Genomic DNA, 60660 nt, shown 5'->3' with positions numbered 1-60660 from the left:
TGAGCGACGGCGGACGGCAGGCGGCGCCCTCCGACCTCTGCGTCTGCGACCCCGTGGCCGGCCGCCGCTTCTTCCTCCCGCGCCCCGGGATCCACGACGAGTCCCACGTGCTTCTCTTCTCCGGCGACGGCGGTGTCGGCGGCGGCCATCCTCCCCGTCGCGAGATGATCATCCACGTCGTCAACCTCGAGCTCCTGAGGCACAAGGTGCTGCAGGTGCAGACGTTCTCGCCGGAGACGAACGCGTGGGGCCCCGTCGTCGCCACCCACGCGTACCTCCCCACGAGCAGCTTCATCCGCCCGGCCCCGCTCGTCGTCGGCGGCGCCGCCTACTGGCTGTGCGTGTCGAACGCCGCGGACCTCGGCTGCTACGTCCTCGCGCTCCGCCTCGACGCGTCGTCGTCGCCGGCGGCGGCGCAGATCGAGCTCCCCCCGCGCTCGCACCTCGGGCGCGTCGCCAAGCCGAGCCTGGAGATGCTCCTCGTGTCGCCGCCGTCCGACGGGACGCTCGGCCTCGCCGTGGCGAGGCGGCACGAGATATCGATCTGGACGCTGTCGTCGGCGGCGGCGGCGGCGAGGTGGACGCAGCGCGCCGTGGTGGACCTGGCGAGGATGGCGGCGCCGGAGGAGATGCTGCCGCCATTGACGGCGGGCGAGGAGGTCCGGCTCGAGTGCTTCGCGGAGAGCAGCGGCGCGGTGCTTTTCCGGCTCTACCATGGCTGCCTCTTCGAGCTCAGCTTGGCGACAATGGAGGTCAGGTTCATCGGCTACTATTCCAAGAGAGACACGTCGTCGATGTGTGCCTACGACATGGATCATCCTGCTTAATTTTCTTAATTAATCAGTGATCGCCATTCGCCAACACACACTTGTGATGTTAAGGACTGTTTGGTTTACAAACTTTGTCAAGCCAAATGTATTTGATTTAGATATATGTAACATAGTACTTTGTTAGGTAAAGGCAAATGTACCGTATGATATGATTGCAGTGAGCTACACTTTATCAGCGCTCTGGAATCTGGATTATACACATATTTGCACTTTGATGCCCTGTCAAACTTTGATAAATTCGCACTGAAGTTTGCCAATTTAATTTGGTGCTATTGGAATTTAATTAGGTAGGTGTTCGTACTACGATATATTGAGAGGGTAGAGATAGGCTCAACTTTTTTTCTTTAAAAAAAAAACCTGTCCATTTGAGTTTATTTATAAAGTTGGCACATGTTCGTTTTTACGGCTAATTATTCTTTCAATATTGTTGGTCTAGTCTTTGAGATTCATATGAGAGGGTATAATATCTGTTCGTAGGGGGGATGAATATGCACGCGTTTCGTATGGGGGTAGAGTATCTGTTTATAGGGATGAATATGCATACGTTGTGTTGTAAAAAAAATGCTCAGTATAATTTTAAAATTATGCTACTAGTATACTAGTTATTTTGCACATGTAACACATGTAGAAGAATTACGATTAAAATTAATATATTTTCTAAATTTCCTATAAAACATTTTATTTTCGAGCCTCATGTACTTTTCAAATGATAATTATGTTTTTCTCACCGTCTCAACTAGGACTAGAAATCCGGGGACGATTCTAATCCCTAAGTGGATGCTCGCTCGTTTAACTTTTGCTTTCAAATTTAATCTACCCTATAATTCACCAACTGATGTTTACATCCTCATTCCTCGTTGATCGGTCAGGATTGTCTCGCTCGAATCCAACGTCCCAAATCGCTCCCACCATCTCCTCACACCGCTTCGTCCCCTCTCCCAGTCTCCCGTCATCCACGCCCCCAAATCGCGCCCCTCGATCGAAATCGCTGCTTCCCATCCGTTTCCTCACGCACAATCTGCGCTCCCTCTCTCCCGAGTGCAGCCGTTGCCGCCGCCGATCGATCATCTCCGTGCGCCCCATCCATCCCTCCACGCGCAATCTCCGCTCCTTCTCTCCCATCGCTCCCTCTCTCCCGGAGCGCAGCCGTCGTCTCAACTCATCGCCGGTGACCAACGTTACACCGGGTCATCGCCCTCGCCTCGCCTCCTCCGATCTCCTCACCACCGAATCTCTTTTGCGCCGCAACCGGCGCCCTCTCCACAGCGCCGCCAGTCAAGTCGGCTTCGATCCCTCGCGCGCTGCCACCGGCGCCCTCTCCACCGTGCCGCCATCAGTTCGTCGATCCCTCGCGCGTTGCCACCGGATTCCACCCCACCGCGTCGCAAGTCAGGTAGTCATCGATTCTTGTCGTCCACTCTCAGTTGCGCCACCCCTAGGACTCCTCGCCATCGCAGGTCATCGAACCCGCCGGCCAACAAAGTAATTAGGTAACCATCGCGATTTTGCATTTTACTGTAGAAATGCAAAATCGTTATATCAGTGGATGTGATTAATAATGCAACTTTCATGTTTCTTATGTGTGTATGCATATCCCACTACTAAACTATCAATGACGATGTCATGGTTTAATCAACTTCATTAGCATCTGCATCTTTTTATATAATGCAAATTGTTTAACTTGATTATCATCTGCATTGTGAAATTATTTACTTCTCTCATGATTGGGATGTTTATATCTGAAAATTCAGAGAAAGCGCTTAAATTAGCAGCGTTGGAATGCTGCAACAAATGAATTCTGATCGAACTCATACAATGCTAATTTTTTTTAACTTCATTGCTTGGTCAGCAACATAGCCCAGGAAACCAATTAAATTGATAGACATGTTGTGTGCTCTTTTAAGAGAACATCATCTGAATTGACATCCAAGTTAAAAGAAGACATTTAATTATCTGAATCATGATGCCAATATTCAGAGCTTCTTTTACTTTTAGTTGTATACATTATTCTGTGATGTGTACCGAAGGTTATATACAGAATGAGAATTTACCTCAATGCTGGAATTGTGCAGTGATAACTTCTGATTTGTGCAGTGATAACTTCCTTAAAATGTTAGATTTGTGCAGTGTTATTTTTTCCTTTAAAATGTCAAATGTGGTTTACATTTTTATTCATGACACCTGAATATGTACATATCGTGCATTAGTAATGTGCAAGCACTTATCGATGTATTGCCTAAAGGAACATTTTTTCAGTTAATTAGTGAACTTATGAAAAAAAATCAGATGTTTAATGTCTGAATAAATTCATATTCTCTTCTCTGCTTCATGCCTTCATCTGTTCATCAGGATGAGGTAGTTACTGTTGTACTGTAGTTGACAAAGTAATTAGAGTTTGTTGCATTGATTCCTGTGGACTGAATTTCCTGATTCAAGTCTCTTGTTGCTCACTGACAGCCCGTGATATGCCTTCTTCTCAGACAATATCCCCCAAAAGTCAAGCTCAAAGGTATGCATCCTCCTTCAATTTGAAGAAATATATTTTATATTTCACTCAGGTTTGTTTACATAGCATATGCTTAATTAAGGGTGAATAGGCATTTAAAATTGTTAGCATTTTCAATAGTGACAGGAAAATATAGGTTACATGAATTGACCATGAATACATCCAAATCCTTAAGAAAGTCATTTTTTTCCAAATCAATATATTTCAAATAGCTGATACATGTGATAAAGAAAATATAGGAGAACCGCCACATAGTAATCTGTTAGCATTTTAGTTTTTTTACATTAATCCATCACTCCAGGACATCTTCATAAACAATATTCCCAAACCAAGTGGATCAAATAATATGGATGTTAGCATTTTGTTTTTTTTAACATTAATCCCATGTGCATAAAACCTGCTATCTCTTTTGAATCCATTGCTAATTAAGAGGCGCGCTCTAGGCGGGACGGAGTTGCCGCCAAGGAGGTCGAGCTCCAAGCAACCTAAAACCTTATTGCCAGCTTTGAAAGAGATCGAATTAACTCTCTTTTCTATTTATTTTTTCAGCTTTGAATTAAATATTGTCGAGTGATGAAGCGAAGAAAATACTTAGTTTTTATCTTGACTACTTGTTTAAACCATTCATCCATTCCTTGGTTATCATTCTGGCAAGGTACATGTGATGCGCTGGATTAATTAGAAATTTTTTTAAAAAAGAGATGACATAACAGAAGATGGGCCACTTTGTTCCTTGAGCCAACTAAGCAAGCTAGCTACCGTGCATGCAGCAGCAGCTCAGCTGTCCTTGGGCCTAGCCCATGGCGACTGAGCAGTGCCGAGCAGCAGCAGCAGTTGCAAGTTTAGTCCCACCTCGCCTAGCTAGCTTGAGGAGCACCAGCATATAAGGATGCAATGCCCGAGATTGACTCTGGTTTTTTTTTTGTGTGAAGCGAGGATAGTGTAGGTGTGGTCCAACTGAATGGGTTGGATGGAAAACGATGGGCCCTGGGTCACAATATGTATGAATGATAAATTGATTGATCGATTAAAAATCTGGCTATTTTTTTGGTGAGATGGATTGATTTGTTGGTTTCTTAGGAATTTGTAGCACAGTAGCAATTTCATGGAGTTCATCTATGGGTGGGGTGGTGGACAGTAATGTGTGTGATGCGTCAGTCTTAAGTTGTGCTAATTATTTTTTAACATGTGGTTTTTCTTTCTGACATGCTCTTTCATTGCAAATGGTTTAAGTAATTAACCATTCTCTGTTCACGTACTGTTTAGGTGTTCGCAAACAGTCATGCATGTAAAATCTCTTGCCCTTTTCCCCTAGGAATGTTAAATTTAATAATGCTATGCTCTTTTTAGGATTTCTCCTTGCCAATAGCGTTGGTGGAGATAAAGTGGAAGGTGGAAAACTAATGACCATGGGAAGAAGGTCTGACTATCTCATTGTCTTATTTGACCTGTATTTCAGTATGCGTTTAGCTTCTTGGCAATCAATTGTGGATGCAATAGAACTGTTTAAGCTTCTTGGTACTAAATCTGGGTGGTACTTGTATGAGCTAGATTCGCATTTGGATATCCGTACGTGTTGGTGTGGGTCCTCGAGACCAGGGGCGTAGCTGAGAAACTGATGATGAACGATGTATTTTTCATGGGCGACGGTGATCTGGTGGTGCTGGTGTTTGACACGGAATTTTTAGATAAACAGAGTAGCAAATTTTTGATAGACTAACAACTCTACGAGTATTTGGTTTATAGGATTGCACTTGAAAAAATTCAGGATATATGGGATTTGTTGGAATATCTGTATAGCCTATACATCTGCAGTTTAAATTTACAGCATGTTCTGTAAACTAATTCATATGGTCAAACAGATTAACAAGTCTAAACTATAAAGGACAAATTTCAATTTTCATGATGCAGAGTGGGGAAAATTGCTCTTACACTCTCTAACATGCTTTGTGAAGACATGAAGGTTGGTCCAGATAGGGTTCTTGTTCTTTATGATCAGACGAGTTAGACAATGACTTGTGAGTCTTTAGAAGATAAACTCTGCATAATTGTAACTTTCTATCCAACTCAAATTTGTCTCCTGTGATCAATATAGTTTATAAAATAATAAAAATGCTTTTGCTTGTAATATGAAGTTTGGTTTGTATTACTTCTACGCAATATGTTTGGTTTGTATTCCTAAGCGCATAAGGAATTAGATTGTTTTCAAACATGCAAAAAAGTTGCAATTTGAGTTTTCTCGTTGGTATCTAATTAGCAACAGTATAATAATTCTTTTTCATATTGCCTGAGTATATCTTGATTTTCATTACAAAATATAACCGTAGCGTTAGTACGGGCATATTACTAGTGTAATTAAATTGTCAAAAACTTTAGAAAAGAAATGGTAACGTAGAGTATAATAACATCTACAGCTTCACCAGAAATCATATTCAAATTCAATTCACACATTGAAAAACGAAAAAGACAAATTGTTATTCTCTCCGAGAACTGCAAATAAAATTTAGCAATCTAGAGTATACACTTAACCCAAAAATTATATTCAAGGCAAATTCGATAGAAACAAAAGGTCAAATTGTCATTCTCTCCACGAACTGCAAACAAGGTAAATAAGCGTAGTTTAAAATAACCCACAAATTCATGTACTGCCAAAATTTTGGAATCCTCAATTACTAATAGGGTTAATTAGGGCGTGTTAAGCGTTAACCCGAGCCCAAACTTCTCTCTCGTTGATCTCTAATAGTCTCAAGGGCGGCGCCGGCGGAAGGCAACGCGGGCGAGCAACTCCTCCCTCTTCCTACTTCGAATTCCAATCTCCTATCTCCGCCATCCCCGACGAGCGCGCGCAAGCCGTTCGACGGAATGCAGTCCTCGCCACCGCGGGCTAAGCGGCGCCGGCGCGAGGCCAAGGACGACGAAGACGCGCCGTCCGCGTCCTCTCCGCGCTCCCGGCGCACGAGGTCGTGCGGACGAGCGTGCTGTCCCGGCGCTGGCGCGACGTGTGGAGGTCCGCCCCGGTCGTCCGCGTCACCGCCGCCGCGGGGGGGGGGGGGGGGGGGGGGGACCCCGCCACCGAGTTCAACGTGTTCCTCGACGGCCTGCTCCGACTCCGCGGCCGCCGCGGCGGCGACGACGGCGCGCGGCTGGAGTGGTTCGTGCTCGACCTCGGTTTCCCGGCCCCGGGTACCTCCCCGGCACCGTCAACGAGCAGCACATCAGCCGCGCGCTCCGCCTCCGCCTCCGCTCCTTCCAAGAACGGATGCTGCTGGTACTACTACTACCTGACCGGCCTTTCGTCTCCCGGCATCTCACGACATTGGAGCTAACCCATGTGAGTGTGACCTCCGGAATTCTTGATTTCTCGGAATGTCCATCAATCGCTGCTACATCGTCGCACGAATTTCATCTCTATCGCTGAATCGCCTAATTATCACAGACTGCGTGTTGTGCGATATGTGCATTTATATGCCCTCGCCGGGTCTCCGTTCATTGGGAGCGTATCCTATGCACACAGGCCCTCGCGTGTACACACCATGTACACCAACTAAAAATTATCACAAAAAATTCTAGAAAAATTCATACATGTACTTTCAATAGTATTACATCTACGTGCAAAGTCGCATCTTCAAATTCATTCTACATAGAGAATAACAAAAAAGATAAAATTCTGATAAAATTGTAACCTTAAAACTGTCAGATTTTTTGTTTTTTTGTTACGGCTAAAATATAATGAATTTGACGTTAAGATTTTTTTGGTGACTTTTTTTAGTTGGTGTGCACGTGTGTACACGTGAGGGCCTGTGTGCATAGTATATGTTGCCCCGTTCATTAGAGATAACCCTGCATTCAGGCAGGGCACAATTGTTTTCTGAGAGCATATGCCATTGCTAGAATCGGCAACTGTCACGCTACGTTCTGGTTGTGATATGATCGGTGTTTTTATTGTATGTCTGATCATTGTGGTATTCGGTCTTATGGGGGTTGCTACGGTTATAATAGGTCTGATGGCTTGAAAATCTTCAGCCTGGTCGAGCGGCTGTCAGAAACTACAAACTTGTGTTTGTTTGCTCATCCTGGAATGGTAAGGTTGCAACTGCTTCCTCTTTTAATTGCCGCGTTTGAGTTCCTTTGTTTCTTCTGTAATAGTAATGTGCATTCTATCATTACAATTGCATTAAGATATGATGCACAATGAGTAAGAGGTTGCTTGCATGCATTAACAGAGAGTTTATTCTTCCAAATCATCTACTTATCGACTCGAGTCTATCAATGATGGTCATGCTATGCTGTTGGAAAAATACAGTAGCTTATAGTTTTGGTAACTAAATTAAGCATGCAAAATACTTATAGATATGGGATTTAACATCTTTGCTCACTTCCTCTGTTTTTCTTCTAAATGTCGTCGACCATAGCGGAGATTCATATTCACTAAAAAATGTGTGCATATTGTTGTTAAAGATCCTAACATGTTCCTTATTTTAATTATCTTGTTCTTCCACACTTTTCCTAGTTTATTTTCAATAGGGATTTGTACTGGTGCCCTACATTTAACAAGCTGAAGACTCACTTGAAGACTCAACGATTGGTGTGTGGATTCTGACCTCAATGCACTATTCTATTTTCTCCAATACTCACCTGTTCTGGAGATGCTTACTCTACATCTTTCTAAGGTACAAATTTTGCATATGGATAGCTGTGTGTTATCAAGTTATTATCCATGATTGATTTAGTTAAATATCATCTTTTTTAGGTACGAAAAGATTCATTCCAAACAACTGGAAGTTACAAGACACTGGGTCAATTGGCATCTGACCGTCTTAAAATGATTGAAATCAACCATTATGAGTTTTTTGATGAAAGGGTTCGCAAGATTTTCAAGATCTTGAGTACCTATGTCACACCACTCCAAGTTTATATGAATGCTAGATGTGAGTTAATCATACCACTCCTCATGCTTCTATTCTGCATTTTGTCAAAAAATATATAAAAAAATATGACCATGCAGTGAGGAAAATATTTTGCTAATTAGAGGGAATAAATTGTTTGGGAGAGGTAAAATTCTCCATATTTCATGAATAGAAAGTGAAAGACAGCGTAATCCGTGGTTCTAGCTGTTAAGCATTATCCATAAGCATATAAAATGAGTTCAGTTTGAATTACAATGTACAATCAAATTATACATTCAGTAGTTTCAAGTTGTATAAAGTGATGGCATCATCTGGCGCTGTTCTCTCGGTTCTATTCTTGCAAACTGTAAGCAAGCATCCTCATGGGCAAATATCTTCCTCTGTGCAACCTTTGATGCATAGCACTTGTAGTCACCCAGATACTGTAACATATCATCAGGCTCTATATTGTCTCCATAAAGCCATATGTTGATCAGAGTGAAGTTCTTAATTATTAATTACAAGTAATTCTAATTCCCCATTCAATTTAGAAGTCATGGATCACAATATCAATTGTTTCTTTCCTCTCAGTTCTATAGTTCTATACATGTTTCATCTCCATGTAGAGGTAAGATAATCTGGTTTGTCATGTATATCTTTTCTATTCATTGAGATTATTAGTTACATATGAACCCAATTCATGATGATTTTACTAGAAGGATAAATGGACTGATACAGATTTTTTTTCAATATAATTGACCTGGGTTCATGACTCAACACTTTATTATTTTAAGATACCTTATGCCTTCATCAAGTAAGTTGTTTATTGGTAATTGCAATTTGAAACATAGTTAATTTGAAATTTGATACCTTATGTCTTCATCAATGAGACTGTGATAGGGATATTCTGGTCTTAATATCTCTTCTCCTTCCTCTCGTGGTCGGAAAATGTCCTTTTCTTTATCGAGTGATCGAACAACCATGGGGGTTTTGTTTGGATATGCTTTGTCCATATTGAATTTCTCCAATAATTTCTGGATATAGGCAGATTGATGTACTAAAATTCCTGAGTGAAGGTGCTCGATTTGCAAACCTAAGCAAAATCTGGTTTTTACCCAAATCCTTCATCTCAAATTCCGCCTTAAGATGGTGGCAGTCTTCATTAATATCTTGTGTGTTGCCAATGATATTCAAATCATTTACATACACTGATATAATGCAGAATCCTGTGGAGGATCTTTTGATGAATATGCATGGGCAATCATCATTGTTTGAGACTTGGAGTAACCTTTTTGCAGAAGGTACTCACTTAGTCAGTTATACCACATTCACCCGACTGTTTGAGACCACAGAGTGATCTTTTGAGCTTTACACAATACATTTTGCGATTTGCGCTTTCATTCGGTATAGGGATCCCATCGAGGACCTTCATATATATGTCCGAATCTAGTGACCCATATAAATATGCTGTCACAACATCCATCAACTGCATAGATATATGCTTTTGAATTGCCAGTGAAATCGAATATCAAAACGAAATTCCACTCATGACTGGAGAATGTTAAATTGAAATCAATGCCAAGTCTCTGCATGAACCCTTGTGCTACTAGCCTCGCCTTATATCTCACCACCTCATTGTTCTCATTCCTCTTCTGGATGAAAACCGATTTGAAACCCACGGGGAAGGTTTTTGGAGGTGTAGGTATTACTGATGAGAATACCTCTCTTTTATTGAGGGAGGCTAACTCTACTTCAATTGATTCCTTCTATTTGTTCCAGTCCGAACGCTTCCGAGCGCTTCTTGCACTCTACCATGCATTTTGGATTTGGATCATTTTGGATGATACCTGCAACTGATGATGCAAAGTATATGTTGAAAATTGTAGTCTTACGGTTGAATGATTCTCCAGACTCAACATAGTTTATGGAAATTTCATATACCCCAGTTGACGGCTCAGTATTTCCCAATATGACCGCGTCGGGGCATTCCAATGTCCCATCATCAGAAATTGAGTGCACTGTTGATGTGGGAAGTGGAATGGATAAATCCACTTGGTGTCTCTCAACTTGAGGTTGAGTTTCATTTACTCTGTCAGAGGATTCTCTCCTTTGTTTCCTCGTGCGCTTGCGAGAATTTGCCGTACTTCTCCCACTCTCTTTTGAGGAAGGGAGTTGAATAGTTTTATTTGGTACCTCTATTCTTTCTGGCACATTCCTTGCAGGAATGTATGATTTTGTGACACTTTTACTCACAGTAAATGAATTTGGCAAATTGTTTGTAGCTACCTGGAAATCAATTATCCTTTTAACATGAAGTTCAGATTATGTGGTATGAGGATCCTCCTTTAGGGTGTCTAAGGCATCCCAATTTATTTCCAGACATTCAGTGTGATACTTGAATTCCCCCCGTAATGCTGGGAAATGCTCATCATTGAAGATATAATCAGCGTACAGGGTTGTGAGTAAATCCCCTATAAGGAGCTCCTGGTATTTAATAATCGACGGAGATAAATATTGCACGTAGATCCCCATTTCCCTGTGAGGGTCCATTGATGTATGCTTTGGTGGTGAGATCGGTACGTATACAGCGCAACCGAATTTCCGTAGATGGGTAATATTAGGAGGATCACCACGAACCAATTGCAGCAGGGAAGTTGTATGGTATGCAGTTGGGTGCAATTGTATTAAGTCAATAGCGTATAAGACTGCGTGACCCCAACATGACGTTGGTAGGTTACAATTTTGCAATAATGGTCTGGCAATGAGTTTTATTCTCTTGATAAGAGATTTGGCTAAAACATTCTATGTGTGAACATACGGTATAGAATGTTGTACTACTATTCCTAAAGCCATACGATAATCATTGAAAGCTTTGGAAGAAAATTCTGCAGCGTTGTCTAATCTGATTGATTTTATCTAGTGTTCAACTTGACTTGCTCTAAGTCTGATGACTTTTGCAATCAATTTTGCGAAGACATGGTTCCGTGTCGATAACAGACACACATGGGACCATCTTGTGGATATGTCTATTAGAACCACGAAGTACCTGAATGGCCCAGACAATGGTTGAATGGGGCCACAAATGTCACCTTGAATGCGTTCAAGAAACTTTAGTGGCTCAACCTTTATTCTAAGATATGAGGGTCTCAAAATTAATTTCCCAATTGCACATGAGGTGCACACAAAATCTGAGGATTTTACGAATTTTCCATCGCTCATACCATTGTCCATTTGAATTGCTCATGATTTTTCTCATCATTCCGATGCTGGGATGGCCAAGGCGTTCATGCCAAGTTTTAAATGCATCCACATTCTGAAAAATCACTTAGATGCAACATGTGGTACAGGTTTGATGTATGTGTAGTACAATCCAGACGGGAGAGAAGGCACCTTTTCAATTGTTTGTTTGCCATATCCAATATCTTTGGTCATGAGGAGAAACTCCTCACTGTTTTCTTCATATGTTTCCACATGAATTCCATTTTTCCGGATATCTCTATAACTTAGTAGGGTACGTTGAATCGGGATACTATAATGCCTCCTTGATATTTATTTGGGTACCCATTGGAAGTATGATAATGCCCATACCAGAACCAACAATCATAGCATCGCGTCCCGCGATGGTCAAAACTTGTCCCTAGCTCTTTGTGTGAGTTTGGAAAAAATTGACTTCCCTAAGTATAGTGTTAGTGGTACAGCTGTCCAGTAGGCACATCTCTTCTTCCATTGAATTGATTCCCGTAATAATCTATATAATGCAGAATTTAAATTCATAAGAATAAAAGCAAAATATAGAAAACCACACATGAATATATGAAAATAGCATGTGTGATTATTACAATTATAAATAGGGGTAGCAACATCATGCCTTTTATTACAATGGTTATTTTTGCAAAATTAAACATTAAAGTTATGATGCCTAATTAAGGTCTCCATAAATGTCGTTGGAAGCATATTCCACGAGCATGTTGTCGATGTCCAAAGAGCATTCCTCTTCACTTGGCAGAGTCTTGGTTTTGCTCGGTCCCGATCCTTCCGGAATGGGGTCCGTAGCTCCAGTCTCCAGAGTGAAGTGTTCAACAAGATGCTTAGGGGTCCTACATTTCTTAGCAATATGATTGTAGCAACCACACTTGAAACAGGCAGTTTTGTTGCCGCTATCATTATTGGGCTTAGAATTGCCTTTCCCTGTTTTGGCGTTCCCACGTGGCATTTGGCTCTCTTACGCTTGCCCTTGCTAGTGTATTCTCATCCGGAACATTTTTCTTCTCATTCGCATGTACTTTAGGCAGTGGTGCAATGCCCAATGGGCGCTGGTTTGAGTTCTATACAGTGAGCTCATGGTTCTTTTCTGCATGTTTCCTTGTCTGAATGAGTGAATAATAGACTGTGAAATTCTTCTCACGCCTGAATGAGTGAAGCGGTTCAACCATGTTGAGTAATGATCCTTCTGATGGGAGCATTGTAAACAGAGTCTTCTCAATTTTCTCCTCTTCAGAAGGTTTATTCTCACAAAACCAGAGCTTAGAGCATATCTTATGAACAACATGGTTGAACTCGCCTATAATTTTAAAATCCTGTAGACGCAAGTGGTTCCACTCATGCGTTGCCTCTAGGAGGATAATCGCTTTATGATGTTCATATCGATTTTTGAAAGATGTCCACAAAGCTCATGGGTCCTCCTCTAACATATATTCCATTTTCAAATCCGGATGGATATGATTCCTTATCACTTTTAAGGCGAAGAATTTTGACATGTTAGAGGGGGTAATGGTTCCATCAATTGTTTCATCTATACATCTGTATAGTCCATTGGTTGACAAACTCACTTTGAGATCCATCGCCCAAATAGGGAAATTGGAATAATCAAGAGCGAGGATAGCAAACTCTTTAGTTGCCATCTCACCTACATTGTGATAGCCAAAATTTTGAGAAATTATGGCATATTTGGAAAAGAAAAATAAAATAGGGCGAGAAGAATAAATTTGAAAAGTAATTGTATAATAAAGGACATGGAAATGCTGAAACAAACCCATATATTTACAATAACAGAGAATTACAAGGTGCTGATTGCAAATGTAAAATCCCTGATTATTTGCTAAAATTTAAATGACCGAAGGTCAAAGACTATAATGTAAATGCTGAAAATATTAAGGTAATTGGGTAGTGGGCCGAAATAAGGGTTTCGGCCCAAGACCACTTTCTCTCCATGGAGGCCGGGGGGGGGGGGGGGGGGGGGGGGGGGGGTGGCGCGGGTACGGCTTGGCCCAGTCGGCAGGCGCGGGGGGTGGTGGCCCATTAGCGTGGGCGGCAAATGGGCCAGCCTGGCCCGGCCGGCTTAAGGGAGGGAGGGGGGTGTGGTTTGGGCAAACCCTAACCCGTCCTCCCCCTCAGATAGCCGCCGCCGCCGCCTGCCATGGTGAGGAGGCCGGCGCGCCGCACCGAGCACTGGCGCTGGTGGTGCATTGCCGCCGCCGCCGGCGGTTCGCCGTCGCCGTCCACAGCCGCCGTTCTCAACGCGGCAGGGGCCGTGGTGCTGTCATCGCCGGATGTGGAGGACGATGCCTCGTCAACGGCGTTGTTGCCCAAAGGAACACTAGAGCCGGCAGCACCAACTCTAGCACCCTCGCGACTCACCGAGGGCTTCTGGTGGTGCCCGACATGTGCGCTGCACCAGAATGAATCCTGGTGGAGTTGCCGCATCACTGCGAGTCCCATGGGTGGACAGAGAGGGTACGGCCACAGCAGGAGATGCTCGACATGGTGACGTCCTTCTATCCTCACCACGGCTGGCCAAAGCATCTTCGCCACGCCATTTCTCCATCACTGTCGCCAGACTACTCGCCGGAGATGCCACTGCACACAACGACACCGGCTAATCCGCCGGAGTTCCACCTCAGAGGAACCATCGTTGCATGCCGCAGAGCCCCTCCCTTCTACATGGCGGCAGGGGACTTTAGCAAGCTCTCCGCCCCTCCACCGACCCCTCCGTTCCCCGACCCCCCACTGCATCATCAAGACCGGGCATGTCCTGGCCAAGACAAGCAGCGGTGGCGAGGCTAGCCACCCCCACCCTCTGGTGATGGGAGGCTTGAGCATGGGAGGGAAAGGTCCAGGAGGTTGGGGGGAGGGAGGGGCAGGGCGGCAGTGGTGGCAGCGTCCATGTGACGGCAGCAGGGGCGTCCTCGGTAGCAGCGACAGTGCCCAGCAGCGCCGGTGCCTGACGGCAGCGGCCTTGAAAGCGGTAGCTGGGCCCAGTCGTGCCGGCGCCCGACGGCGGTGGCTGTGTCATCCCCATCAGCGGCCCGCCTCCATGGTAACCCAACGACAACGGCACCGGCCTCGCTGCGGGCGACGGCGTACCACCGGCGGCGGCGGCAACGCATCTCCAATGCCAGCTCTTGATGCGGCGTGCCGCCCTCCTCACCATGGCAGACGGCAGTGGCTGTGTGAGGGGGAGGACGGGTTAGGGCTTGCCCAAACCGCACCTTCCCTCACTCCCTTAAGCCGGCTGGGCCAGGCCAGCCCATTAGCCGCCCACGATAATGAGCCGCCACCCCCCGTGCCCACCGACTGGGCAAAGCCGTGCCCGCGCCACCCCCCCCCCCCCCCCCGGCCTCCATGGACCGAAAGTGGTCTTGGGCCGAAACCCTTATTTCGGCCCACTACCCAATTATCTTAATATTTTTAGCAGTTACATTATAGTCCTTGACCTTCGGTCATTTTAATTTTAGAAAATAATGAGGGATTTTACATTTGCAATCAGTACCTTGTAATTCTCTATTCTTTGTTATTGTAAATATATGGGTTTGTTTCAGCATTTCCATGTCCTTTATTATACAATTACTTTGCAAATTTATTCTTCTCGCCCTATTTTATTTTTCTTTTCCAAATATGCCATAATTTCTCAAAATTCTGGCTATCACAATGTAGGTGAAATGGCAACCAAAGAGTTCGATATCCTCGCTCTTGATGGTTCCAATTTCCCTATTTGGGCGATGGATCTCAAAATTAGTCTGTCAACCAGACTATACAGATGTATAGATGAAACAACTGATGGAACCATTACCCCCTCTAATATGTCAAAATTCTCCGCCTTAAAAGTGATAAGGAATCATATCTATCCGGATTTGAAAATGGAATACATGTTAGAGGAGGACCCACGAGCTTTCTGGACATGAACAGCATAAAGCGATTATCCTCCCAGAGGCAACGCATGAGTGGAACCATTTGCGTCTACAGGATTTTAAAACTATAAACGAGTTCAACCATGTTGTTCATAAGATATGCTTAAGCTCCGGTTTTGTGAGAATGAACCTTCTGAAGCGGAGAAAATTGAGAAGACTTAGTCTACAATGCTTCCATCAGAAAGGATCATTACTCAACAATACCGTGAGAAAAATTTCACAGTTTATTCTTCAATCATTCGGACATTCAAACAGGTAGAAAAGAACCATGAGCTCACTGTATGGAATTCAAACCAGCTCCCGTTGGGCACTGCACCTCTGCTTGAAGTACATGCGAATGAGAAGAAAAATGTTTTGGATGGGAATACAATTACTGGAAATTCCTCTAGCAAGGGCAAGCGTAAGAGAGCCAAAAAGCCACGTGGGAACACCAAAAAGGGGAAAGGCAATTCTAAGCCCAATAATGATAGCGGCAACAAAATCGCCTATTTCAGGTGTGGTTGCTACAATCATATTGCTAAGAAATGCGGGACCCTTAAGCATCTTGTTGATCAAGACATGAAGTCTATGGGTCGTACACAGAACAACCAAAAGCATGAAGCACACTTCACCTCTCAAGTGCTGGAGACTGGAGCTATGGACCCTATTCCTGAAGGAGCGGGATAGAGCAAAACCAAGACTCTGTGAAGTGAAGAGGAAGGCTCTTTGGACATCGACGACATGCTCGTGGAATATGCTTCCAACGACATTATGGAGACCTTAATTAGGCACCATAACTTTAATGCTTAATTTTGCAAAAGTAACCATTGTAATAAAAGACATGACGTTGCTACTCCTATTTATAATTGTAATAATCACACATATTCATGCGTGTTTTTCTATTTTTTTGCTTTTATCCCTATGGATTTAAATTTTGCATTATATAGATTATTATGGGAATCAATCCAATGGAAGAAGAGATGTGCCTAGTGGACAGTTGTACCACTAACACTAAGGGAAGTCAAAATTTTCCAAACTCTCTCTAAGAGGGAAGGACAAGTTTTGACGCGATGCTATGATTGTCAGTACAGGTAGGGCCACTATCATACTTCCAATGGGTACCCAAATAAATATCGAGGTGGCATTATTGTATCCTGATTCAACACATACCCTACTAAGTTATACAGATATCCAGAAAAATGGAATTCATGTGGAAACATATGAAGAAAACAATGAGGAGTTTCTCCTCTTGACCAAAGATACTAGATATGGCAAACAAACAATTGAAAATGTGTCTTCTCTCCCGTATAGATTGTACTACACATACATCAAACTTGTACCACATGTTGCATATATAGTGATTTTTTAGAATGTGGATGCATTGAAAACTTGGCATGAAAGCCTTGCTCATCCCGGCATCGGAATGATGAGAAAAATCATGAGCAATTCAAATGGACATGATACGAGCGATAGAAAATTCCCAGAATCCTCAGATTTTGTGTGCACCTCATGTGCAATTGGGAAATTAATTTTGAGACCCTCATATCTTAAAATAAAGGCTGAGCCACTAAAGTTTTCTTGAACGTATTCAAGGTGACATTTGTGGCTCCATTCAACCATTGTCTGGGCCATTCAAGTACTTCATAGTTCTAATAGACGCATCCACAAGATGGTCCCATGCGTGTCTGTTATCTACACGGAACCATGTCTTCACGAAATTGACTGCACAAGTCATCAGACTTAGAGCAAGTCAACTTGAACACTTGATAAAATCAATCCAATTAGACAACGCTGCAGAATTTTCTTCCAGAGCTTCAAATGATTATCGTATGGCTTTAGGAATAGTAGTACAACATTCTGTACCATATGTTCACACACAAAATGCTTCAGCCAAATCTCTTATCAAGAGAATAAAACTCATTGCCAGACCATTATTGCAAAATTGTAAGCTGCCAACGTCATGTTGGGGTCACGCAGTCTTATACGCTGTTGACTTAATACAATTGCACCCAACTGCATACCATACAACTTCCCGCTGCAATTGGTTCGTGTGATCCTCCTAATATTTCCCATCTGCGGAAATTCGGTTGCGCTATATACGTACCGATCTCACCACCAAAGCGTACATCAATGGGCCCTCACAGGAAAATGGGGATCTACGTGCAATATTTATCTTCGTCGATTATTGAATACCTGGAGCCCCTTACAGGGAATTTACTCACAGCCCGGTACGCTGATTGTATCTTCAATGAAGAGCATTTTCTGGCATTAGGGGGAGAATTCAAGTATCACACTAAATGCCTGGAAATAAATTGGGATGCCTTAGACACCCTAAAGGAGGATCCTCGTACCACAGAATCTGAACTTCAGGTTAAAAGGATCATTGATTTCCAGGTAGCTGCAAACGATTTGCCAAACTCATTTACTGCAAACATATTCTCCAGTCATGAGTGGAATTTTGTTCTGATATTTGATATCACTGGCAATTCAAAAGCATCTATCTATGCAATTGATGGATGTCGTGACTGCATATTTATATGGGTTACTAGATTCGGACATATATATGAAGGTCCTCGATGGGATTCCTATACCGAATGAAGACGCAAAACGAAAAATGTATTGTGTAAAGCTCAAAAGATCACTCTATGGTCTCAAACAGTCGGGTATAATGTGGTATAACCGACTGAGTGAGTACCTTCTGCAAAAAGGTAACTCCAACAATGATGATTGCCCCTGCATATTCATCAAAAGATCCTCCACAGGATTTTGCATTATATCGGTGTATGTAGATGATTTAAATATCATTGGCAATACACAAGATATTAATGAAGCCCGTCACAATCTTAAGGCGGAATTTGAGATGAAGGATTTGGGTAAAACCAGATTTTGCTTAGGTTTGCAAATCGAGCACCTTCATTCAGGATTTTTAGTGCGTCAATCTGCCTATGTCCAAAAATTATTGGAGAAATTCAATATGAACAAAGCATATCCAAATAAAACCCCCATAGTTGTTCGATCTCTCTGTAAAGAAAAGGACATTTTCCGACCACGGGAGGAAGGAGAGGAGATATTAGGACCAGAATATCCCTATCTCAGTCTCATTGGAGCACTTATGTATTTTGCAAATAGTACTAGGCCAAACATTGCATTTGCAGTAAATCTATTAGCAAGCATAGTACTGCTTCAACTAAGCGTCATTGAACCAGAGGAAAACAAATCCTCATGTACCTAAATGGAACTAAGGATCTTGGCTTATTCTTTCAGAAAACTGCTGATCCTAGCTTGGTTGGGTACACTGTTGCTGGCTATATATATGATCCCCACAACACCATATCACAAACAGGTTTTGTATTCCTCCATGGAGGAACGGCCATATCATGGAAGTCATCTAAACAAACATTAGTGGCTACCTCCACAAATCATTCTGAAATCATCGCATTGTTTGAGGCATCACGTGAATGTGTGTGGCTCCGTAGGATGATAAACCACATTGAGCAATCTTGTGGTATTGGTTCCACAGAATCACCTACCATTATCTATGAAGACAATGCTGCTTGTATTACACAGATGCAAACAGGCTACATCAAGAGCAATAGCACCAAACATATTGCTTCTAAGTTGTTTTATCCCCATGAGCTTCAGCAAAGTGGAGAAATAAACATCTTACAGACAAAGTCTTATGATAATCTAGCAGATCTCTTCACTAAATCCTTACCTACTTCCTCTTTCGAGAGATGTGTTAAGGGAATTGGTATGAGACTGCTCAGAGACTTGCAAGCTTCAGGGGGAGACTCTCTGAATGATGGACCTTGTTGAAACGCTTCACATTGTACTCTTTTTCCTTTTGTGAGTTTTCACCATCTCGTTTTTCCCATACAAAGTTTTTAATGAGACAATGATAGATACAAGCTTATGCTTTATCTCATGTTTTCCCCACATGGTTTTTCTACAGATAAAACAAGGCATGGATTGCTCCTTAAACCTTGCAGGTTTCTGATAGAGCAATCATCAATCATATTATTCCTATTTTTTTCCTACAGGTTTTTTAAAGGAATTAAAGAACAATTTGATCTCAAGATGGACTTGATCAAAAGGGGGAGTGTTACAAAGGCCATTACTTGGCCAATATTTGATCTCATCAAGGGTAGCAATCAAGAATTGTAACAGCCATATTAAGAGGAGAATTAGTATTTTGTAACAGCCACATTAGAGGCATAAAACCTCCTTGAATCCTGGGAGAATCCAGGCATTGTAACACACTAAATCTCCCTATATAAGGAGACATTTGAGATCAATGAAATTAGAGGGAATTCACACTTTCACTGTTCATCCATTTTGTATTCTAATAGTTGCAGTGTAATTTTGCAAAAATAAGTCTTGTTTCATCTTAGGTACACCCGAAGACAGTTAATTTCTTCCAGATCTTATGCCAATTGGATGTACTGTTGATTGAACGTAGTAAATTCTTGAATTATCATAAACCAAGCCATTTTGAAGAAGCCAAAGCTGCATGAATTGCTCTAGGATCTTGTGTCACAACATTACAATATAAACAACCACTTCAAAGTGTCCAATTAATGCTTCCAATATGTCACCATACATCGAATTGCTCTAGGAACTTGCATCTTTTTCTGTTACACATGCCTTAATAATGCATGATCAATGTCTCAATGATCAAATCTGAGTATAAGCTGAATTGCTCCCTCCTTATTTGCAATTTCTCCTATGCTAGGTTCCGGACCTTGGACAAGTTCCAGATTTCCAGCCTTAGATCACAAGAAGATGTGGGATATTTAAGGACGACTATCTGATGGTTATGGCTCAGATCATACGAAGATCGTCGATATTTAAGGATCACTATCCCTGATGGTTATCCAAAAATGTACCGTGGATCATGTTCCAATCTAGGAGTTGCGGTCTTATTACAATCATGGGCATATGCAAATATGTCAGTTCCATTTGTCTTGCTCTTTTGCCTTTTTTTTCCCTCGTTTTCAAGTTGGGCTTTGTATCAACTGCTACAGAGAGTACTCGTCTTCTGAACCTGATGTATCTTGGATACATTCTAGTTTTGATCACTTTCATTTGTTGGTGTCTGGTCATTGCGTATTCTTTCCATATAACAGATGTTACAATTGCAGAATTAAGCACTGGATTCGCCAAGATTTTTCAGCAAAAATTAGGAATTGTATCATTGTATCCACGAAACATAGAAAGATAAATGTCAGATCATTATATTGTTGCATTTTCTTACGTCTCATGATCCTTATAGAGCTATTTTTACAAGCAGACATTGGTACCTCTTAGAATATCCTATAACATAGAGAGAACATAAAGAGTTTGAGTTAAAAAAGTGCATGGTTGAAATATAGACAAATGATTGGGGCGATCGTGTGGAAGAGTAAAGAGAGTGAGCGTGGTTGAAATCCAGACAACTAAGTTAGGTGATCCTGTGGGAGGGAGGGGATAATTGTTCAATAGTAGAGGGAAGTGCTGACACAACAAACCCTAGGCTGAGCAGGGTTGTCACCTAGAAGGAAAGAGGGGATAATTATTTGATAGTAAAGAAAAGCGGTGACACACCAAACCCACTGAGTGAGGGAAAGAGGAGGAGAGACTCCAATGGTATAGGAGGCGATGATCACTGCGACATTAGAGCAAATTTAATAGTATAGTCCACTGCTAGCTCCAATTCATCTATAGCCTATCTAATAGCTAATTCATACAATAGTTGCTTACTATACTATTAACATATGGTCCCACCTGTCATATGCACATTGCGTATTGGAGTCCGTGCTGCAGCTGGCTACAGATCTGTAGCACGCTGCTATTTTCTCTCATCTTTTATCTTATTAAAATATTTTTATAGCCGGCTAATAGTCTCCTATTGTACCTGCTCTTAGGAGGAGGAGATGGAGCTGCGCATATTATTGTAAACTAGATCCAAATTTAATGGCCGCACCATAATTTAGGAACGTATGATAAGTACACTACATCATCATCGACCATCTTTATTAGTTGTAATAGACTTAAAAATTATAGAACTTAAAAAATTAAATTATGAGCAATAATAAAATGGGTGCTAGCATTGCCCACATTCATATAAATGTCCATGAATCTAGGCACACATATATATCTAGATTTATTAGCATATATATATGAATGTGGGTAATGTTAGAAAGTCTTATAACATAGAACGGAGGTAGTATTTTACCACTCCATTATGACCATCAGCATATATAGTAGTAATAAGTACACCCTCCGTTTCATGTTATAAGACGTGTTTTAAGTTTGACTAAGTTTATAGACAAATATAGTAATATTTATAATACTAAATTAGTTTCATCAAATCAATAATTGAATATATTTTCATAATAAATTTGTTTTGGGTTAAAAATATTACTATTTTTTTCCGAATTTGTTTACTATAGTAACTAATAGTCTCAAAATTAAATACTTAGTAAATGGAAACTGATATTTATGAAAATAAGAAGGACGCTGTTTTGTGAAACGTCCATGTATGGACGTTGGCTGAGGACACTCTTTGTAACGGCGTCCACGACCTGCATGCTGCTCCATCGCCGACTAGCTAGACTGTCGTATAAGCTTGGGCTTGCTTCGCTGCCTACAGCAGTCCTCGTAATTCCTCTCTCGTTCAAATCGTGACCTTTATAGTCTCAGTACGCCGCTGAGGCTTGCCGCAACTAGCCGCCCTCGTTGTTTTTCGTCACATCCCTTGTGTCTCCGGCGGTGTGGTCTGGCGAGACCAGTCGTGGGCTTTCTCGGTGAGGTCCAAGCTCTCCTCTCCTTCTATCAATTCATCGCGGCAGCGCTGTCCTCGCTCCATCACTCCAAGTGACTATGCTCATCGATCGGCTTATCATGAACAATGATGATGTGCCATTTGGAGCAGCACGGGTGTCGTAAACCAAATTAAAATACCAAACTAACATGTAGTAAGAAGAACCTGACAATAGCATCCATGCGGACATATATAGCTAGGAACACATGTTTCATACAAGTTAATGTTTAGTCATGTAATAGGGGTGCATAATAGACAAATAGTCAGTTGATCTGCTTTAGTTTTGCAGCACATGAACATATACGTATATACGAATCTTGCTAATGGATTCACTTTGGAATAAGAAAAACGAAAATCTATTGAGGGCGCCTACAAAATGGAGGAGATTGGGGGAAGGGGATGTCATCACCGAGTGTAAGTGTGCCACACATAACGCTGGCTTCTACAAGTAACGTAGCTCTTCTTGAAATCTTGAGGTGGATGGCGATCGATTGTCTTACCCCTGTACATTTGAAAAGGCTGCAGCGCCATTACCTATCCCTGACGCGAGCATATGAGAAGGGCACACGCCACACCCCTGGTTGGCTGCCTGCTCAGATCACTAGAGACAGCGTTAGTGCGGTAAGCTAGGAAGCACCGCGGCAGTCAAGACATACGGGAAGAAGCTGCTAGGCTGCACCATGGGTGGACGTGGTTAGGAAGAGCGTCCACACTCAGACGTTGTTCCCAGCAGCGTCCATCACTGGACGTCCTAGTAGATAACGTCCATCCTATTTTCCTAAATCCCCTCCATGATTTACTACTTATTTAATTTCAAGGATAATAATTACCATAAATAAAAAATTCGGTAATTTTTTTCTATAAACTTGATTAAACTTAAATCAGTTTGATCTTCTAACCTAAAACTAACAACTACAGTAACCAGCACTACGTCTCCTACTTCGACGAGCGCGCACCAACCGTTCGACGGAATGCAGTCCCCGCCGCCGCCGGCTAAGCGGCGCCGGCGCTATGCCAGGGACGAAGACGCGCCGGCCGCGGCGAGCGACGCCGACCGCCTCAGCGCCCTCCCAGACGACATCCTCCACACCCTCCTCTCGCTGCTCCCGGCGCACGAGGCGGTGCGGACGTGCGCGCTGGGCCGGCGCTGGCGCGACGTGTGGAGGTCCGCCCCCGCCGTCCGCGTCACCGGCGCCGGGGGATGGGACAGCGCCGCCAAGTTCACCGCGTTCCTCGACGGCCTTCTCCGCCGCCTCCGCAGCCGCCGCCGCCCCGGCGACGCGTCGCCGCGGCTGGAGTCGTTCGTGTTCGACCTCAACGAGATCAACTTCGGCTTCGCGGGGCTCCTCCTCCCCTCCAACCACCTCCACCTGAGCCGCGCGATCTGGCGCGCCGCGCGCCACGAGGTCCGGGTGCTCCGCTTCCGCCTCTTCACCTCCGAGCAACGCCTGCGGCTACCGGATCTCCCCCTCGTCTCCCACCACCTCACGACATTGGAGCTCGCCCATGTCCGTGTCAACGACAGAGTTCTTGATTTCTCTTCATGCCCATCGCTTCTGGATCTGATCTTGCACCGCTGCTACATCGACGCTGTGCAGATGTCATCTCAATCTCTGAATCGTCTGATCATGACAGACTGCGCGTTCTTGGTGGATGCCCGCACTCGGATGTCGTTGCCGGGTCTCATTGCCCTGAAGATCACTCTGCTTTCGGGCAGGGCTCCATTTCTTGAAAGCATGCCATTGTTAGAGACAGCAATTGTGTCACTGCATTGTGATTGTGGTGATAAATGGGGTTGGACTGGCTATACTAGGTCTGATAATGATAAAAGCATCAGCCGTTTGCTCCAAGGGTTGTCAGAAGCTACAAACTTGTGTTTGTTAGCTCATCGTCGAGTGGTAGGTTTACAACTGCTTCCTCTGTTGTGATCCTCACTATCTTTCGATTTTTACTAGTATCATATATTCATATTCATCTCTATCATTACAATTCCATTGACATGTGATATGCGTAATAAGCGTTATGCCTGCGCATGTTAGCATATTCAGTACAATATGAGTGCATCTTATTCTTAAAGATCCTAACATGTTACCTTATTTTATCTTGTTCCTCCATACCTTTTCTAGTGTATTTTGAACGCAGATTTGAAGTGGTGCCCTACATTTAGCAAATTGAAGAATCTGGTACTTAATGATTGGTGTGTGACTTCTAACCTGCACGCATTAATTTATTTTCTCCAACACTCACCGATTCTGGAGAGGCTTACACTACATCTTTCCAAGGTACAAATATCTTATTTGGATAGCTGGTGTTATCAAGTTATCATCATGATCGATTCAGTTGAGTATCATTTTTGATAGGTACGAACATATTCATTACAAACAACTGAAAGATACAAGCCACGAGAACAGTCATTTGCATTTGACCATCTTAAGAAGGTTGAATTCATGTGTGATGAGGTTGATGACAGGGTTCGCAAAATTTCCAAGATCCTGAGTACCTATGTCACACCACTCCAAGTTAATGTGAGAATAAGATGTGAGTTAATCATACTCCTCATGCTTCTTTTCTTCAATTTGTCAAAATATCGATATATTATAACCATGCAGTGAGGAAAATATTTGGGAAGCAATTGTTTGAGAGAGGTAGAAACTCCCCATATTTCATGAACAGAAAGTGAAAGACACCATAATCCATGGATCTAATTATCAAGCATTATGCATAAGAATATCACATGATCAAATTATACATTCGAGTAGTTTCGAGTTGTATAAAGCGATGACATCACTTGGCGATGTTCTGTGCAGTTTCTGTTCTTGCAAACTGTAAGCAAGCATGCTCATAGGCAAATATCATCCTTTATCCAGCCTTTGATGGCATTTGTAGTCATCTACATCCTGTTCAGACGTGCTCATATCTGATCACATGATTATTTAGTGAATGTGTTTCTTCATGTGGTTGGCGTGTATTATATGTCACATATCTGATTGGCTGTGGCTAATAATTTTTGCTTACCAATGCATAACTCGCGGTGTTTGGAATGCAGGGTTGAAAAAACACAGGAATTGGAAAACATAGGGATAGGATAGGAATGCATGTACAAAACATAGTATTTGAAAATGCAAGAATTTCACAGGAATGGATGTTTGGATAAACCATAGGAAAAACACATGAAACAACAGTGCATACAAAGTTGATTAGAGAGTTAACCAATGCTCTTGTCCCTAAATAACAAATACTAAATAAAAAGGTGAAGCTTTTTTAAGAGCAAACTAAATGAGAAGCTTGATTTTAGATAATGTAAGGAGAAGCTTGATGACGCTTAAACTTTGCATTAGTAGCATCAAAGCATTTGCCTCCATCCTACGCAATAAGAACGAAAACAAAGATGTCAGACTGGATGTTTTTCTCTGCAGTTCGACTACGAAATTAGCATTGTAGGAAAGTTTCCTCCAGTTTTCCTACGCAAGGACCCCCCATTCCGAATGGATGAACAGTACCATTTCCTATGGGAATTGGAATCCTATGAATGACTTTTTTTATAAAGCTGCATGTTGATCTAAATAAATTTCTTAATTATTAATCACAAGTAACTTAAATTCCCCATTCATATCTACAAGTCTTGCATTTCTTTGTCTTCAATTTTATACAGGTTTCAGCTACAAGCAGAGGTAAGAACATCTGGCCTGTTGTACCTATTATCTTTTAGATTCATTTCGGTTATTAGTCTTATTTGCGATGGCTTTACTAAAGGAATAAAATTGACTGATACAAAGTTCTCCACTATATTTCTTGAAAGACCAAAGTTCTTCAATATAATTGATCACTTAACATTTACTGTTTGAAAGATACCTTTATGGATAATTTGAAGTAAGTTGTTCATTGTTGATCGCATACTGAAAGTAGTTAATTTGAAAATATCCGGTAGTTGGCTGCCACAAAGTTAATTGTTGAGACTCTTTACACTTTCATTTATACAATCCGTGCTTATGCAGATAAGCTAAACTAAAGCGATTCCTAATAAATTTTAGAATTACGGTGGTTGAAAATATATAAGTTAGAAATTTACTGTATCCAGTCTTGTAAAGGGAAAACAATAACAAATCCCTATAATCAAACGGATTTTTTTACAGTATCCATTGATCAATATCCATCAAACTGGTGTCCCTAATACTATGCAGGAAGTCAGGAATCATCCAGAGCCCATCTTGCAATTTCTCTCTTGCGGTCTTGCCTCTTCTATCTGCTTCATAAACCGGAGAAGATTTGGGCTGTTCATGCAACTACTATTTATTAATTATTCAGCAATGTAGAGTATGTTTGCCGCTGTGCAATTTTGCAGGATAGTTTTAAGTTCATCCCAAGTGTATATGTGTTGCTGTCTTGCTAACGACGGTTCGTCTCTTCTAAATCTTATGATGATTGGACAGGGAAAGTGCTTTCATCCCTCAAGGGAATATCTCCTCGTTTCTTACATGACATCTAAATAGTTATAATTTTTTTTAAAAAAAAGAAAATGAATTAATATGAGATATATCACTCTATAAACATGCAAGTTTAAATTCGATCTCTATTGTAACAAAAATAACAAATATCCGGTGAATGGGTGTTAACTAGTTTCAGTTTAATTTTTTTTTTGTTAGTAGAAAACAAATTTATCCTTGCATGATTATGAAGTGATACATCTCATACTAGTATATCTTATCATTTTTTAAACTTTTAGATAACAATTTATATGAGATGTAAAAAAACGTGGGGATATCTTCTCAAGGGAATGAAAATGCATCTCTGATTGGATATCCATCTTTGACCATTAATTTATTCCATGATATATTTCCAATGAATATGGAATTAACATCATATGAAAATACTTCAAAATATGAATATAGTAATATAACATGTATAATACTTAGTATATATATGGTTAGTATGATTATTAGTCAGAAGTTACTTAATTTGATTTTCACGCCCTATAATGTGGGATAGAGGGAGTATTAAATTGTCAAAAACCTAGCCAATTCAAAGCAGCCGAAAGCTTAAAATTGTCCAAAGCCTCACCATACATCGGATTGCTCTTCAAGTTGCTTCTTTTTCTGTCAAGCATCACTGAATACTCCAGTACAGGCTGAGTTGTTAATTCCTTGATTGCAATTTCTTCTGTTCAGGTTTCAGTTATGCCTGGACCTTGGGCAGGTTTCAGCCTCAAGCATAGACCATAACAAGATTTTTGATATCTGTGGTCTGTGGACTATCTGATGGTTATCCAGAAAAGTTGATGGATTACGAAATTGTTATGTTCCCAACTGTGAACTGTGAAGTTGCTGTCCTATTACAACCTTGGGCATATGCTTGTCAGTTTCATCTGTAGGAAGTAGGAATGAACTAGAAATTACAGAAAATATCTTGCATTATTAGCTCATTTATATTTTTCAAGATGGCTTTGTATCAAGCGTACGTGCACACTGCTACAGATCGACTACTTAAGTTGGATACATTGCTAGTTATGAATTATGATCTCTTTGCGGTTGTTGGTGTCTGGTCAGGAAAGTGTTTTCATATTCCCTCGTTTCTTTCATATCACCTAAATATGTAGTTACCAAAAGATTCTTTTAAAAAATTGACAGGACAGTATATCATTCCACAAAACTATAAGTTCTAATTAGCTTCTACAAGTATAACCGTGAATATATGTTAATTAACTAGTTTCAGTTTAACTTATTTCTTTTACCATAACATGTAGAAATCGAATTTGATCTTACATGTGTTGTGGGTTGATATATCTCATATTAATATATCTTGTCATTTTTTAAGTTTTTTTATAACTATTGATGACATATAAGGAACAAAGAGATGTCGGACGAAGATCCATCTTGGTGCCTGGTTTCTTTCCATGCTGATGCTGGAGACCAAAAATATAGTAAGCACTGTATTTCACCAATTTTTGAACTGTAGCAAACAGGGTTTCTTGGGTGAAAATTAGGAATTGTATCCACGTAGAAAAGAAAATGTTGTATGTTGACTTTCAACAATCAAGGAGTATTGCTGCAAAAACATTCCCGAGAGTTGAACGTGGTTGTGGACTTGTGGGGTTGAACCTACACACTCCTACCACCATGCTAGCAAGGCATCCTAATCACTAAAACTTGCTCCCTCCGTCTTAAAATATAACAATTTTTAGAACTGAGGATTTATCCTAAAATATAACAACTTCTTCACTAACATTCTCTTCCCAAGTCTCAACTAATCACAACTCTCCACCATTCACTTTTTACACTTACCTCCACTTCTTAACCAATCACAATATCTCCCCCATTTAATTCTACATATTTTTTAATAGTCGTGTCCAACTCTAAAACTCCTTATATTCTGGGACGGAGGGAGTAATAACTACATTAGTCCTAAACTGTAAGTTTTAAAATGTAAATTGTTTTGGTTCATCTTAATCAAACTTCTTTAATGTTGACTAAATTTACTGAAAATATAGTAATATCCACATTATATCCACCTACTTGTTTGGTTTGACTAGGTTAAAATATAGTAATATCTACATTATATCCACATAATTGTTTGGTGTTGAAAATTTTGGTACGTTTTTGCTCTACAAATTTAAAGAAGTTTGGCTTTAGGAAAACTAAAACAACTTACATTTTTTAGAACGAGTAGGTAACATTTTCCTTTGTAGCTAGGTTTCTGTTATCGGTTTTCCAGTTTCAGTCCTATTGTAAAAACAATAATAAAAGAATTAAAAATCATAACTACTTCTTCCTGTTTTTTAAAGACGGATTAAGTTGGAGAAATAGTTGTGACTGACTGAGATAAGATAAGAATATAGGTGAAGAAGAAATTAAATAAGAGTATCGTGATTAGTTGAGATTGGAAACTGTGAAGTAGCTACATTAGGGACAATTTACGAAACTAGAATTTACGTAAATAATGATTCACAACTTACCAAAATCTATTTAACTTTTTTTTTCTCAAGACTTGTCCGTAATTCATAATTTACAAAAAAAATACCAATTCGTGCAAAACTCCAACTACCATTGAATAGCTAAAAAAATCCTCCAAAATTCATGCTGGGTCTTTCTCCTCCATTTTTAACATGGAACATTTACAAATTTTGCCATTAATTCTTTTTTATGTTTCGCAAATTGCTATTCTAGTGATAATCATAGTGACATTTTTTATATATTTTTAGTGGTATAAGTTTGAAATAACGATTTAAAACGGAGGTAATTTTCAAATTTGCCGGTTTAGTTCTCGAAGATGTTCGTAGGGGTAGGATTTGCATGCGTGTATTTGTAGGGGTGAGTGTACGTACCGTTGTCAGTGTCCGCGTTGTAATTCTCGAAAAAAAAAATCTGCAAATGCGGTTTTAACCTCGTCCAGGTGGCCATTTCTATCCAGGTTTCTCCATCACGCCGCCGCAGGGGGCTCGTCGACGGCGATCAACCGCCGTCGCCGCGCCTTGGATCTTAGGCCCTTGGTCGGGGATAGAGGCGAGGATCGAGTCGTCTTCTTCCTCTCTCTCTCTCTCTCAGCCAGCCCGCGCGATCAGAGATACACATTGATCATCGATTCGTTCTCTTCCTCTCCTCTCAGCCGGTCTGTGAATTTCTTGGCCAGGTGAGAGGTGATCCAAGGTGAGGTGATGGCGCGACGCGCCCACGAATCTTTCGTCCTGTTCGTGTGCAGGCGTGTGCGGGGTGACATTGTTGAGGTTTCATTCATCCCGCAGGTTTCTTTCCTCCTTTGACGCTCGCAAGGTGTTCGACGGAATGTCTCCGGAGAGCAAGAAGGCGTTGGTGGAGGGGGGCGGCGACGACCGCATCAGCTTCCTCCCGACCGCGCTCCTGCAGCACGTGCTGTCGTTCCTGCAGGCGAAGGAGGTCGTGCGCACCTGCGTGCTCGCCCGGCGCTGGCGCCACCTCTGGAAGTCCATGCCCATCCTGCGCGTCACCGGCGCCGGCGACGCCCGGGCGTTCCACACGTTCACGTACCATCTTCTTCTCCTCCGAGACCGGTCGCCCCTGGAATCTTGCACGTTCGACTTCAATGTATTCTCCAAAGACGACATGCCCATCGTGAACCTCTGGATTCGGTATGTCTTGCTGTGCCAAGTTCGGGTGCTCACTCTCGCCATCGGTGGACATCAGCTGACTGATCTGCCTGTAGTCTCCCCAATCTTGACAAGGTTGGAGCTTAGTCGTCTGAGTGTAAATGGCAAGTTTCTTGATTTCTCGAGCTGTCCGGCACTGAAAGAGCTGAAGATGACCAACTGCGAGATATCTGCTGACAAAATATCTTCCAAGTCCCTCAAGCGTCTCAGGATCTGTGAATGCAAGTTTAAGTCGAAGATGAGAACAAGAATCTCTGTACCAAGTCTACTTTTCTTGAAACTAATAGCTGTCAAGGGTAGAACTCCTTTCCTTGAAGACATGCCAGTGTTGGTAGCAGCAAAAGTTTTACTGCTCGACTTCTACTGTAAGGATTGTTGTGATGGCAATGATCCTGGGTATTGTCCTGCTGGCTGTACGCATTGTTATGGCATTGATGATGGTAGTGCAGGCTGTGTGCTTCTAAAAGGTTTGGCGGATGCTACGAATTTGGAGTTGATAGCTGATCCTGAAGTGGTATGCTTACTACTACTTTTGTCTTTCCATCAGTAAATATTTGAATGCTTACATTTAATAAGTTACCTCAAACTAATTTGAGCTTTAAATACCAAGTGTCACCTAGGATGGTCCATAACTCCATTTTCATATATTAAAATTTGAAGTTTCTGTGTATCATACAATGTATACTGGCATACCGTGTATCGAAAATATGATGTTGAGGAAAGTTTCTGATTGTTGTTAATCTCTCATGACTTCTTCCATGCAAAAAGAAAAAAGAAATCTCTCATGACTTCATGCAAAATCTGTAGAGTTTGGATGTTTTATCTGTAAATCAAAGAAATTTGCACAATATGCATTGGGATATGTAATTGTTTGGTTGCATGTTGTATCTATAATTCTTATCTGCTAAGTTCGAAAAACTTCTAACCGTATCAATAAGTTTACAACTTTACTTTAAAAATTAAACATTGAGATGATGTTGCTTTTAAAACTGTCCAGTTTATTCTCAAAAGGGATTTGAGGTGGTGCCCTACATTCACTAACTTGAAGACTTTATTACTCAGCCAGTGGTTTGAGTCTTCTGACCACTGTGCACTAATTTGCATTCTTCAACACTCACCGGTTCTAGAGAAGCTCACTCTTCAGCTTTCTAAGGTAACTGTTTTGCTCAGATAACTGTGTGCTATCATCCGTGGATGATTTATCTTATATTATAATATTTTCCTTGCTGCAGAAATCAGTAATCAATGTTCGATCAAGAGCGATCTACAATTCGATGGAAAAGTCATTTACATCAGAAAACCTTAAGACAGTTGAAGTTAAATGTCAAGATATTGACCAGAGAGTTCACAAACTTATGAAGTCCTTGAACAGCTATGGAATACCACTTGAGAGAATTAATATCCAACAAACAAATCAATTTTCTGAGTGTAAGTTTTCTATTGACAATCTGTATTCCTACACTTTTCTTTTACATCTTTGAAAAATAAACCAGAGAAACTCCTTAACAGTAGAAAAATATTTTTATAAAAGCTGTGCACATTCATGTTCGGTGTGAAATGAAAAGTGGGAGAGTCCCCAGTCCTCACAGTTGGTGAGAAAATTTGTACATTTTATTATTCCATAGTGAAGTAATGGCAAGTATAGATTTAATTGAGGTATAAGATGTATTAAAGTTAATAAACCCCAATTATGTTAAATTGAAATTCAGAGATTCTACAAGTAACTAGTATTATTTCACTGTGCACGTGGCTACAGCTATCAGTGCTACTACCAAGACTGTTGGCACACAAATATCTTTTGCTGTTTAATGGATTAGGCAGCACTCCTGCATTTTCCTTCAAAAACTAAATATTTCGTATCCAACTTTACTTGGGGTTTCATTCGTATTATGAAGGACCAAACACAAATTAATGGAATGCCATCAAATATGGTTCATGAACCTTACCCTGCTATGCACAAACCATTTTTTGTTCTTTTATTTACATTTTTTTAAAGAAGTGAAGAAAATATCATATGAATTAGAAGAAGGGACCGAATCTCATATTAGTTGAAGTGATTAAGTGAATGAGTTATACTGTATGCACGTAATTGGCAGAATTACCGTCAGATGTGCAATAAGCATTTATCTCGAATTGCACTATTACAGTAATCACAAATCTGACCATCACATTTTATGTTCAGTTGATCTGAGTCCCTGACCTGCAAATCGTATAACTATGGGCATCATTTTATTGTTGTTGACTGACATTATATTATTGTAAATATCTGTTACTTTTTAGTCCTGGACCATTCTATATGAGTTAATTTTGTTTGAATTTGCTGCCAGCATGATCTATTCCATACAAACGTATCAAGGTCTGATTCTCTAGTGGATCTGTGCTTTCTCTTATTTGTTCTTGTACCGTTCTTCAACTATTATCATGTACTCCGTTCGAATTTAAATATATACACTGTTGATTTTAGTTGGTCAACCTTTCGAAACTTTGAACAGTAATAGACATGTGTAAATTTTTAGTTTGAAAACATAAAAACCATGTGTAATTTTTTCTTTACATGTACTTCTATAATATTATAATTTTGTTAGATATTATCATCATGTTTTTTTTTGCGGGGAGATATTATCAACATGTTAAATAGTGAACAAAGTTGCATAACTAAGAAAGACTGAATAAAGTCAACAATGTCAGGTAGTGTACAGATCCTGATAAAAAAAAAGGTAGTGTACGGACTTACAGGTATTTCTTGTGTTGTTATTGTAAGGTGAACTATTTTGCCTTTTTTTTAATCGTGTTGACACTTCTGTTTTTCTTTTTCAAGGAAGGACCTCTCTGAATCCATTGCACGCATTTTTCTTTTTTTTTTCCTACAGGTTTTAATTTCGTTTGGACAGGATTCATACCAAGACAGAGTTGCGGAAGACCCGGGCTGTCGATGTATCTAAATTCTCCTTAATTTGCCATCTGGTATTGCTGCTTCAAACCAATGGGGATATTCTTAAATCGGTTCCAACTGAGGGAATGAAACATAGGTTTATTGATACGATTTGCTTGGATGTGTCTGGACGTGGTTTTATTAGCTACCTACTAGGTATTAGTCTTACTCCATGTTTCGTTAACGGCCTGACTTGGTAGTATCTTTCGTGATGACTGAAGCTGGATCAGCTACTGAACTGGAACTGAATGTTCATGCGATTTATAAACTTGCGATGCCCTAGGACAGTTTTATGCTTTCCTTTGTGTATTTTGTGGAGATTTGATCAAATTTCAGTTCATTTTGGACCGACGCACAAGCTGGATTACTATTGCGGAATTTGGAAAAAAAAAAAGAACTACTTTGTAAAGCAGGTATGATACCAAGCAAGAATCAGGCAGGTATCGGATTAAGAAATCTATCGGTATATACATATTCAGCAGTACTTGGGAAAATTATTGTTTTTTATTGGGCGTAACTCTGTTTTGTTCATCTGGTGGAGTTAGCAAGATATTAGTTTTGTATATACAGTTTTGGGCAGAGCGCCCTACATCTAAAAAATTTTTAACTAAGAAAAAATCAAACGACTTATAATATGAAACGAATGAAATTACATGAGACGAACAAAGTATTTGTAAATTGTAAATTATAGTTGCGGTCATATTGATAGTTTAGGGTCCCCAACCGGCATATTTACAAACAAAATATAATTTATGAATAAAACTTTTATATACGTGTTTTAGCGATCTAAAAGCTGAAAAATAAACTTCGATGAAAAAACCCCAAAATCAACTCCAAATTTAATTAAGATTAAAAATTCAAATTTTAACTGATAAATATAAGCATAAGCGAAAAGAGTGTAGCCTAACAAAAATATTTGTAGCTTTCTAAAATTTACTCTGCTAAATGATGTGTTGCAGTCTCCCAGAGGACCCACGTAGGCACGTACGGCCGTATTTCTCCATTTTTTTACACTTCCTCCTCCGACGAGTGATGATCATGCCTATCTAGGTTCCTCCACCGCGTGCGCCGGCGCCCGCCGGCCCGCGGCTCGCCGACGGCGCTCAACCGCCGTGTCTCGCCGATCTCTTTCACTGCGAGCGCGAGCGTGTGCGTGCGCTGCGTGTGCGTCGGTGAGATTGCTGAGGTCTCGTCCCGCAGGTTTCGTTCTTGCTCTGACCGCCTGAGGCGCGCAGAGTGTTCGACGGAATGTCTCCCAAGAGCAAGAAGGCGGCGGTGGAGGGCGGCGGCGGCGGGGACCACATCGGCGCGCTCCCGGACGCGCTCCTGTGGCACGTGCTGTCGTTCCTGCAGTCGAAGGAGGTGGTGCGCACGTGCGTGCTCGCCCGGCGCTGGCGCCACCTCTGGAAGTCCGTGCCCGTCCTGCGCGTCACCGGCGCCGACGAGGCGATCCACAAGTTCATGGACCATCTCCAGCTCCTCCGAGACCGATCGCCCCTGGAAGCTTGCGTGTTCGCCTTCTGTTTATACTCCAAGCACGACGCGCCATTCGCGAACCTCTGGATTCGGTATGTCTTGTCGTGCCAAGTTCGGGTTCTCACTCTTGATATCATTGGGCTTCGGCTCATCGATCTGCCTGTAGTCTCTGGATTCTTGACTACGTTGGAGCTTGGTGGTATGAGTGTTCATGGCAAATTTCTTGATTTCTCGAGCTGTCCGGCACTGGAAGAGCTGAAGATGACCAAATGCACCATATCTGCTGACAAAATCTCTTCCCAATCACTCAAGCGTCTGAGCATCTGTGAATGCAAGCTAAAGTCAGACGGGAGGACAGTTATCTCTGTACCAAGTCTCCTTTTCCTGCAACTAATAGCTTTCAAGGGTAGAACTCCTTTCCTTGAAGATATGCCACTGTTGGTAACAGCAAAAGTTATACTGTCTGGCTACCACTGTAAGGATTAGTGTTACAGCAGTGACCCTGGGTATTGTCCTATTGGTTGTACGCATTGTTATGGCATTGATGATGGTAGTGCAGGCTGTGTGCTTCTGAAAGGTTTGGCTGATGCTTCGAATTTGGAGTTGATAGCTGATCCTAAAGTGGTACGCTTACTACTACTACTATATTTTATCAGTAAATATTTAAATGCTTACATTTAATAAGTTGCATATGTCAAATTAGTTTGAGCTTTAAATTCCAAGTGTCACTTTGGAGTTTGGACAGTCCATATATACCATAAAAATATGAAGTTTCTGTATATGATCATTCAGTGTATACTAGCATGCTGTATATTCAAAATATTTTGACAAAGGTTACTGATTGTTGTTAATTCTCTCACGACTTCATGCAATATCTGTAGTCTATGAGTTAATCTGTAAATTAAAGAAATTTGTACAATATGGCATGGGCTGTATTTAATTGTTTGGTACGTTGTTTAGCTGAGTATCTATAATTCATATCTACTATAACTAAGTGCCAAAAACTTCTAACCGTTTCATTATATTACAACTTTACTTCAAAATTAACCTTGAGTTGATGTTGCTTTAAAAAACTGTCCAGTTTATTCTCAGAAGGGATTTGAGATGGTGCCCCACATTTACCAAACTGAAGACTTTATTACTCATTCAGTGGTTTGAGTCTGCTGAAAACTGTGCACTAATTTGCATTCTTCAACACTCACCATTTCTAGAGAAGCTCACTCTTCAGCTTTCTAAGGTATCTATTTTCTTCATAGATAATTGTATGCTATCAAATTTACCATCTATGGATGATTTATCTTATTATAATATTTTTCTTGCTGCAGAAACCTGACATCAATATGCGATCAAGAGCAATCTACAATTCGATGGGAAAATCATTTGCATCAGATAACCTTAAGACAGTTGAAGTTAAATGTCAAGATATCGACAAGAAAGTTCATAAACTTATTATGTCCTTGAACAGCTACGGCATTCCACCTGAGAAAATTAATATTCAACAAACAAATGAATCATATGAGTGTAAGTTTTCTATACCCGATCTTCAGGCATCCTGTTTTTCTACTGTTCTCTTTTATATATCTGAAAACTAAGCAGAGAAACTCCTAAACTGTAGAATATATATATATATATATATATATATATATATATATATATATATATATATATATATATAGGAGTTGGATTTTTTGCACGCGAGTTCACATGTACCCACAATCTACACCCTATATGTAGCTTGCACGAATCTTAGGGCAAGTATATTAGGTGCTAACAAAATGTAACATGCATGATATTTACGTTATACTATATTTTTTACAAGTGTAAAATACCTTGTTTATGTAATTTTTGTATTTCTTGTATGCAAAACTTGTTTATGTAGTTTACCTTGTTTATATAAATTATCTTGTTTATGTAGTTATTGATGGTAGGATATATATCATTTTGAAAATATCATTTTTGCAAGATGACAATTTTATGATATAGTAGATATATTGTTTTCTCATTTTGACTAGATATCATGTTATAAACAAAATAAGGGTTAGAGAAATACAATGCACTAGATATATAAATGTCATATATGATTATTATTGAAAAAATTATTTGGTAAAAAATGCAACATACATGTTATACATATTGTGAACCAACCTAATCCTAATCATCTTTTCTCCCTATAGTAAGCATTCATTTGGTTAAGGTTAGGTACATTTTGCAACACGAATCTTGGAACACATCAACAGTGTAGATTATAGGTACATGTGAACCCGAGTGCAAATCTGCATTTTCCTATATATATATATATATATATATATATATATATATATATATATATATATATATATATATATATATATATAAGTTGGGCACATTCATGTTAGGTGCGTAATGAAAAGTTGGAAATCCTCACAGTTGGTGAGAGAACTTATACTTATACATTTTAATATTTTATTCTCTACTTGAGTAATTGCAAATGTTATTTTTAACCAAGGTATAATATATGTTAAAGTAAAACTGTAACACATACTCAACTCCATTATATTTTGACTTTTTTGAGAATATTATATTTTGATTTGAAATTCAGAAATTCTAGAGTAACTATGAGGCTACAGCTATCAATGCTACTGCCACGACTGTTGGAACATAAACTAAGTTAGACTTTTCAGTTGCGTGAGTATCTTACCTATTAGTAGTTGTATTTTTAGTATCGACTATTATTACTGTGGAGAGCAGGCACATGAGCCAACCGTCATATCCTTAGATGATGAAGCAAAGAAAGAGGTCTATACCTTATCTTACCACCTCTGCCAGCCATGCGCCTTCTCTTGGGCATCACTGCCATTATGACAATGTGCCTCTGCTTCCCCAATTTTTTTTCCAATGTCATGCTGGTTATTAATATTGTGTAGAAAGATATGAAGTTATCTACGCTTGCTTTTATCTAAATGGGCTTCTATCTATCTCTTCCTTTTCATTTTGACAAAGTTCCGACAATCTAGATCTCATTGACACAAGATAAGTTGCCAACCTTTTTTGATTTGAATCTCCAATATGAATTTACGCACAATTTATTTTCCACTGTATCATTACTGCCACTGAGAGTGTAGACCTTCGGGAATGGGGGCATGGGGCTTAAGAGCCAAGCACTTGCAAAATTAGCCTGAACAAAACCTCTTTTGATTCTTTGTTGATTAAACAGTGCTCCTGCCCTTTCCCTTCAAAAGAATCATTCAATATCCAACTTTACCTGGGGTTCTATTCATATAACAAACAACCAATCGAATGAATCAGAAGAATCTCATATTTGATGAAGGGAAAAAGGTACAGAATATACTGGATGCATTTAATCGGCAGACTTACCCTCAGATGCACAATAAGTATTTGCGTTGAATTACATACAACATATCACAATCTGACAATCACATTTTACATTCAGTTGATCTGAGTCCCTCATCTGCGAGGCTGCATGTCATATAACTGTGCACACCATTTTATTGTTGCCAACTGACATTATTGTAAATGTTTATGATTTTTTACTTCTGCAGCATTCAATATATAGTTTTTTTTTTGAATTTGCTGCCAGCCTGATCTATTTCGTAAAAACATGTGAAGATCTGATTCTCTAGTGAATATATGGGTCCCCTTTTCTATCTTGCCACCACACTTCGATTATTAAACTTGCGTACATGTTACAGACTTACCAGTTTCTTGAATTTTTATCGTAATCACATTCCTCTTTTTTTCCCCCGAGGAAATGACACCTCTGAATGCATTGCGGCTTTTTCATCTTTTTCCAACAGGTTTTAATTTCGTTTGGACAGGATTCATCCCAAGGCAGAGCTACCAAGCATCCGAGCTGTCCATGTATATCCGGTCTCCTTAATTTGCTATGGATGTAGAGCAAGTTTGCAGTCACCAGGTGTTGCTGTCTGAAACCAATGGGAGTGTTAAAAATCTGTTCCAAACCTGTTGGTGAGGCTTGGTAATACGACTTTGTGTAGATAACTAGATGTGGCTGGACCTAGATTTTATTAGCTCTCAAGTTTTGATCCAGATTTTGTTAACGACTTTTGCAAAGATATCTTGGCAGTATCTTGTGCCATGACTGAAGCTGTGTTTTTCTCTTTTTTGTTTCTTATGGAAGACTGAAGCTGAGTAAGCTATTGAATGTTCAGGCGATTTATGAACTTGGCATTGTCTTTTCATTCTTGCATCCGGTCTAGGACAGTTTCATGCTTAGCTTTTTATTTACGGCTTTTTTCAAAACTCGGGATACCCTCAAAACTTTGTAGGTTTGGAAATTTAACCAAATTTCACTTTATTTTACCCAAAGACGCTAGCTGGAATGAGGGGGTATTTTGGACCGAATTTTTAATGGCCGATTTTCTGGTTATAGCCCACCGGCTCGTGAGTAGTCTGGCCCAGTACGCCATTTAAATCGTCCCAAAATACACAGCCCACCGGGAGAACCAACAGGTAAGGCGGCTATAGGCTATAGTCCCATCGATTCGTCATACGCCAATTATACTTTTGGGAAAATTTTTAGATATTTTTAGATAATATTTTTTTCGGGGATTTTTAGATACGCACAAACATTTTTAGATAATGTTTTGTTCTAAATAACATTCATTGACTTAAATTATAATTTTAAACCATATATTATAATTGGCATCAATGATAAAGGAAATATAATCTTATAAATAACAACATGAAACTACAATTAATTTTGATCGGAACGATAATTCAATATCATGAAAATTATATAACTAGATCCTATTATTCTTATTTAGCTATAAATAATTCAATACAGAGAAAAATTATAAGTTCTCCCGCGCTGGATCTCCGAGCTCGCTGCCACTCCCTCCTCCCGCCAACGTGACGCTCACCAACCGCAACGTCTCGTTGTCGTCGTCACCGGATAAGCATTGGCGTCGTCGTCACCCCTTCTCTCTCCATGGAGGTGACGCGACCGCTCATCCCACTTATCCGTCGCTCTGGCGGCCAGCATCTGAGTAGAATATTCTTCCTTCGGGCCACTCTTTATCCAGTCTTCACCGAGTAATCAAACACCTTAAAAAAAAAATAGGCGCCATCACCATGTGCTATCCACCCAAATCCTCCCATTAAAAAAAAAAAAAATCGCCGCTCTCCACCGTCACAAAATAAAAAAAATAAAAAAAAATCGCCGCTCACCGGTCGCGGAAATCCCCAAAACCTCTATATCCCCTTCCTCTTCACCGACTTGCTTCTCGGCTTCGTCTTGGATTTGCTTACTCTTCGAGAAGCTTCTAGAACATAAAGGACCTAGGCAGGGAGCCCAATCTACCGTGCCAAGTCTTCCACTCCTGCTTCTTCCCACCAGCCGGCGGCACCGGCAAGAGTTGGCCGCCGGCCGCCGCGTCGGGGAAGGAGGCGGCGCCATTTGCTAACCACTCCGCCCTGGCCTCAAATCCAAGATCCACAGGTAAACAAATCTATGAGCTAAAGATTTGTTCGGTTTTCGGAGGATGCAGCGAGGAATCCATCTCTTGTGCTCTCTTCCTCCATGTTCTTTACTCCCCCCATTGCGTGCTCTCCAGATTTGGTGCTCGCCACCTGTTCGACGTAATGCCGCACCCGCGACCGCGAGGCGGGGGTGATCGGCTTGGCGCCCTCCCGGACGAGGCCCTGCAGCACGTGCTGCCCTTCTTGCCGTTGCCGGAGGCCGTGCGGACCGGCGCGCTCGCGAGGCGCTGGCGCCACCTGTGGAAGTCCATGCCCGTCCTGCGCATTACCGGCGAGGGGAGGGTGCTCAACCGGAGCGGCGTCAGGAGGCTGAACAGATTCGTGAACCACCTGCTGCTCCTCCGTGACCGCAGCGCGCGTCTGGATGCGTGTGAGATAAACCTCGGTACGTTCCGGAGCCAGGATGATCCACAAATTAACCTGTGGATTCGCCACGTGCTGCTGTGTGAAGCTCGAGACCTTCGGGTTCATCTAAGCATTGATAACAACAGCTTTGAAATGGAAAACCTGGCATTAGTCTCCCGGCATTTGACAAGATTGGAGCTTTCCAATGTGGTGCTAAAAGACCACTTCCTCAATTTCTCGAGCTGCCCAGCACTTGAGGAACTAGTGACGAGGAATTGCCATATTGAAGCTGAAGAGATCTTGTCTGAATCCCTGAAATGGCTGACCGCAGTTGACTGTGTATTTTCTTCCTATCCCCGGACTCGAATTTCACTCCCAAGTCTTGTCGCACTGGAGCTAACTGAGCCTTGGGGGAGCACTCCTGTTCTGGAAAGTATGCCATCTTTATTAACGGCATCTATAAAACTCACTGACTGTGATGACCATTGTGGTAAAGAAGAATTTGGGGGTTCATGCGACGATAATGCCTGTGATAATTGTGGTGCTAATGGGGGGAGCAGCGGAGATTGCGTGCTACTTGATGGTTTATCAGAGGCTAAAAGCTTGGAGCTGATAGCTAAACCTAGAGTGGTATGTTGACACGTTCATCTTAACATTTCTTGTTATTTCTGCCCAACTATTTCCCTTACATGATCTATATCCTCTTGACACTTTCGAACTTAAGTAAGTAGCTCATCTGCATTTCATGAACCAGATACCATCATAGTTTAGTGAGGTAGTCAATGGTCCGTTTGTGATTAAATGATTATTTCTTCGTTTGTCTAATACTTTGCTATTTCTTATTATTGTCCAGTTCATATTCAGAAGTGATTTGATGTGGTGTCCAACATTTGGTAAGTTGAAGACGTTGTTACTCAATGAGTGGTCTGTGGCAATTGATCTTGTTGAGCTGATATGCTTTCTGCAACATACACCTGTTCTAGAGAAGCTGACTCTTCAACTTTGCGAGGTATACATTTTGTGCATCTCGTAGATATCTCTATTTAAAGGTATCATGCATGAACTGAGTCATTTAATTTATGTTTCATGTTGTTTGGTACAGGGACCTGTCAATTGGATGGAAAATGAAGGGAGCTACGACCCAACAGAAAATCCGTTTGCATCTAAGCAACTTAAGGTAGTTGAAGTCAAGTTTGAAAAGTTTGATCTGAGAGTTCACAAAATTATAATGATCTTCAGTACCTATGGCGTAAATATTGAGCAAATCTATATCCAGCGAAGTGTGGTACATTCTGAAGGTAACTCGGCTATTGACACTTGTACCATCTAGTCTGTACCTTCAGGTCTAATAATAACGATGAATCTACAGAGCCTACGGATGATTCAGGTGCTGGACCTTCTCGGGTTCGGACACCGCCAATTTCCACGTCGGAGAATGCTCAATTGAAAATCACGATTGATCAAATGTTAGGTCAGCAACAGGAGTTACTGGCACAGCAACAGCAACAGCAGCATTTCCTATCCCAGTTGCAGCGGCGGCAGCAGATCCTCTGTGATATCACAGCCCAGCTTTCGAAATATGCTGCTCCTCCCATTTCTCAGAGGCCTCCACAAGCTAATCTTTATCCTTCAGGTCCGTCTCACACCCATCCTACTCCTTGAATCTGTAGAACTTTTACTCTTCTGCTCCTGTTAGTTTCTGGACATTTGCCACTATTTTGGAGACTTTCCTGTGATTTGTTTCCTGGAAATAATATAATTTTAAGGGCAAATCGCTAAGATAGTTTTCATTTTTGAAAAATAGTAGTTCTGGCACCTTTTTGGCAAACCCTATTTTTAGAAATATTATCTGTAAATGGAAAATTGCAGAAATGTCAATCGGTTGAACAAAATCGCAGATTTAGTGTAATTATAATACATGTCATGTTGAACTAGCCAGGCCAACATGGGCATATCATACGGGTCGCAACTGATGAGCTGTTCAGGCTGGTGCCACATAGGACATCTTGGTGCCACATAGGTGGACAACAGCCTATCGCACAAGGTCGGTTCGACTGCCCGGCAATGGGTCATGTCGAACTCGGTGGTCGAACTTTCGACCCTTTCACACGGGCCGTGCGACTAGGCCCAAGCATGTGCTGCCACACCCAACGAGTATGACATGGCGCAACTAAAGCATGGATAGGGACCGCGCGCTCTCGTGGCTTTCGCTTTCATCATAGACAGAGGTAGTTGGGGCGGTCTTGGTGTGATCGGTGGCTGTGTGCGGTGGGTTGGGGGCTTGAGGCAGCGGAGCACAACAGTGGGGATTGACATCGGTACCAGGCTACACTACAGGATTTCCCTTACCGCGATAATCAAGCTTATCTCTAGAGTATGGTGACAGTAAGTGCTCGGTAACCCTATCAAGTTAAAAAAAAAATCAATAAATTTTGTCCGGTTTTCCCATTGTTAGCTGCAAGGTTACCGGGGAAAATATGTAGTGGAAAATTGGGAACTACCGTTGGATCGAAAAATGGACGTCTAAGATTCGTCCATGTCACCATGAGTAAAAATTTTGCTCCAAGTAAACTTTTTACTCATAAGTAAACTTACGAGTAAAATTTTTACTCGTGATGACGTGGACAAATCTTAGACGTCTATTTTTCGATCCAACGTTAGTTTCTAGGTTTCCACTACATATGTAGTTTCCACCATATATTTTCCTAGGTTACCGCGGTTATAGGGCTTGCTGCTAGTATACGGTAACCCCCTTTCCCGCTAAGGTAAACCCTGCTACACCATTGGGTCGGCAAGCTGCCAGTGGGGATGGATGTCCAGTGGAGGTAGAATTTTGTTTGTCAATGTTATGCTATGATGTTATGTGGGGATTAACGTACAAGAAAAGAGGACGGAAGGAGAAGCTGGAGCAGGCGTCGTGGGATTGCATGCCACATGGATAAGTTTGCATCAAGTTAGGAGTTTCAGTTTAGATTAGCAAGAAGTTGTTATTTCCTTTTGATTAGCATATTAGTTCTATTGTAAGGCTATATATGCCATTCGATTCAGAGAAATAAAGTAAGAAAGAAGTTTATCCCTAAACCCTAGTTCCTTCCACCACGACTCTGGGGCGGCGAGGTGTGCAGCCTTGCCATCACGTCAAGCACGGCTACAGGCCGGCTCCTAACATCTGATAAGTGAAATTATAATTATTTATAGGATGTAAAGTTTGTCTTAGAATAATGCTGAAATATCATGGTACAAAATTATGCATGTGGATTGCAAATTTAGGTTATTAGTCCACATTAGGGAATATAGAAAGCCAGGATCAATGTGTTAATTGTTAATTTAGGACAAATTAAGGGTTGCTAATATTTATTTTATTGCCCTATGATTATACATTAGTTGTTATTTAGGTTTTATTTTAACACAAATTAGGGATTGCAAACCGTATATTTGTTATCTATACTTATACTCCATTCCAAAATATAAGAACCTAGGATCGGATGTGACATAGCCTGTCCAGATTCCTTGTAATAGGATATGCCTCATCCAGTCCTATGTTCTTATATTTTGGGATGGATGGAGTACTAATTAGTGGTTCTCTTAAAAGCCTCTACCATTGTTTTTAAGGCGGTATGGCGACCCGCCACGGCCTTACAGCCATAGCGTTAAGGCGTATGGCGTGGCAACGCCATACACACATCCTATGTTTTCAAATTAAATCAGAAATTCAGTAGAGTATGCATAGTGGCATACCTTGTCGCTGCCATCTTCCCTTTTCCAATTGCATAGCTAGGTGTTCGGGTGCACTATAAAGAAAGCCAGGAAGGGGATTGTGCAAAGAGTGTAGAGAAGGGAGGAAAGCAGAGCACTGTAAAGAAACAGAGCAGGAGGGAGACAGAGCAGCAGATAAGGAGAAGAAAGGGGAGAGAGCAGCGCCGAGCAAAGGGTGAAAAGGAAAAAAAGAGATTGAGAGGAAGGAGCAGAGCAAAGAGCAGAGAGAGAGAGAGAGATTGAAGATTGAAAAGGAAAAGGAAGAGCAGAGCAACGCAGAGCAGAGAGAGATTGAAGAGGAAGGAGTGTACCTTGAGATGGAGAGGCACCGTGATGACAGAGTCATGAGATGGTGTTGTGGTGGAGCCGGCGATGACGCGTGATGACGAGGGCTGCGCACGAGATGGTCCTGAATGCGCCGTCGTGATGGATCGATCTAGGGTTTACACAGGGCGCACTCTCTCCCTTTTCCCTCTATTTCTCTACCACTGTTAGGGCCTCACGGGCTTATTTTCGCCCCCACTTGGCTAGACTTACGCTCCAGCACGCCTGGGATTGGCGGGCTCATGTCCCGCCCCGAAAATTTCACGCGATCCTCATGTAGCGGCGCCTCATGCCACTCCGACGCCTCACAGTGCAATCGTGACACCCTAGCCCTAAGGCGGACGCCATACTTGCGGCCATGGCGGCAGGACGCCTTGGAGGCCACCGACCGCCACGATGCCTTCGCGACACTATGGCGACGCTATACTGACACCTCAATAACCATGGCCTCTACAATAATCCTATAGGAGGCAAAAATATATGGAAAGTACCACATTAATTAATTGAAAATTTGAGAAATTCCCACATTAGTTGGTGAAAAGGAAAAAAAAATCATATCCATTCAATTGGAATATCAGAAAATCCACTTTAGTTGATTTTGCCCCTACTTCGTCAAGAGGACTTTAACGGTATTAAAAATATGTATTCCCCTGTAGATTTGTCCTTACTATTTAGAGGACTTTGTGATTTAGCTTGTGTTTTGACATCAACCATTTAGAGAAGGATTTCCCCCTGATTTTGACGTGTTTCACATATTTAGTTAAATAAAATAAGGGTGAAAACCAGCTTGACATAAATCGTGTTTATGTTTTTCACATTGTATTTAACTCCGTTAAGGCCTTTTGACAGAATAAGGGTAAACACAATCTTCGGTCAAAAAGAATGAGGACAAAATCACATAGTTAAAAACAGGAATAGGAATGCAATTGCCCCAATATTAAAACGCTAAGTAGACTTCAAGTCCGCGTTAATCCGGATTAGGGATGGCAATGGGTCTCCGTTATCCGTTTCCCCGTGGAGAATTCTTCCATTAGGAGGTGGGGATGGTTTTAATTTTCTCTCCATGGGGAATCAAATGGAGACAAACTAGCCTCCATCGGGTTTGGCGGGGGCAGGTATGATTCACCGTCCCCTGTCCCCACTCTCCGTGGTAACCCAATTAAAAACTAGGCCCAATCACTGAGTATATAAGCCAATGGCTAGTTGCTAACCCTAGCCACCCACCCACATCTCCCGTGATCCCATCCCCACTCCCAAATCGATTTCACGCAGCAACGGCGGCCGAAGCTGCAGCCCACGCGCCGTGCCTAGCGCCGCCCGAAGCTGCCGCTGCCAAGGAACTCCGACACGGTGATGCTCTGGTAGGAGCAAGCGGTAGGCCTCGAGTTGCCCGGTCGCCCTCGCTCCCCGGCTCCCTTGGTTCCTCTCCTTTGTTGCCAGGTTGTAGACATGGCGTTGTCAGTCAGCATCCTTTGGTCGCTCATGTTGGCCGTCGGCCTCCTCCCTCTACAGCTTGATCTATTCAATCCGTCGCTCGGCTTGTCCCTTTGTATTCTTGTGTTGTTGCAGTTTGCTACTGTTTGTTGCATCCTATATGTGAGCTGTGAGCTTTGCCACTCATGAATATGTTTTTTGTCGATCCTCGTGAACTTGTGTGAGCTTATGCATATTATGTGTGGATGTTTACTATTGATCCAGGATTTATGTTTCGTTCTTTAGCTGAATGTACATGCTGAGTTGTTGACAGTGGGGACGGAGGCTCCGTGGGGACAAATTCCCCGCACGGAGGATGGGGATGGGAACAAATGTTGCCCCGTTGTATTTCACGGGGGCAGCGACGGGGGAATTTTGGCTCCATGGAGGCGGGTCTGATGTAGTATCCTCTGACGGGGAATTCCCCGTTGCCATCCCTAATCCAGATAATAAAGGCCGTGGCATGCTTGATTGCATTGGACTCCAATTGGATTTGGTTACACACTGTAGAGTATATTGTCCGCACGTATAAAAAATAATAACATAGGACATTTTTTCATGTTGTATTCTATCAGTCACGTCCGGTGATGTGTTAATCAGGGTTTATTACGATGATGCTCTTGTGTAGTATTGTGACAATGGGGCAGTTTTAACCGTCTATGCATATGTCGCTATTAGTTTTAATTCACCAGAACAATTGATTATGTATGATGTGCTACGTTGGTTACATAATATGTTTGGTGTTGATCCTACGGTCCAACATGTTGATCTTATGGTCCAACAGTTTGTCGTGAAAGTTGTGTGGCCAGTTAGGGGTGAATATGGATGGAAGTGGATGTTAGTGGAGACCATATGTACCGTGAGTTGGAGGAAGTTTGTTAGCACCACAATGGCAAGAGGGTATTGCCTGGGGATACTAGTCTAGAAGAGAGCACCTCATTGCAAGTGACATGGTGGTTTCTAGCACCTTATTGCAAGTGACATGGTGGTTTCTTCATATGTAACTGTAATGGTGCAGAGGAATTTTTTTTATATTTTTTTAAAAGATTTACAAAAAATTACAAAATGAAAATTTTACAGGAATATATTTCTCCAGCCCTACCATAGGGTTTGGCATATAAATCGCCCTATGGTAGGGCGAGGAATGTGACGTGGCACCCGACAAGAGGGGTCCCCCTGGAGGGGCGCTCCGTGCATATTTTACAAGCGGCCCCCTACTGGTGATAAATCACATTAGTGAAGGGTGAGAAGGGGCCGCCTAGGGGGGGGGCTGCAAAATGGCATTCCCCACCATAGGGGAGGGCGATTTATTCGCCCCAGCTATAAAAGCCTCCCCTCCCCTTTGAAAATCCCATTTTCTTAAAATCTAGTTTAAAAAAAAGAGGGGTAAGGGGAGGGTAAGAAGGAAGTGGCGGAGCCCTGCCGGATTGGTTACTCGACTAGAGGTAAATATTTTTTCTTTTGAACATTGATTTTTCAATACATTGGTATTAGTAGGGACAATATTGCTGCAAGTTACTAATCAATATATAAATTTTATGTTTGTAGTAAAATACGAAGTTAGTGGTATAGATCTAGTATGTATATATGTTGTAGTAGCCCTTATGACAAGTTTATTTAGTTATTATACATGTAGCAACATAGTTAACAATTGTGTTTAGTTTAATGCATTTTAACAGGACTTTAATGTGTGAACAGATATGTCAAGTAAGCTGATATTCGACTTTTATTACGGTGAAGGCAATGTTAGATGTGGTCAGAATGGGGTAGATTTGTCTGAGTTCAAGTGTATGGCTAGGGGCATTGCTAGGGCTGCCAAAAGGAGTTTTGAGGCTGTATGCAACTGGTTGATAAGAGGCTTTAGAATAGATCCACAGACTCATGGCCTTACAATTTATGCTATGGTTAGCCGTGAACCCATAGGCTATTTTTGGGAACTAATGCCTATAGATTGCACCGATATATGGAGAAGATATGTGGAGATGGCATGCGAACGTTGTTGGCCACTTGCTATTCTTGTTCATGTGTACGAGAAGGGGAACACATAGGATGTGGCCATGGGGGATGACGAGGGACCAATTATTCCTAGTGATGTGGGAAGCATGGAAGTGGAAACGACAGAGAAAGGCAATCATGAACTGCAAGAAACCATGGTGGCTGAAGAACGTGGGAAGGACGCTCAACCGGCGCGGAGTCAGGAGACTGAACAGGTTTGTGAACCACCTGTTGCTCCTCCGTGACCGTAGCACATGCCTGAATGCGTGTGAGGTAAATCTCGGTGCGATCTGGAGCCAGGATGATCCATGTATCAACCTATGGATTCGTCATGCCCTTCTGTGCGAAACTCAAGCTCTACAGGTTCATCTAAGCATTGATAGCGACAGCTATGAACTGGAAGATGTGGCTCTTGTCTCCCAGCATTTGATGAGGTTGGACCTTTGCAGTGTGGTGCTAAAAGACTACTTTCTCAATTTTTTGTGCTGCCCAGTACTGAAGGAGCTATTGATGAGGAAGTGCTGTATTAAAGCTCGCAAAATCTCATCCGAATCCCTGAAACGGCTGACTGCAGTTGACTGTTCATTTTATTCATATCCCCGAGTACGAATTTTTCTCCCAAGTCTTGTTGCACTGGAGTTAACTGGACCTCAGGAGAATACTCCTGTTCTGGAAAGTATGCCATCTTTATTAACGGAATCTATAGAACTCACTTACTGTGATGATCATTGTGGTAAAGAAGAATTTGGGGGTTTATGTGACTATAATGCCTGTGACAGTTGTGGTGCTAATGGGGGCAGCAGCGGATATTGTGCATATTTCTATTTAAAGATATCATTCATGGATTATGAGTCATTGAATTTATACTATGTTGTTTCATACAGCCACCTGTCAATTGGATGGAACAGGAAGGGAGCTAACAGAAAATCTGTTTGCATTTAAGCAACTTAAGTAATTAAAGTCAAGTTTGCAAAGTTTGATCCAAGAGTTCACAAAATTATAATGATCTCAGTGCCTATGGCTTAAATATTGAGCAAATCTATATCCAGTGAATTGTGATACATTCTGAAGGTAACTCGGCTATTGACACTTGTACCATCTTAGTCTCCAACTTCAGTTCTGATGTTTAACGGTAATAACAACGATGAATAATTGAATATACAGAGCCTAAGGATGATTCAGGAGCTGGACCTTTTCTACTTTGGATTCCACCAATCTCCCCCTGTGGAGTGCTCAATTGAAAAGTACGATTGGCATAACCTGTTGCGTTAGTCATTTTGACTAAAGGCCCGCAACAAGTCATGCCGAACTCTACTGGTTCGACTGATGGCGACACAACAATGGGGGCCAGAGACAGCACCAGTCTACACCTCTACTCCTTCCGTCTAAAAAAATAAAAAGCTAACCTAGGAGGGGATGTTTTGGACGGAGGGAGTAGGCCAATGACGAGGGGCTGCGAGCGGCCAGGAACAGGCTTGCTGGCGATGATGGGTGGCTAGTGGCTGGTGTGGACGGAGTGACAGACTCCTGTTAAGTGTGAGGGTATAATTTTGTTTTTGTCAATATTATGCTAAGATAAGTCAAAATTGTAGTTACTTACAGGATTAAATGGAACCTAGAGAGGTTTAGATGTTTTTCGCGTTAAAACAATAATGAAATATTATGGTACATAGTTGTCCACATTAGAATAATAATGAAATATTATGGTACATAGTTATGCATGTGGTTTGCACATATACGTTGTTAGTCACATTAGGGAATATAGCAATCCAAGATCCCTATGTTAGTTGTTAACTTGTTATTAAGGTTTTATTTAGGACAGATTAGGGATTGTGAACCGGATATTTACTTTAGTGTCCGGTGATTTATATATCAGTAGTTATTTAGGTGTTATTTAACACAAATAGGGATTTGGCTGCCCATGACCACCCATATCCATAGTATCAACATCAGAAAAGGATACATCAAATTTTTCATCATATGCTCTCTTCATTTCTTCAAATTTGTCATTCATTTCTTGCTTTAATTCCTTAAGTATTTCTTCCTCTAATTGTTTTTTCAATTGAGGATATGCTTCTTCAAAATTTTCAATTATTTTCCAATCAATGTATTCACCGTCTAAGGAATCCACTCCCTTACTCAAGCATTCTTTATATGTAGGATTTTTAGATGACCCTTCGACCTTTATATTTGCATAGTATGAAGTTTCTAGAGCTTTATTATTGTTGGCTCTTTTGCATTTTTGTATGTATTCTTTTGCAGCTGGCTCCAAGTAGTAATTTATTCCCAATATTTTCCTAGCTTGGCTTAAAACTTCATCAATATCCATATGTTTTTTCCATGATCGGCCGATCATTAATTTTGCATCTTTTTTTTTGGGCTATTATTTCTTCAAAAGATATATAAACTCCTAGGAGCTATCCATCAAATGCTACGTATGTACTCCCTCCGTCCCAAAATAAATCAACTTCTAGATTTCAAATTTGTCCCAAAATAAACCAACTTCTACTATCTTACCTACCACTAATCCGCAAAACGAGAAATTTTATTACTTCAATACCCCTTACCTACCCATCATTCAATACAACATTCACATTAATTAAGGGCATTGTGGTCTTTTGTTTCTCTCCTTAAAAGCTCCTTGGGAAGCTAGGGTTTGCTTTATTTAGGGACAGAGGGAGTAGGCTTCTGCTGTATTACTTCATTGTTTTCTAAAGTTGGCATTAAATCGTTGAATAGATGGAAATATTCAGCAATGTTGTTTAATATTGACAGCATATAACCCTTTTCTTCTCTCTTATTATTATACTGGTACCAGAAATTATCCAATATGTATTCCTGAACTTCATCTAATATTATGTGGGTTTTTGGTTTAAATTTATTGGTATTTGATGGAAATACTTTAGTTTGTTGTCTTCTCCAAAGGTGAAGAATTCAATCCCATTATAATTCATAGATTTCTTCATACCTACAACAAAGGTAAGCGAGAGAGCAGGTTAGGTAAATGATTGTCTCTTCCCTTAATATGTTCAAATATAACTTTGTATCCATTTCCAGTAATGACATCTTCAAACAAGATCCACCTCCTAGTAGAACTCTTGCTATTAAGTTGATTATAATATCTACATATCGCTTCGCGGTCTGTTCTAACCGTAAATTCTTTGAACCTTAGATATAACCTAAAGGTATGTATCGCGTTGATTATTGCTAGGATTTCTCGATCTATATTGTTTGTTGTTTTTAATTTATAACTTCTAGAAACATATCTACATATTACTTTTCTTCTGATTTAGATGAGTATTTAAGTAGGTCTTTGTTTTAATACATCGCCCCAACCTTTTTCGATGCATCTGTTTCAATAATAAAATAATTTTCTTCTAAAGGCAATTCTAGAGGTTTTAGTTCTTTCACCTTTTCTTTTATTAACCTTACTAATATAATGTCTTCAGAATTAAAATATCTCTGACCATTTTTTCTTAATTTAGCATATAATGATCCTGCTAGCTTTACTAAATTATTAATGTGATTTCTAGCATAATTTACGATTCCTAAGAATTGTTGTAATTTCTTTTATCATTCATAACATCAGGAAATTGTAAAATATTCTTAGCAATGTGTTCTTGTAAGTGTATTTTGCCTTCTCCTATTTCGTGACGAAGGAAGCTGATTTTCTCCTTGCATATTTCCATTTTATTTTTGGATAATATTAAACCCATTTTGTTCTACCTTTCTAAAAAATATTTCCAGATCAGCGATATGTTCTTTGTAAATTTTTTAAAAGACTAACAAGTCATCTATATAGACTAATATAAATTCTTGGTTTTTGTTAAATATATTTTGCATTTTTCTTGGAATATGGCAGGTGTATTTTTTTAGGCCTAATGGCATCACTAGCCATTCATAGTGTCCCTGAGCGCAGGTAAATGCAGTCCACTCTATAGAATCTTCTGCCATCTTTACTTGCCAAAATCCAGCTTTTAAGTCCAATTTTGAGAAATATTTACTACCTTGTATCATATTGATCCATTCTTGCTTATTAGGAATGTTATAAGCATCTTCAATTGTATTATCATTTAACCTTTTTGTAATTGATGACCATTCTGGATTTACCTCTAACTTTTTCAGCATGATTTCTTACTATAAATGCAGCCGATCTATGAGGGCTCCTGCTTTCCCTTATTGCTCCTAACTTTAATAATTCTTCTATATCCTTTGGGGTCGTCTCTATTGGACATGTTTGAATTATATAGTCAAGATTTATTATATTGATTTTACAGATAATTAAATTTTTCTCCCAGTGCTTCATTGGGATTTCTCCTATTTTTGAATGTCTTCTAATCTTTGAACAATTCTCTCTATGTCCTTTTTAGACTTAATATCTTTGTACCAATTTGGTGCAAATGATTGTAGTCCTATGCACTCTATATTGGAATTTGAAATGTAATATCCGTCTATATTTACACTAAGCTCATACTCTATACTCTTTTCTTTAGGATTAGAACTGGACGCCTCGAGGTTGGAGTTGGAGGTTCCACCACGCTTTCGTACCTCTGAAATATATGAAGCATTGTCTTGATATGGTATAAATGTAATTCCTTGTTGATGTATTACTGTGGTTTGTACTGCCTATTGAAGGAACCCTTATACCAATTATGATGTCATCATTTATCATAGATAAATCCGTTATTGTAATTTCATCTATTATATATTTTGTTCCATTAATGTATACTTCAATATTATAAGCTAACTGATTGTGAATTTTCTTTGTTCCAGACATTTCTGTAGAAACTTCTGCCTTAATATCTTCAATTGTATGAACTATCTCTAGACATTTTATGAAGTACTTATCATGAATAATATTTTTTACACCCATTGTCTACTAGTGCTAATATTTTGTTTGATACTTTGGGTGATTAATTTACTTTTACCGGAATTCTTATTCCTAAAATTTCTTTGAAAGGCGTATGTGTGTGTGCAGTGAACGCTTCACCGAGCAACACTCTTAAGTGAGCAATGCCCAGGTGTGGCCTGCTAGAGATAGGCGAGTGTAATTTTGCAATTTAGGCCTGTTTGGTACTGCAGATGGAGCTCAAATACACACTAGATTTAAAGTTGTACGTTAAATTATAGTTTAAAATTTTATATTTACTAAGAAAAAAATACCCATGTGTTGCTACGGGTGAAGGCTATTTTAATCTTATCATAGTTAGATATATTTTTTTTCTAAAAAGTATATGGGATTTTTATTTTGAGATGATATCCAATTCGAAACCCTTGTATTTTCAAAAGCAAACAAATTTAAAAACCAACTAAAATATGGACGACGTACGAAAACTATTGACGAAAATATCTTCAATTTTTCATAATATAAATCACTTAATCCTAAATAGCCGAACGAAATCAAATGTTGAAAAAATGACATTGAAAAGAATCATGTGTAGATGAATCCTTCACAAAATAAACGGACATGCATGCAAGCCGCCCATACGAAATTCATTATGTTTTGCATTTGCATGTGTACAACATTATTGAAATAAACACAAACAAATCTGAAATAAATAGTATGTATCATACGCTTAGAAGATGGGCTATATTTTTCACTGAGACAGACCAAAATAGGGAGACAGCGTGTGATAGACAGTGGGCCCTTTTACAATTTTAGGCCCATATGTGCAGAAACGTATTGGACGTGGAGAAAAAAAAAGAGGAAAACATGAATATCGTCCTGCTGAAAAATGCTGAAACGGATATGAATCGGAACGGGACGACGGACAGATGAAACAAAGGTTTGTTGGAAGTTGGAACGAAGGGACGACAGATGAAAATACGATGAGTACGTAATCATCTTTAAATTTTATAATAGATAAATATATATTAAATAAAACAAAACGATTTATCTAAATATTTTGAGTAACTTTCATAAAACTACATATAATTTGTACGATCTATCACAAAACTATAGATTTAAGAATTTGTTTCATAAAACTACATATCCAGTGTCTTCGTTTATCAAAAACTACATGTAATATGCACAATATATCACAAAACTACAGATTTTCATTTATCACAAAACTATAGATTTAGTTTCTCCATTATCACAAAACTACATGTTTTAACACTAAATATGTAGTTCTGTGAAAAAACGAATACACTAAATCTATAATTTGGTGAAACAAGTTCTTAAATTTATAGTTTTGTGATAGACTGTACAAAGTACATGTAGTTTTGGGATAAACGGAGACACTAAATCTATAGTTTTGTAAAACAAGCTCTTAAATATGTAGTCTTGTGAAATTTACTCAAATATTATCAACGTAATCGTAGATCTAGAGATTCATGGATTTGTGGGGCTAGCAACACCCGTTTCTAAAAAATCTCAAGTCTGAAGCTGTGCCGAATTATACCTTAAGTTGAAAGTTCAAATTCTTTGGAAGGAAGCTACAAGTTGAAAGTATAAATAGAACTTTTGGCACGTCATCACAAAGTAGGCCGCAAGTCCAGCATTGTCTAAGGGACTGTTTGGGGGAGCTTCTAGCTTCTCCCAGAAACTCCAGCTCCCCAAACAGTCTAGATTGTCACCCAGATTCTGAGAATCTGTAGTTGTAGAATCCAGAAAATGAATTAGAACCCAGAAACCTGAAAACCCAGCTTCTCCAAATTCTCAGAAGCTGGCTACAAGAGCAGGTACAATAGCAGCCTATTAGCCAGCTATAAATATATTTTAATGAGATAAAAGATGAGAGAGAAGAGCAGCGGGCTACAGATCTGTAGCCAGCTGTAGCACGGACTCCAAGACGCAATGTGTGTATGACAGATGGGACCATATATCAATAGTATAGTAAGCAACTATTGTATGAATTGGCTATTAGATCGGCTATAGATGAATTGGAGCTAGTAGTAGGCTATACTATTAAATTTGCTCTAACCAGCAGATTCTCATAATCTTAAGCTCCCTAAATTGGTGACGATGGAGGCTTTGAAGGTGGAAAAGGAGATGGGGCGGCCTCCACCGTCATCGTCCCTTGGATAGGCCTACGAAAAGACCGGATCGGTGACTCGCGGAGGAGAAGGCGAGGCGGTGACAACAACTGAATTAGAGGGTTGGAGGTGACTCGCGGAGGAGAAGGCGAGGCGGTGACAACAACTGAATTAGAGGGTTGGAGGCATAGTTTTTAAGATCGGATCGGCAATCAAAACGGCCAAGCTAGCTCTAGATTCGGTGGTCCACTAGTTAATGTTGGTAATTTTTTAAAAAATAGATAAGCCTCGATAAGTTTGACTTAGGATAAAAGTTAATACACCTTATTATATCAAATGGAGAGAGTATTTTATTATCAGAGCGTGAAACTTCTCGTATAACTGTACAAACAACATTTATTCAGCAAGAATAATCTAATAGTTAAAACTAAGTCTAGGGTCAAAATGACATGGAAAAAGTATCAGTTATTCCGAAGCAGATGAAGCACCAACCGAAGGTTTGACTACTCAACAGGCAGAACTCCGGCGAATTCGACGCCGGCGTCAGACACGCAGAGGGAGTACTCCGTACTAACTAAGGAGCTGTTTGGTTGGGCTGTTTTCGGCCCGTATCAGATACCAGCGTGAATTGATTCCCTTACATCTGTTTGTTTTAGATGGACTGTAATCGGTTAGCCCGCAAACGAATCCCAGCCCAATACAAAGTTGATTACGCTCCAGATCGGGCGTTACGCGTTACCGATACGGAGGCGGAGCGGAGCGAACGTGACCTAGCCTTGAGCGCCGCCACCTTGCAGCGCACCGTCGCCGGCGCCGCTCCCCCTGCCCGGCGTGCGTAGTCGACACCGCTGCCCCCTGCCCCGACGCCGCTGCCCCTCCCCTCGCACGCTCCATGACCGCCCGGAGATTGCCCGCCTCGACAAGGCCGACAACCCACTGCTCTGCTACCTTCAGTCCCTCCTCCATCTCCCTCGAGTTCCACATCCCTGACGACTGGATCTGCGAGAAGGACGAGGCTGTTGAGCATCAAGAAGGCATGGCAGAGATCTTGAGGCACACGAAGAAGGCACCAGCCACCAAGGAGGTTCTTCTGTCGTTTCCGCCGTCGCCAGTGAGAACCCTCCCCTCACTGATACCACCACTCTTTATGATGATATACTTGTGATGCTGATGATTGATGATCTTTTTTTTTCATTAACAAATCATGAAGTAGTTTATACTAGTGAATCATTTGTATTCTTGATTGGTTGCATGTATTCCTGCCTCAGTTCTGTTTGCTTTATAAGTTTACATGAGTTTTGTAGAATCTGTTTTTCCCGATTGCAGGAAAAATCTGGAATAGTAGTTGATGGTTCTTTCATATTTGTTTTCGAGTGTAGGTAAGTTCCGAAATTTTATCGGACCAACTCATTTTACTCTCTAGATTTTGAGAATTTTGATTTTCATTACTGCCAGGTGATATATTATATTGCAGTGTCAGATTGGAAAAAAAAAAGGTTTGTCGTGCATTGCCTTTTCGACAGAATTGTCATCTTGCACATATATAATCAATTTACTTATGTTTCGCAGCATGGACTGTTCCAAACCAATCTACTTGCTGAATCTGAGTCTACTAATCTAGTAGTTTCACTCATGTCAATTGTTCATCCATATATTTCCTCAGTACTTTATTTAGATAGATCACAATGTATCCTCTTGTTGTTTAGTTCATTGAACTTCTGAAGTTCTCACTCCCAGCATGGGTCTTATATTTACTCTTGAGTATTCGGAAGCTACATCTACAAGATCTTGTTCAGAGATCTTCCAGGATGATGCTAGGCTGATATTAGATACAAATTCAAAAAACTAGCTGCTTTCAAATATTTGCATGTCAAAATGGATCCGATATTTACTCTTGAGTATTCCGAACCAAACACCACCCTAGCTTGAGATCGTTGGATCGAGATTGAACTGTTGGAGTTTCACTGCTCTCATCGTGATCCTTCCACAAGGATTCAAGTGCCAATTATTGCTTATCTCATGACTGCTGCGAAAATTAGTCTCGCGGTGCAGCTATTTACTTGTTGGTTAACTGCCAATATATCTGGTATGTGCATAACTGTCCCATGGGCAATTTATTTCTTTACTTGTTATATTCCAAAAACTTTGTTAGCAAATATTTTTTTTGCAACTGCTGTTGACATTGTTCAACAAATATTTGCTCTACTTTCTGATTAGCATTTAATTTTCTCTTGTCCAGGAAGTTGACTTCAGATGGCCCTGCTTTCCATTTTCTTTTAAAATTCACTTTGCAGAAGCAAATGGAGGGTAAATTTGCAGGTGAGCTAACTTATATTTCATGAAAAGTGTATGATTGGAAACCATATAAACTATTCCACTTGTTACCAATTGCATAAGTGGAACACATATTTTTGGGTTTCGTGCTCTCCTTTAAACTCACAGTGGCATCTTTTATTTCTTTTAATGTAGAAGTAACATTATAAATTGGATTCCTTGCATCTTTGTTTGAGCATGAGAACATATTTACATGCATGTGTGCTTCTTAACTTTGGAGTCAATGCCCTTTTTAGAATGAAGCGAGGACCTGCCCGATTATTCACTTTCAGTAGTTTCTGGATGCATGTTGTCCAATTATATCACTTGAATTCTAAAGCCACATGACCTTTTCTTGAATTATTCCTGTACATGCCCTAGCTAGAGTGCTATCAGGTATTAAAAAATACACATTTCCCTTCTTTTCTTTATTTTGGGCCAGGAAGCATGTCACAAAATTTAGGAGTTTGCCCTATATGAGAGCTACTATTGCATATCTTAATCACTGCCTTTTTAGATTGTTGTTGGATCACTTTTGAAGACTGTTTGTGCTAGACTCCTTTAAGGTGTTTTTAGACTTTTTTTTAAATTATTGCATATAACTGTTCGGTCACTAATTTCTGAATTATTTCATTATTACCACAGATGAAGCAATGAAGAATAACCGATGTATTAGCTCAGTCACAATATTTGGAGCTTGTTCATTATTATATGACCACTATCCATAATTTCTACTTGAGATTATTAAACTGATGTTCACATTTTCAAGACTGTATACACTTCCCAATGTGTGATAGTATCAAACAGTTGCATGTTATAAAATTGTGAATATTTTTACATAGCTTTGATGTGCTACACGTGTTTGAGAACACTGCTGCTATGTAGCTTGTAATGTGCCTTAGCTTTGAGCTGCGTCACGTTCTAAGCGCTCCCTGCTTCGGAAGCAGCCGTTACCCGTTACCATGTTCCATCCAAACAATGTAATGCAAACATGAGACGTTACAGCGGCCAACCAAACAAAACCTGTAAAGTGATACATTTTCTTCCCTTACCGCTGTAGCTGATCCCATTTACGTTTGCATTTCCTGACCTCAACCAAACACCACCTAAGCTTAATACGCTTCGTCAGGCCGGGGAAGCAGAGCCGGTGCAGCCTCTGCGCGGGTTCGTCGTCTTCCAGGCTCGGAGGGCGGTCGTAGTAGAGCTCAACTCCGGCGGCATTGTTGCCGCCGCGTCGCTCCTGGAACTGCACGCTCGGCGCGCGCTCGATCTGCGACAGGTGCTCGAGCACCTTCCCCTTGGTGACCTCCGCGCTGCTCGACCTCTTTCTCGCCGCCGTCGCTGTCGACTTCTGGTAATGGAGCTTGTCCCCCTGGTTCTTGTACATGAGCTCGTAGCCGTGGCTGGGTATCTCTATGTCGTCGGGGAGCTCCCTCTCCTTGCCGACGGCGACCGCCGTCTCGTAGCACCACGTGGATGCGACGTGGTTGATGGTGTAGCCGCCGCCGCCGACGAGGAGCAGCGGCAGGTTGAACCCGCGGAGGAAGCCGACGCACTCCGCGTGGCCCCGCACCGACAGCTCCATGCCGCCGAGGCGGTCGCCGGAGAGCGAGTCGGCGCCGCACTGCAGCACGATGGCCTCCGGCTGGAACACCTCCATGGCCTTGCCCACGATCGGCTTGAACAGCGTGTGGTACACGTCGGCGCGGACGCCGGCGTCCAGGGGCACGTTCACGCTGTAGTGCTCGCCGGCGCCGGCGCCGATTTCGTTGATGGCGCCGGAGCCCGGGAAGAAGTTCTTGTGGGGCGTGATTTTGCCGTACCGGTGGAACGACAGCGTCATGACCCGGTTGGAGTCCAAGAAGGCGTTCTGCACGCCGTCGCCGTGGTGCGCGTCGATGTCGACGTAGATGACTCGCCTGAAGGTGCCGAGGAGCTCGTTGATGGCGAGCACGATGTCGTTGACGTAGCAGAAGCCGGTGGCCTTGCAGGCGGACGCGTGGTGCATGCCGCCTGACCAGTTGATGGCGATGTCGGAGGCGCCGTCGACGAGCGCGCGCGCCGCGGCGAGCGACCCGCCGGCGTAGCCGCGGCAGTACTTCCAGAGGCGGTCGAAGGCGGGGCAATCATCTTTGCCGCCGATGCCGTGGTCATCCTCCGCCTTCTGCCGAAGCGCGGCGTCGTTGAAGTAGCTTTCCGGGGTGAGGTCGCGGAGGAGGTCGACGTACTCCGGCGAGTGGAAGCGGCGGATCTCCGCCTCCGTGGCGGGTCTCGTACGGAGGCGGCTCATGTCGCCGAGCATGCCGTAGACGCCGACGAGGCTGTGCGCCATGGCGACGCGGGCGGGCACCATGACATGGTCGTCGCTGAATTTGATGTGGGCGATGCCCGGGTCGTAGTAGTAGCACACCCGCCGCTTCTTGTCATCGGCGCACGACGGCGACGGCAGCGAGTTCCCCCCGGTGGCCATCGATTCAAGTTCCTTCTTGGAAGATCGAGATCGAACAGAATGCAGCAATTATGCAGAAATCTCACATGGATATACAAACTACAAAGGGACACATGAGTCTCTGTCCGAGTCGGCAACGAAAACCGTATCGTAAACAAACAAACTAGCTAGTCGAGATAAGTTTTAACAACCAGTATGATAACCAATTGAGAAGTACCGTGTGCTAGTTTTCTGTAACCAATTCGATCAAAGCTGTATTTCTATGAGCTTCAGCAAGCAACAGTGTTAGTATTAATTCTTGCAGACCCAAAGCACACACTTTCAGAATTCAGATAAGGACTTCAGCATGGACGTCGTCAGCTCGATCAATCATCTGCTAGATCTCTGAACTTCTCAGACTGAATCCTACACAAGCACGAAGAGCATATTAGTTCAGATATCCTTTGGCATATATTAAAAAACATTGAATTGCATGATAAGGGACTTTGCAGTTGATAAAAGTATATACTGTAGAAATTATCACTTGCTCCCGAGAACTAAATGAGCTGTGTTTTCTCCTAACAGAATCATTGAAGAGTATGATGTTGAAAGTATAGGTATAATGAATGCCAAAGTACGGGCCAGTTCAGGAGGGATGTACTCAAGTCGCCAATGATTCATTTATTTGTTCAACTTCCTAATAAACTACTAGTACTCTAAAAACCAGAATGGATACAATCAAAGTCAATCAGTGTACACATCTCCAATTCTCGTTACAAACTCACTAGGCACAAATCTATCTATAAGAACTGCAATCAGAACGCTTAACTATACT

At 41.2% G+C, this 60660-nt stretch overlaps 4 protein-coding genes across 6 annotated transcripts in view; 3 read left to right on the top strand and 1 right to left on the bottom strand.

Annotated features, from left to right (window-relative positions):
- The first annotated feature begins 23108 nt into the window (after positions 1-23108).
- Positions 23109-27863, top strand: LOC107279343 (MEIOTIC F-BOX protein MOF-like). Of its 2 annotated transcripts, XM_066305954.1 has the most exons (5): positions 23109-24088; positions 24317-24373; positions 24551-24715; positions 24998-25015; positions 25607-27863. In XM_066305954.1, exons 1-5 carry the CDS (start codon positions 23162-23164, stop codon positions 25721-25723), a joined length of 1284 nt encoding a protein of 427 aa, XP_066162051.1. In that variant the 5' UTR covers positions 23109-23161; the 3' UTR covers positions 25724-27863. The 2 variants fall into 2 exon arrangements, with proteins under 2 accessions (XP_066162051.1, XP_025876968.1); XM_026021183.2 differs by having other exon boundaries at positions 24317-24472; positions 24551-25749.
- Positions 27864-28040: 177 nt separating this feature from the next.
- On the top strand, positions 28041-33525 carry LOC9269217 (F-box/LRR-repeat protein At3g26922). 2 transcript variants are annotated; one of them, XM_015760445.3, is made up of 5 exons: positions 29593-29830; positions 29926-30820; positions 31304-31459; positions 31539-31734; positions 33177-33525. In XM_015760445.3, exons 2-5 carry the CDS (start codon positions 29966-29968, stop codon positions 33257-33259), a joined length of 1290 nt encoding a protein of 429 aa, XP_015615931.1. In that variant the 5' UTR covers positions 29593-29830; positions 29926-29965; the 3' UTR covers positions 33260-33525. The 2 variants fall into 2 exon arrangements, with proteins under 2 accessions (XP_066162050.1, XP_015615931.1); XM_066305953.1 differs by lacking the exons at positions 29593-29830; positions 33177-33525 and adding an exon at positions 28041-28107 and having other exon boundaries at positions 29883-30820; positions 31539-31928.
- Positions 33526-34342: 817 nt separating this feature from the next.
- Positions 34343-42839, top strand: LOC9267168 (uncharacterized). The gene is made up of 10 exons (XM_066305482.1): positions 34343-35189; positions 35274-35338; positions 35865-35951; positions 36040-36235; positions 40071-40172; positions 40215-41188; positions 41412-41567; positions 41661-41856; positions 41928-42191; positions 42498-42839. Exons 1-10 carry the CDS (start codon positions 34487-34489, stop codon positions 42716-42718), a joined length of 2964 nt encoding a protein of 987 aa, XP_066161579.1. The 5' UTR covers positions 34343-34486; the 3' UTR covers positions 42719-42839.
- Positions 42840-58186: 15347 nt separating this feature from the next.
- Positions 58187-60660, bottom strand: part of LOC9269367 (uncharacterized) — a 4903-nt gene continuing 2429 nt past the window's right edge. The window contains exon 5 of the mRNA XM_066305117.1: positions 58187-59882. Within this exon, the coding sequence (XP_066161214.1) occupies positions 58446-59882 (1437 nt within the window). The 3' untranslated portion in view covers positions 58187-58445. The remainder of the gene's footprint in view (positions 59883-60660) is intronic.

The sequence above is a fragment of the Oryza sativa genome, chromosome 11, assembly GCF_034140825.1.
Source record: "Oryza sativa Japonica Group chromosome 11, ASM3414082v1".
Lineage (NCBI taxonomy): Eukaryota > Viridiplantae > Streptophyta > Magnoliopsida > Poales > Poaceae > Oryza > Oryza sativa.
This window is presented reverse-complemented; position numbering and strand designations above follow the sequence as displayed.

Excerpts from the sequence above, each read along its gene's own strand:
- LOC107279343 (XM_026021183.2), top strand. The coding sequence starts at position 23,162 with ATGCAGTCCCCGCCGCCGCCGGCTAAGCGGCGCCGGCGCTATGCCAGG. Across the intron at positions 24,089-24,316 it reads TGTTAGCTCATCGTCGAGTG|TGTATTTTGAACGCAGATTT; the intron begins GTAGGTTTACAA and ends TACCTTTTCTAG. Across the intron at positions 24,473-24,550 it reads TTACACTACATCTTTCCAAG|GTACGAACATATTCATTACA; the intron begins GTACAAATATCT and ends CATTTTTGATAG.
- LOC9269217 (XM_066305953.1), top strand. The coding sequence starts at position 28,041 with ATGTCGGACGAAGATCCATCTTGGTGCCTGGTTTCTTTCCATGCTGAT. Across the intron at positions 28,108-29,882 it reads TGCTGGAGACCAAAAATATA|GCGTGTGCGGGGTGACATTG; the intron begins GTAAGCACTGTA and ends GTTCGTGTGCAG. Across the intron at positions 31,460-31,538 it reads TCACTCTTCAGCTTTCTAAG|AAATCAGTAATCAATGTTCG; the intron begins GTAACTGTTTTG and ends TCCTTGCTGCAG.
- LOC9267168 (XM_066305482.1), top strand. The coding sequence starts at position 34,487 with ATGTCTCCCAAGAGCAAGAAGGCGGCGGTGGAGGGCGGCGGCGGCGGG. Across the intron at positions 35,190-35,273 it reads TATACTGTCTGGCTACCACT|GCTGTGTGCTTCTGAAAGGT; the intron begins GTAAGGATTAGT and ends ATGGTAGTGCAG. Across the intron at positions 42,192-42,497 it reads AGCTAATCTTTATCCTTCAG|GCCAACATGGGCATATCATA; the intron begins GTCCGTCTCACA and ends TGAACTAGCCAG.